The sequence below is a fragment of the Scleropages formosus genome, chromosome 22 (genome assembly GCF_900964775.1).
Source record: "Scleropages formosus chromosome 22, fSclFor1.1, whole genome shotgun sequence".
Lineage (NCBI taxonomy): Eukaryota > Metazoa > Chordata > Actinopteri > Osteoglossiformes > Osteoglossidae > Scleropages > Scleropages formosus.
The window spans coordinates 18513324-18585412 of record NC_041827.1 but is presented as its reverse complement, the minus strand read 5'-3'; the positions used below and the strand labels follow the sequence as shown (position 1 = coordinate 18585412).

General features: G+C 42.5%; 2 protein-coding genes across 3 annotated transcripts; one reads left to right on the top strand and one right to left on the bottom strand.

The window, feature by feature from the left end:
- Positions 1 to 35547: 35547 nt before the first annotated feature.
- barx1 (BARX homeobox 1) lies at positions 35548 to 38805 on the bottom strand. Its single transcript, XM_018734070.2, has 4 exons — positions 38213 to 38805; positions 36678 to 36966; positions 35999 to 36083; positions 35548 to 35829 (listed from the first exon to the last, which is right to left on the bottom strand). Exons 1-4 carry the CDS (start codon positions 38427 to 38429, stop codon positions 35662 to 35664), a joined length of 759 nt encoding a protein of 252 aa, XP_018589586.1. The 5' UTR covers positions 38430 to 38805; the 3' UTR covers positions 35548 to 35661.
- An 8303-nt stretch (positions 38806 to 47108) lies between these two features.
- Positions 47109 to 63193, top strand: ptpdc1a (protein tyrosine phosphatase domain containing 1a). Of its 2 annotated transcripts, XM_018734015.2 has the most exons (11): positions 47109 to 47310; positions 53500 to 53601; positions 55135 to 55306; positions 55747 to 55827; positions 55961 to 56079; positions 56611 to 56748; positions 57266 to 57897; positions 58012 to 58440; positions 59879 to 60076; positions 62234 to 62344; positions 62832 to 63193. In XM_018734015.2, the coding sequence occupies exons 2-11, from the start codon at positions 53508 to 53510 to the stop codon at positions 62964 to 62966; spliced, it is 2109 nt and encodes a 702-aa protein (XP_018589531.1). In that variant the 5' UTR covers positions 47109 to 47310; positions 53500 to 53507; the 3' UTR covers positions 62967 to 63193. The 2 variants fall into 2 exon arrangements, with proteins under 2 accessions (XP_018589531.1, XP_018589528.1); XM_018734012.2 differs by having other exon boundaries at positions 57266 to 58440.
- Positions 63194 to 72089: the final 8896 nt, after the last annotated feature.

Below are 72089 nucleotides of genomic sequence, written 5' to 3'. Positions count from 1 at the left end.
CAGTGGCTCACACCGCACATACCTTGTTGATTTTATTCAGGAAAGGCTGAGAAAACATTACAGGGGCACAATTTATCTTAAAAAATTATGTTAGCACGACTGTAATCAAATTTTTGTTGAGAACTGAAAAAAGGGCTTTTTGTGGTGCAGGAGGAGATTCGGAAAACAACTTGCCACGCTCGCCAAACGAAAATTTCTTTACTGAACTTCTTTTCATATTTGTCCAGTTATCGAAATTACTTCCAGCTGAGAAAATATACGCAACGAAACGAAACAAATTACTTTCGAACTCTGATTGAATTCTTGACGGCGTGAATCGAAGAGGAGACATTTTAAGTTGACGGGCATCAGAGAGCATATTCAGTAATGGATCCGAAGGGCTTGTGTTTACACAAACTCTCTCTAGCCGTCTTGGTAGGAACGGCCGTGTGGCTACAAGATAATCCAGCTTAGATATTTTCTTGTGAGGATGTTAAGATACCTTCATCGATGAGACCGAAAGCTACTGAGACATTCAGAAGGACCAAGTCCAAGGAGATGGGGTAACTCAGTATGAAGGAACTGAATATCTGACACATGACCACCTTTATACTATGCATGGTGATCTCACACGTGGAACAGAGCACCTCCCTTGGCCCGGCTCTCACAGCCAGCACAAGCCGAGAGCCCAAACCATCCGGAACAACACCGCTCATTAACTTTGGTCACTTGGTGGTTGAATGAGCCATCCACTAATACCAGAACATCTGACTCGCTATCCGCTTACATTCACCACTGAAATCCCACATCTTTAAAGTACAGGTGGTAGGTGCTGAAAAACTAATGGAAACACCCAGTACGTCAATATATCAAATAAGTAATAATAAAAATGGCCTATAAATTTTATTGGACATTCTGTTATTCTGTTTAAAAAGATTCCTAAGTTTGTGTTGACTTTAGATGTATCTTCAAGACAAAAAGATTACAGCTGAAAAGGTAAAGGAACAACTAGAGGCTGCGACACGCACTACAGAATGTTAAATTCCGGTTGGATATGATTATTGAGGAAGCCAAGCAAGGCCAATTACCTCCTTTAGGGGTTTATAGAATCAATCTTTGTTCCTTTTAACAGAGTGTATTGAGGCATTTTCCTGGGTCTTGGAGTATGGGAACATCCATTCATCATTAGCAACAGCTTATCCTGAGCACGGTCGCGGGAAGCCGGACCCTTACCCAGCAACACGGGGTGCAAGGCCAAAGGGGGAGGGGACACACCCAGGATGGGACGCCAGTCCGTCGCAAGGCACGCCAAGCAGGGGCTCCAACCCCAGACCCACCACACAGCAGGCACCAGCTGAACCCATCCCACCACCATGAGTAAATTGTGAACCATACAATGCACCTGGTCACCTGAAATGGCTTAATGCGCCTTGCTCATTATACAAGTCTGGAGACCAGTCATCGCAATGACTCTCAATGACTCATGACTGCACAACAACCGCCCATACTATTATACACCCTCGGTTATGTTGAGCTGTCTGGAATGGGCAATTTGAGCTGAAGGCATCTTTTGGCTTTCTCCAAACATTTCCCCATTGAGATGTAGACAGAAGAAACAAGGTCCACACAGACAGAGCTGCATTCAAGCCCACCAACTTAGAGCTGCGAGGTATCTGCTATTTCACCGTGCCATGCAAATTGTCAATATTTTGATAATATTCAGTAATTAATGTCAGAGATTCTTCAAGATATGTAGACTAGCGTGCACAACATTCAACAGCCGGTTGTGTACAGTAATACCGTGCTTAAGGTTGCCCCATTTCTTTTCTGTTTCTTTATTGCACCCATATTCAAAAACTTCTATTAGTGCATTATTGTTATCATTCATGTTGCCATTTGTTGTGCAGAATACATACAGGCAGTCAGGTACTGTGTATATTTTTGGCAAATAGTGCATTTACCTATTTATCCGTAATGTAACCGTTTTCCACCCATCACGTTTGGAAAAAAAGGCTGCAGGTGATGTCAGTGCATCAATGATTGCGTTTGAATTTATGATTATGATACTAAAAAAAAGCATTTCCTTGGATGTTAAGCTGTGTTAAGGTGCTCGGAAGCTAGTGAGTGTCGTCATCCATAATAAGAATAATTATTACTTATTCAGGCACGGTAAGAGCTTCTGTAAGTATGACCTGTCAGCAAAGTAGACTACGAGGGGCAGCTTCTAGTGTAATGGTTAGAGCTGCTGCCTTTGCACCCAAAGGTTCAGGTTTTTAATCTGATCTCCAGCTGTAGTACCCTTAAGCAAGGTACTTACCTAAGTTGTTCATGTGAAAATTACCCAGCTGTTTGAATGGATTAATAATTATAAATAGGTTAACAATGTGAGTTGCTTTGGAGGATAGCCTCAGCTAAATGAACAAATGTTAATAAAAATTCATTATTGTTCTTCTGTATTTGTACCTAGTAAAATATTTACATTTATTGATTTAGCAGACACTTTTCTCCAAAGCAACTTCCAATGAACTCTGTGTAGTGTTATGAGTCCACACACCTTATTCACCGCGGTGACTTACACTGCTAGATACACTACTTACACTGGGTCACTCATCCATACATCAGTGGAACACACACACTCTCTCTGTCACTCACACACTATGGGGGAACCTGAACAGCATGTCTTTGGAGTGTGGGAGGAAACCAGAGCACCCAGAGGAAACCCACACAGACACGGGGAGAACGTGCAAACTCCACACAAACTGAGCAGGGATCGAATCCCATATCCTCTCACACCACCCAGGCGCTGTGAGACAGTAGCGCTACTCCCTGTGCCACCGTGCCGCCATTATAATAATAACAAATATAATGTGTAATGACCCTCCTTTAGTGCTCTTTCATTTAGCGCTCCATGTTCTAGGAATGTGTCCTGAATGCCAGACTGGGGAATTACTGCATGTGTAACTCATTATGTGCCCTGTGGCAAAATGATTTTTTTGAAGGGTGCTTAAAGATGCATAATATAAATACATTTATAACATTAAAAATATTAAATGAAAGGGCAAAGCTATTTGTAACCATCAGATGAAGGCAGTGGACATGTCTGACAACGTCTGACCCAGTGTTTTCCATCAAAATTTCCTTTGCAAGGACTTTTTTTTCTGCTGTATCTTCAAATGATGGTGTTCCACATGCTATAATGGCAAAGTGTGTATTATGACTATGAACGTCTTGAGCATTTACCATGGCAGTGACAAACTACCACTGCAATGTTCTCTGTGATTATCATTTAGGACATTAGTGGCATGCTAGCTGTTGCAGGACTTCGTCATGTGCCCAAACATGTTGCATATTACATATTTCTTGTTCCATCTTCCATACATCTTCCAGCAAATCACTCTTGCAGAACAACATGAAACAAAGGTTTTGCATGGTAGAAGTAGGGCAAATGAGACACGCAGCAATGATTATTTTGGTACCCCAATGATTATTTTTGGCAGAAGGTGCTCTTCCGTGGAGGTGTGATGGTGCAGCGGGTTTGGCCCATGGGTCTGGCTCTTGTGGGTCTGGGGTTTGAGTCCTGCTTGAGATGCCTTGTGATGGACTGCTGTCCTTTCCTGTATATGTCCCCTCCCCCTCCAGCCTTGTGTCCTATGTTACTGGGTTAGGCTCTGGCTTGCCCTGGCTAGGATGAGTGGCTTTAGTCAGTGTGTGTGGTCTTCCTCCTGTAGTTCCTGACATTTAACAGGTTCCACTGGAGTAGGGTAAGAAATGCCATATGAATGAATGAATGAATGAAACTTTATTAATTCCAGCGGGAAGCATTCTGGAACAAGACTGATGCCCCAACTCTCCTAAGTACAGCCGTATTGAAGAAGAGTCTGAATTAAGTTAATAGGGACCTATAAACTGGAGCATGGTGGTGGGGTTGGTAATGCTAGTGCCTTACACCTCTTAAGCTGCTCTGTGAGCATCGGGTTCAAGTCCAGATGAGGTTATGTAAAGTTTGCACTTGCCTGGAAGAAGGCCCTAGCAAACTGTTTCCATTCCCCCTTCCTTTGGAAAGCTTTTCAATTGTCAATATGAGTTAAACTCAATTCAATGGCGCTTTAACACACTTGTTCTGTAAGCTATACTTTCATTATACAAGAACTGGCAAAACTTATACTCGGTTCTCTCAAAGGCACAAATGTGCTGTAACAGTCCTACTACCTTGGGTCACTAAGAATAAATACACAGCTAATTGTAGAAAAACAAATTTAACTATATTCGTAATCCAATAACACACACACATACACACACACACACACATACACACACACATACACACACATTTTCTGAACCGCTTCTCCCATACGGGGTCATGGGGAACTGGAGCCTACCCGGCAACTCAGGGTATAGGGCCAGAGGGGGAGGGGACACACCCAGGACGGGACACCAGTCTGCCGCAAGGCACCCCAAGCGGGACTCGAACCCCAGACCCACCAGAGAGCAAGACCCGGTCAAACCCATCGTGCCACTGGGCCCCCATTTAATCCAATAATAATAATAATGAATTTGCATTATCATGATTATAGCTTTTCGAGGCTCATGGTGATAGGTTTTTTGGTGCGATCACTCCTGAAGATTATGAAATCAGCACCTTTTCAAACATCACTAAGCTTCAGTGGCAATGAAGACCACTGGTCAGATGTGTCTACTGCTCGTGTCTACTGCTCATGCCTCTGGTCAGCGGGGCACGGGAGGGACCAAATGGCAGTGTGTTCTGGCCCACCAACCATAGCCCACGAAAATTCTATCACGTCTCTAGCTGCCTGCAGCCTCTTCAAGTGTCTCCTTTTGAGTGGGGGAAGCTGAAGTGTCTCCTAAGGACTTCAAGGACCAGGATTTCAGCAGCAGATTGACAGGTAAGACCAGGGCTGCGGAGTTTTGCTGTAAAAGCCCTTTCAGATTAGTTCATGCAAGTCGGCCAGAGAACGGGTCACCGTCAACAAAACTCTGGTCCTTTTTTAATGTGTTTGACCTGCTTTTAAGGTCTTATTTCTTCTTCCAAAGACCCTAATGTTGTCATTCTTCTCCCTTAAGCCAACAGGTTGCTTCTAGACTCCCACAGTCTCTTTCAAGAGCTTTCAAAATGGGTTTGCTGTTATCGACTGGTTCTTTGTCCTTTCTTTGTTTTAAAGTGAATAACATTCAATAAGCAAACAAGTTTGCAAATACAGTACAAACTTTAGACACATCTGAACAGTCCTTTGTTGTCAGTTTCTGAGATTTTTTGAAAGCTTAAATTAATAAATAAATAGTATGCTAATTAAGTGACATATATTTATATATTTTTTTATAAATAAATATATATGACATTTACATAACATTACATTACATTACAGTCAAAAAACATTTTTCAAGCCATCTGTACCCCAAGTTGTTGTTGCTATGGGCCAAGAGTGATAAGTAAATCATGAACGCAGTAGGAGGACCTGTGGTGAAAAATTGTACAGGTAGCCCTTACCAGACGGAATTAATGCATTCCATAAAATCATGCTGTTATGTGAATTATTATTACTGGGGGGTTGAATTACCATTATTTTGAATAGAAAAAAATAAGCAGGTCTCGAATTAAAAGTACACAGTGAAAAATTTTAAATTTAATAAAACATATTAATATATTTAATAATATTTTTTCTATTAAAAAATGAAAATGTGGAAATATGTCACTTATTCTCCAAATTATTAAAATAAGTATATTGAATTTTGCATGAGACTGACTAATTTTTCGGCATTCAGTATCACTTTTACACTCCATCTCGAAAACCACAGGAAAATTTTATTTTATAAACCATGAGGGTATTTAGGTTATAAAAGCTGTTTATATGACTCAAATAATTGTTTTGACAATAACTTAATTATATAGTTTATTTATAGCTTATATATATACTATGTATATTACATAGCAGATCAAAGTTTGCATCGAATCTACAGTTTTCATTAGGAATTAGGTTTACTGGCAACAGCTTTGTGATTGGTTGAAACTTTTAACATAACAGGAAGAAGGAAGTAATAAGCAGGAAGTACATATAGTGATTGAATTTGTTGCTGAGGAAGCATAGTTTCTGTGTGCTTTGGCTCTTAAAGTATTGTGGTACTTGGACAAAATGCTGTTTAATGCTGAATAATGAGCCTGTTGTACGGAAAAAAAGTGGAATATAAATTCGTAAGCCATTGTGGCAGTTTTTATTGTATAGGACCCCATTACATGAGGGGTGGCTGCACTGGATAAGGAAAAAAAGAAGAAACAAGTACGTTGGTTCACGTTGCTCAGGATAACTCGGTAGTGTCAGAGGAAGCAAATGAGGAGTGCGTCATCGAACCCGCTTCCAAAATCAGCCCCCGTCCGTATGCACTTGTCAACTCGGAAAGAGGCGCGCCAGGTGCGTGTTTGCTTTCCTCCAGCAGCATTCTTCCACAGGTCCTATTCCAATATCAGCGACGAAAGCCACTACAAGCTAAAAAGTGGGGAAGCGCAAGAGGATACAGTTCTCGTTCACATCTCAATAACCACATGGAGATTCATTCAAGAAAAATGCACTTGTGTGACTCCTGACCCAACCGCAAGCCCATTTACAAGACCAGTGTCTAACATACTTGTGGTGCCTTCATTACTTTCAAGCTTTTAATGGATCATAGTTGAGTTGGTTTTTCATCCTGCACTTCAACAGCCCTCATATGATAGCTCAGCTAATACTGGAAGGGGAACAAAATCACCCGATACACTTACAGCAGCTTTCCTCGGACAGTCTGTCAAAACAGGAAAGGGGGTTTTGTCAGCAGCCCGGGGGCGGCGGCGTCCCGCGTGACGACAGCCACAGGTGGGGATCCTGTGTTTTGGGGGGGGACGAGCTGCGATCCGCCGCTGTGGAATGCTGCAAAGAAAAATACAAGGCCTGGCTTTTGAAAAGGAGGCATGTCTTTGCAGCTCCGGCACACAGGCGTACCGTGGTCAAATGCCTTAATTTAAGCTTAATGAAACACAAACATTTCCACTTCAGAGTGTATAATTGATTTGGAATTTGCCAATTCCCTGCACAGGTATCAAGTGGAGAGGAGGGGTGGAAATCTGCCGCATGGCTGGCTCTGTGCTAAACTGCGAACGCACGTTGACGTGCTGTTTTTCTAACCTCGCCACGTGGGGGAGGGACGGAGAACGAACATGACGGGAATCCTTATTATCAGTGAAAGACTCTGGCTGTTTTACCGTGGAGGGAGACGCCAGGTGGGCTCTTATCGCGGAGCAAAGTCGTCCCATAGCACTTGAGTGAAGTTCACGGTCTGCCGTTCACATTTTCACATTTAATTTCTGCCTGAAGAAAGCAGACGCAAAGAAGTCCTGTTTTAAGATATGGATTTTACAAGTGTCCCTGTTTAATATTGTTTTACATTTATTCATTTCGCCGATGCTTTTCCCCAAAGCAACTTACAATGTTAAGCTTACAATTATTTACCCGTTTCTACATCTGGGTAATTTTTACTGGAGCAACTGAGGGAAAGTACCTTGCTCAAGGGTACCACAACTGGAGGAAGGATTGAACCTGTGACCTTTGGGTCCAAAGGCAGCTGTTTTATTCAATTTTGATTCAGCTTTTAGTACATGTTTTGGCCTCACAAACAAACTGCTTTTTCACTTCCTTACATGAGCCACACCTCAACTTCTCTATATAAATATCTGGATGACCAAAGTATTTAACTTTCTTTCATTACCAAAATAAATATTTGATATGCATTATAATTCAGATGAGTTCTGGAATGTCCGGACTCCATTCTGGGGGTTCTCATCCTAGTACATCATTCTCAATCATAATACTCTCATTATACCTGTGAAATATTGTATCATTTTTACCATGTTTTATGTGTGTGGATGTATCTGCAACTCTTTGGTGCCTTGTCTCTGTCTTCGTGTTGCTGTGACCCAGTGCGGTGCTGTTGTTTTTAAAAATCCTGCTACATTATGCTATCCTCAGGAAATGAGCAGGTTATCTGTACAAAAGTTCATTCTAAGGAAACTTAGAACTTCATAATATTTCCAGGTTAATAATGGTCTTATTCTGTTTACCCCTGTTGTCTTCAGACATTTTTGGATGTCCAAAGACAGGAGGATTGGTGAATTGGTCCCCCTAAATTTCCCTTTGTGTATTTCTGTGCTCGTGTGTGTTTGTGTGCATTACGTTGCTCCACTGTATCGATGGATTAAAGTTTTAAGGGAGTTTATTGTGTATTTAACACTGTAAGTTTAAATAAAGGTGTGAGCTGTAATAGGCATACATAGTAGTCATTTTACATTGTATTGGAAAAAACAAATAAATGTAAACAAACAAATAAATGTAAATGTAAATATAAACGTAAATCATCTCTACATGGATATGCAGGAGATCCCTTGAACGGGACAGGTATCTAATAGGATCACCATGGCTTCCAGCTCCTAACGATAGCTGGAGTCCTTGGCAGCACCGGTGACAGGAGCAGGAAGTCAGACAGGAAGTTTGCACTTTCCCAAAATTATTTCCATGAAGGATCCTATTCAAATACTCTTTGTATGGTCATACGTGAGTTTTATCATATTGTGACATTTCATTTGCAACATTAGCTCACCACTTTGAAGCTGCAAGACTTGTAAAGGAAAACTGACAAATGTATTTTGACAATTAAACGGTCCGGTCGAAATATTATCTGTCTTTTATAGTGAAACACGTAGAGAGAGAAGCAAGCTGCGTGGTGTCAAAGAAAAAAATATTATGGCAAAAAGCAACTTTTACATTTGAGAGTCATTAAACACGTACCCTTTTACGAGACCACAATGAATAAATTGTATATTTAACGAGCGTTTTATGACCTGGGACACAGGTTCAGTGTATCCTTGTCATTAGTTAAATGTTAATGCTTTCCCTCATAGCTGTCTGAAACAATATGTGAAAGATCGCCTTGGGTAGAGCACTTGGATTTTGCTAACTGAAAAAAAAAAATCTTCATTCAGTGCAACAGAATTTTCCAGTCTTTGGTTAAGCTGGCGATGATTAAAAAATAATTAGATGAGTCACTTGCGCATACGGTCCCTGACAGGTCGACCGCTTTATTTCACTTCTGAAACATTCTTTGAACAACTTAGGACAGGCAACTGTAAACAGACATGAAACACGGTTTTGCAAATCAGGGAAAACATTATGCTTTGTTGATTACGCGGTCTGATGTTAATCTTCCATAACTGATCTCCAACATAGGAAATTACTCTCTTTTGTGCAAGTGCTTTGTGTTTCGCATTATGCGTTACACAGAGCCCAAGAGCAGAAAAAAAACTGAAAATGTCTTGGAATTATCTTACTTTCTGACTTTGACAAATGGCGAAAAATAGTTCAGTGAAATGTACGAAGGTATGATGAATGACATTAAAAAACCTTTAGTCCGCAGTCGATGATGTGTAACAAAACTTGAATAGGCCTATCATAATGCGGTGGGCAATAATTTAACCCATTTTAAACAAGTTTGCCCTTCATATGCGATAGTCAGTTTGTTATGGTACTTTAGCAATTTCCAGAAGCACTGATTTATACACTTGGTCCCTGACTTACCAACATAACTGGGACCAAGACTGATTTATTACTTGTGAAGTTTGTAGGTTAAACGGCACGGCGCAGGCGAGGGGGTCGTCATGCATTTTATGTGCAGCTACTTCTGCACTGTTTGTTGGCAAAAACACTGAGAATGTGGATAGACTGCATCTACCTACATCTGTAACTCTATGTCTGTTCTGAAATGTACTGCTGTTCACTCTGTGTTGTTCTTCGCTTTGGCGAGAAGCATCTGTTGAATGAATAAATGAAAATGTAAATGCCATCGACCCGGACAGCTCCATGGGGTGGGAGGCCAAAGCCGGGTTATTCGGACTGGTTCGCTTTCCCACTGGCAGATTGAAGACAGCAAGGGAGAGACGGCTCCTCTCTCTGGTGAGGCAGGACACCTTGCGCATTTACCAGCTTGTTCTGGGTCCCCTGGCAGGAGTATTTACAGTGCGCCGTAAATAAGAAAGCACAATAAAGAGCACTTCCCAGAGTCAAACCAGGGTTTTGGTGCTCACCTGCAGCTCTTCAATCCCTTTTTTCCTCCACAAATTACATGAAATTCACTAATACTCAGTAATAGTGTAATATTAATATGTAACATAAATGTAATGCAGTGTAATATTAAGAAATCAAAGAAAAATGATAAGAAATTTTAAAAATCCAAGTTGTATGTTATTTACCCTGAAACACGGACTGGCCATCTTTTTCGGCGGTACTACGTGGAGGAGCCGGATGGCCGAGAGGCGGCGCTTCACTGACGGCTCATACCTGGAAGATGTAAAAGGTACAGTATTGCATCAGCGACTGCTCGTTCACCTTCTCTTTCCTTCTTTTCCACCTCGTCCACTCTTTTGAAAAACAAATTCAGCGCTCATTATCGGCAATCACGTTTTGCGCACGATTTGATTTAGCAAACCAGCCTTAACGATTCTCAGAAATGTTTTTCTCGGCAAAAAATTTGCTCATCAAAAGTTTTTGAATTGGGAACCGAAATCGTAGTATTTCATAAACCAGATATTTTCTTTACGCATTACCTAATTTTTGTCAAATGAAGTCATTTTAAAGTGTTAATGGCTGAAACTCGGTTTTCTGCATGTCTAGGTCTGCTTGCATTTAAAGCTCTGAGCAATGGGCGCGTGTTGTTTCTTTGGTACCGTACGCACTCTCCACCCCCCGTCTCTCTCAAAGGAATACCTCCTGTAAGCGAGCCTACTACAACAATTGTCATTGTTCATCCCTAATAGGGACCTATTTAAAGTTGCATTTAGTGCATGCAACGATTGCGAGGGCCTTTCGACAGATGTGAGCTCAGGGAGGTGGTGGGGGAGGGTTGGGGGGAGCGAGAGGGCTCCTATGAGTGTCCTTAAATCAAGACTCCAGCGCTCAGGCTGAAATAATGGAGAGGAAATTGAGCATTAAATACAAATCAACGGTTATTAATTTCAGTGCGGCAGAAGACCATGTGTATGTATGTGTGTTGGGGGAGGTTGCCATGGTTTTCAACACAATCCTGTGCACATATGCTCGTACGCTGCTTACGTAGCTACGAAGTTTCCCCTCTGCAGATACTCAGCGAGTGCTATCGCAGATCTTTCTAGAAGCTTCTCAACCCCACCCATCGCCTGGCCACTCCCCACCCGCCTCCTTTCCCCTCACACTTAGCCGCTTGGGGCATTTCAAAGGCTGGCAGCCTACGTGAAGGTTGAGGAGGGGGGTGGTCGGCGCACTGATGGGGGCTGGTCATGTGGAGGCCCTGACCTGAGCTTCTATCTGAAAGCCTTAGAGGAAGTTCAGCTTGAGCCTAATGCTTTCCAAAGGTGCCAGAGCAGGCAGCGAACACCTGCAGTGCATCAAGCTGTTTAGATTTCGGCCTGAAACCCTGATAGGGCCAGCTGGGCCCTCCTCATTAGGCCCCGGCCGCAGACAATAACAATACAGTAAGCGCGCTGGAAATGTATGAAATTAAATGTAATTTATGACATTTCGATGGCAGGAGGTGAGCCCGGGAAGGAATTAAACATTAGCCGGTTAAACTAATGCACGGCACTTACGGAGCCCATCCACCGTCTAGTGTGAAGACGCTTGTCTATTGTAAATATTATTCCGAAAGAATTTTTCAACATATCAAAACAAAGCACTGGAATTGCTATTAACATTCTTAATCTTTGGACGATTGTTTAAACGACGCTAACACATTCTTGACTTGCGCTCAGCAAGCATCTGCTAAATTAGCTGCCACGATCCTTCAATAAAGACATTCGCTTTCAAGAACCCCGAACGGCAGGGGGAAAAAATATTACACTTACAAGCTCTGAATATCATTAGTAGTGCTGTGGGCCCTTCTGTGTTATGCTGCTGTAAATGAATTGCTCGTTTTGATTTTTTCGGTGGGATTTTGAGACGTGGGGTCTCAAAGTTACGGATTATCTGGTCATGAAAAATATACCATGTGTAACATACATATTTAGTTACAGAAGGAAAGAGGCAATATGGATCCATGGCTTTTTGTTTATGTGGTATTATTTGCAAAACATTTTCTTGTAATTTCATCCTATTTAATGGTGAAAAAGGTAAGAGGAAACATTGTATGGATTTATGTACTTTCATCTGGTTTAAAACGATACGTGACATATGTCATTATATTTATTTGAAGACACCACACTGCCCATAATTTTATTTTTCAGATATTCTGGCCGTCCTCATCTAACAATGCAGATTCAGTTTAAATGTGATTATAATGGTATAACTTAAGAACACGGAAAACTGAGACGTGGAAAAATATGGAATAAAAAATGTAGAAAAACAGCATGATGTTATGTGACAACTGTACGCTCTTAATTTTTAAAACTAATTCCTGTTAAGATCAGAATTCAATTCCGGTTGACGAATACATTTTTAAATATGTGTGTAATGAGATTAATTAGTCAGTATAAATTAATTTGTGTTTAGTTTCAATTAATACTTCTTTGATTTTGCTTTATAGAATGTCTTCCATCTTGTTAAATAATTTCAGTGAAATAGCCATGTCCATTTTCAATTAGCAAAGAAATTTTTCTGTTGTTTTCCCTAAAATCAGGAAGGACATTTAAAGACCGTTACATAGTTTTCTCTGTATTTCACATAGCTTCCTCCTTGTGTATTACTTGTAGTCTTTATACTCTATATAAGCATTATTGTATTTTATTGCCTTACGTTTTATAATGTAACCACTAATAGCTCTTATGGGGTGTCTCATAATGCTTATTTTAATGTTGTTGCTGTTATTATGAGTAGATGTTTTGGAATTTTTTTATTTTCTGCATATTTCACAGGCTGATTTTTGATGTTGCTGGCATCCTGTCCACAAGTCTGAGTGTTCCTACAGTGGTTAAGAAAGTGGTTATGAACTGCCCTCTGCTTTACATTCTCACCACTGGGTCAATTTCGCAGATGTTTCAATCATGTACTGAAATGTGGTTTCAAAGTGTGAACTCTGGCAAGAGTGACTCAGCTGAATTGTGGACTCTCTTAATCCGTTCGCTTTTCACATGGCGCGGTCACCTTTTCGGCGTCGCCCCGAAAACTGCGCGGCGGCAACCGCGCTGTTTTCACAGCGTAATGAGGACCTGGCTGCCATGGGGGTCTTCTTACTTCACAATCCAAACAGTGACAAATGACTTGAATTAATCATTGTGGGAAATCTGATTTTTCTGTTTGACAGTTTCCCCATTTATATAAACAGTAACACCTTAAGAACACGACTTGCTGTTCAACAAGTCAGGGAATAATGCGATGTCGGAGTTTGCCGCTGACACCGGAGCCGCGCTTCTTTATTTACGGCCTCCTCCGCCGTCTTAGGCTGAAGGGTAAAATTAGCGGCGATTCCGAGTCCGCTGGGGAGGGACGCAGCGAAGACTTGCAGTTATCATACGTGTTCATTAACTTTTTGGTGGGGCTTGAAGGGAGAGGCGGAGAAGTGAGAGAGTTAGCATCGTGCTAAGCTTGCTACGCATGGGCCGGACCGCCTAGCGCAGCTTGGGAGGAAAAGGCCCCGGACCTGACGGGCACATAGCTGAACAGTGATGCAGTTTGACAAATTTCAAACAGGGCTTATGCAAAGATAACATAAACGCAACAGCCGACAGCGGGTGGCACATCCACCTGCGCGCGCCGCCGCACAAGTGTGAGCTAAAGGCCGCCGCTAATGAGGCGGGCCCCAAGAGCATGCTGGGATTAGGGCCTTCGTAACGTAAATCACTGTCAGATAAAACGCCCCGTCGTTTACACCGAGCGTTAATATTTTGATCTGCGTGTTTAAGAGTGTTAGCTCCTTAATGCAGATGGACCGGCGCTCCGCTGGAAGCCTTCGGCTGGCCTCCCTGTCGTCGCTTGTGTCAACATGTCATAAATCTTTTGCCAGCCCAAGCTGCTCTTTTTCCTTTTCCAACAATGCTTTGTTGTTAAATGTAGGAGTGTCCCTGTTCTCGGTGGATTCCGTGATTCCGTCGTATTTCTTTCCCAATTTGTTTGGCGCGCGCAGGACCAATTAGCCGTTTTAAATATGTCTCCGGAGCGGCTGGAAGGTCTGCCGTGCGGCACTCTGCTCCGGGTGGCCTCATTTGAAAAAGATGAATTTTTTTTCACCCCTTTCGTCTGCCAAAAAAACCTCTCTCTTCCACCGAGCGACTTGTCCTTGAAGGACGGCTTGGCAATTTCGTCAAACAAATCCACAGATGCGCGGAACAAGGGCGAAGCTGTTTCAGTGAGAAGCATCACGGTCAATTACCGCGACGTCGTTTGTTCTTTGTATTTGCTACTGAAACCGTACCGCCTCTTGGTGCCCAATTATACAGGCAGTTATGCGCTCTCGAAGCGTCTGCAGGTTCGAGACGGCCAAGGCATTGTCCAATACCCAGCGTTGGTTTATAGCTGCAGACCTGGCCTTGTTCTCCTTAGGTGTCTCTCCCTGCACTGCGTAAACACGTTCGATCGCACAACATGACGGATGGCGTGACTCGTCCTCGAAAACCACCACATGCTGCCAGAGCTAATGCTGCTGTTATTTCTATGTTATCGCCACCCTCACGTTGGCACCCCTGAACAGTCTATGATTTCCCAAATCAATAAAGTGAATTCAAGCATCTGGAAGGACTTTCTGCAGAAAAACGACAGCAAAACAAAACGTTAAAGTAATAACGTAACGCATTTTACATAATTACGTGCAATGTATTAATAAAACTGGACATACTGTAATAAAAACAGTAACTAAGCTGTTTGAGGCACAGAGACAACTAAATGGTGTTTTTGACCCGCAGGCTGGAAGACTATAAATTCTGTATTCTGGGAACTGTTTTCTTCTCAAGTTTTCCAGGAGAGGGCTCTTGGTAATACATGTGAGCCAGTGGTTTGTGAAAAATGTCTTTTTACCAGAAAAATACCTATTGTTTCAGTGTTCTCACAGACAGGCCAATATGTCCATGATTAGCCTGTTCGCTTCTCTGCATTTTGCATTTTTAATATCTATACAGTATTTCATTATATAAACTGGCCAACGCCATTAATTATAAATTGAAAATAAAAAATAATAAATAAATTGTTTTTGTTACTTAAATGTTTCCTATATTGTATACACTTCTGTCAAAAATTTTTTTTACTCTGATTAGTGCTGCAAAATGGATCATTTTTACTGTTCTGGTTTTAAATATGCAAATTAATATGCTCTTATGAAATGTGTAATATTACTATTGTTACTTTAAAACTCAGCATTTCAAGCTTATTCTGTAGCTGACACTGGTCTGTTCATTAAATTAATGGCCTGATTTAAATCACAATAAAATATAAGCTTATAAAGTCAAAGGTTTGCTCAGTTAGTATCGTGATTGCTGAAGGATAATTTCAAATGCGAAAAATAATGTTTTATGTTAAAATTTTATGGGCAAAAATACATCTGCAACAGGTATCTGCTATCTCAATTTTACAGATATCCCTCAAACCTAAATTACATCCAAAAATTAAAACTTAAAAGTTTGCAGCATCCATTCTTTAACTCGATTTGAACTGTGTGATTTATTAAGATAAGACAACAGCTCATGAGGGCCAGATGTCACCAGCAGAGCCCATCTGGTCCAGGACACAGAGCCGCTGGTACAACCAGTCTGTTTGCGGACCAGGACATGAAATGGGAGCAGTTCTTTTAACATGAGACAATTCCTACAATGAAAGTTAACTGGAAATCTAACTAGAATCCCATTTAGTAAACTGCAATGTTTATTACCACCTGTTTATCTTATTAAATATTGCTTCAACCTCCACTCAACTGATAGCACCCATGAGAACGGCACTTACTCTAAATTACTATAGTAATACAGCATTGCTGCCTAAATAGCTTTGGCTGACAGTGTCAATTAAGCAACTGCTATATACTATAAGTACCAATGTATGTTTTGTATATCATCCTTCTTATATTAGGTAGCTTTGCACATTTACATGCATCTATTTCTGTATTAGGCTCAGTTCATGTATACCTACTATTTAATGTTTAATGTAATATGAGGAAATTATTTTTGTTGCTTAACTGATCTACTCTCTTACCCAAAATGTGGCATTGGATGCTGTTTCATTTATTTCACACTTTTCTCCTAGACAACTCACAGTGTTAAGCTACCTACACTTATTTACCCATTTATACAGCAGGATAATTTTTATTCTATCAGCTCTGGGAAAATACCTAGGTCAGTGGTGCTACAACGGGATCAGGGACTTGAACCCGGGCTTTTCAAGCACAAGGCCACAAACCATTGCTCTACCTGCTATTTTATACACTGGGATTTAAGATGTATAATGCTGTGGAAAATGTTGCCATATTAAGGATATTTGGCAACAACAGTCCTTCAGTTCAAGGACACCCAAGTTAGACCTCGTGGCCAAATTTAATCTGTTCCACCAAGACCATGACTTCAGGACACTGTAAATAAAATACTCTTTACAGTGTATTATTTAGATGTTGAGATGTCAGAAACTGAAATATTGTACTAGAATTCCTGCCTCCCCTCTCTATGCATTTGGGGGAAAGGGGCCAGTGCAGAATTTAATGAAGGGGAAACTGTTTAGCCAGCTGTTTCGCCTACGGTCTCACTTGACATTAGTCGTGCAGAGTTAAAAAGAGCGTGCTGCCGCTGTGGAGCGGCGCTCCAAAAGATCGCTTAGCAGCCAAACTGCACAAATAAGGGAGGACAGCAGTAGCGGTTCCATTTACTGATCACCTTAACCTCTGAGTGAGGCATCGTGGAGTGCCGTCCAGACTTCCTCTGGCCTTTCCCAGGCTCCTCAAGCCTATTCCGGCATCCATTGACCTTTCGGACATGACGGAGCTCAAACGTTGCCCTTTTCTCAGCGGTGCGCATGGTAAGTGCACACACACGATGCAAAATTAACGTCACATTTAGCCCATGGAGGACTTAATGAAAGGTTATTATTTCAAAATGTTTATGTTGCAGAAAAACATCTGCGTACTCATTCAGAATTCGAAAAGACAGAACAAATTAGACACGTCAATGGGAACAGTTTAAAAAAAAACTGACTCACATACAAACTGTTGCATTTGTCCCGGACTGTCAATTTTAATTCTCTCATTGTAAGAGCTTGCAATCGATTCCCAGCTGGAATTGAACACAGATGGTTGTCGCACTTTAAAGGGCTGTACATGTACATTTATTCATCTAGCTGATGCTTTGCTCTAAAGAGACTTACAACGTTAAAGTTACAATTATTACCCCATTTATAGAGGTGAGTAATTTTACTGGAGCAATCCAGGGTAAGTACCTGGCTCAAGAACACTACAGCTGGAGATGGGCTCGAACCTGTAACCCTAGAATCCAAAGGCAATAACTGTAATCACCAGGCTACCAGCTGCTGACCCTACATATATATGGGGAAATCCTCACAGCATAAATCATCGTACACATACACATACATACATACGTGTGTGTGTGTGTATATATATGTTGTTACAGTTATAAATATATATATATATATTATATATACATATATACACAGCTCGTAGAGTCACAAGACCAGGTCAAATTATCCAGCTGCACATTTTGAGGAGTGGTACCCTGTGATGGACCTTTCCGTTGTCCTGTCATTCACACCGACCCTATAATGGGTTTAATTGACTGCAGGCTGGTTGGGCCTACATCCGACACACTGGGAGACACAGATATCAGGAACAAGAGAATTCAGGCTGGAGAGGCAGCCATCCCAGAGCCTCCGAGCACCTTTGCGGGAAAAAATAGCGGCCTATGACGTTTATTTCATATTTCTCTGATCAACTGCGCATTAAAAATACATTAAAGCGGAGTTCGCAGCTCTTTTCCAGATCATTACAGTTCAAGTATTCGTTGGAGGGAAGTGGACGGAAGTACAAAAGTAATTCACGGATGTAAGATATTATCTAAATAAATAAACTGCAGAGGAAGAAAACAATAAAGTATTATTTCAATGCTCCGCCACTAATGAGTACAGCCTTTTGAAACCGAAGCCACAATGTCATACGCTGAGCGGCAGAACATACTTATGATTCACTGCGCAATACAAAAAAGCCGCTGTCTGAAGGGGAAAAGCCACTATTTATGTTTATTTCTTTGAGCGGAGAGACCGAATCTGTTTGCCATTTCTGATTTTGCTCGATCAGAGATGTGGGTTTTTTTGTCAGTCGAGCCACCAGCGGAGCCGAAAAACGTGTCGTTTTAAAAGACAGTGTCATGAAAAACAACGGCCCCAGACTTAGAAGAGTCAGTCATGAAGCTTTGCGTGTGTGAAGCCGAGATGCCGCAATTCGACGGGAAACAGGGAGGTCGGGGGAGGGGGTTGTGAACCACCCATTGCTCTACACTGTACATAGCTCCGCTGAGCTCTAATGCTTATACAAGGCAGAAGGTGGCGCAGCGGTTGGAATCCCACCGACTACTTCAGCACCCTTGAGTTGGTCACCCTTGGAGAAAGTGTTTGACAAGTGAATAAATAATAACAGTACTGGTTAGAGTTGCTGCCTTTGGACCCACCGGTTGCAGGTTTGAATCCCATCACCAGCTGTACCACTCTTGAGCAAGGTACTTACCCTAAATTGCTCCTGTGAAATTTCCCAGCTGTATGAATGAGAAAATAATTGTAAGTTGCTTAATGTCGTGAGTTTCTTTGGAGAAAAACGTCAACTAAATGAATAACTGTGTTATAAATGTTCATATCCAGTGTAACTGTACAAGGGGCAGCAGGTGGTTATAGCTGTTACCATGTAGTCAAAGGTGCTTGGTTCAAACCCCCCTCCTGCTGTACTACCCTTGATCAAGGCATTCACCCTGACCTGATGCAGCAAAAATTACCCAGCTGCATGGGTAAATCGGTGTGAAAAGCTTAGTGCCGAAACCTCACACGGTGTTGGCTTTGGAGATTTGTCAGATAAATGCATATAATGTAAACATAATGTAATTTTTGTCTCCCAGCACTTGACCAGTTGTTACTCCACAGCTGTTGCAGCTCCGTCAGGTTTCCACCGGGCTCCAGCTTTCAGAGGCGGCGGTTCTCAGACCCCCGATAGTGCTGGCATTTCGCTCGGCAGGAAAATGGCGTGCAAAACATCTCGGACACATCTGAGGGCCGAGTCACATTGAGACGGGAAAACGCTGAATGGATTTTGATTTATGGCGATATTTATTAAACGTCCACGGGAGCCTCAAAGGGCCCCGTGTTCTGAGTTTTGCTATGGTTACACAAAGGGGACGGTTATTCTGCAGGAATTTTAAAAACTACGAGGTCTTTTTAGCAGTAAAATTAAACATCTCGCTGCCCAAACTATTAGCAAACCAGTGACGGGGGTTGTGTTGGTCCACTGTGACCAGTTAGTCTCCGGGGCTGGGCAAAGTCACGGGGCCCCACGGTCCCATGTCCACTGTGTGTGTGCGCGTGTGTGTGTGTGTGTGTGTGTGTGCGTGTGTGTGGGGCCTACAGGAACAGAACGGTCCGGCTAACGGTGTGATGCAATCTTTCCCGTGTTTCCTTTTAAAAGCCAATTATTTCTCTGCAGCTGTAATGAGTCCGGGATTCATACTGGGGGAAAAAGAAACACGGAGCCAGTGAACTGGGAGAAACTGTTATTTTTGTTCTTGCGTACAAACACAGGCACAGGAGAACACTGCGTTTGGGGAAATCCTCACAGCATAAATCATCGTGTACATTTTCCAAGCTTCCAGGAAAAAACATTAAATATATAATAGAAAATCTGAAAAAGAGACCTCACACCACCAGGTTATGCACCTATGATCCACAGGGTTGGAGTCACTTGTAGTTGTTCCAGAAATATAGTTTGTGTTACGATGTTGGAAGTGAAAATATGGTTTTTTGAACGCTTTTGACTGAGACAGGGAAACGGACGGGTCCTTTGGGTGCCGGCAGCGGGGTCCGAAAGCCACGGTAAAGCTCCGCGTCCCTGGAAGAGCTCCGAGGTGGGGATGATGATGATGATGCCCTGCAGGGAGGGCGTGAGCTCTCGAAATTTCCACGTATGTCACGTATGTCCAATTATGAGGTCCCGTTCTGCAGCACTGGACCGTCCTTTGGACGCAGATGTGTGAAAGGGGACTTTTAAAGCTCAGATATACGGTATGTTGAACTGAATTTAATATGTTCCAATTTTACAGCAGGGAGGGACCACAATGAAAACAGTGCAATATACACAGGGACCTGAGATGAGTTTTCAGTTCATCGCAGGAAAGCCACACGTTTCCATCATTTTGCTTTTTTCCGCACAGTGAATTCAGCGTAACACCGCAAACACAATTACAACCATTTCCTGTCACATCAAATTAATATACAACACATTTGTTTATTCATCAGACCCATGTTTTCCAAAGTGACCGACAGTGTTAAGTTACACACACACACACACACACAATGTCTACAGCCACTTGTACAGAGCGGGGATGCAGTGAGTCGGCGCCGAACCCGGCAGCGCAGGGCACAAGGCTGGAAGGGGAGGGGACACACCCAGGACGGGATGCCAGTCTGCTGCAGGGCATCCCACGCAGGGCTCGAACCCCAGACCCACAAGAGAGCAGGGCCCGGCCAAACCCGCCGCACCACCGCACCCCCTGTAGTGTTATGCTACTTAGACTGATTTACCCATTTATACAGCATGGTCATTTTTACTGTATTAGTTGAGAGTGAACAGCTTGGTCAAGGGCACTACACTAAAAGTTGGGATTCGAACGTGGGACCTCCTGAACCATGAGGTAGCAGGTAGCATAGTGGTGAGAGGTCTAGCAACTGCACTACCTTCTCCCTCATACTACAATGATATAAGAAAGTTTTTAAGATATTACAGAGGAAAATTTACCGGTTTTCATTTCGAACAGCAGAGCAAAGGTAAAATTATGACAGTGTCCAAAGTGTAAATAAAAGAGAAAGCGAGCAGCCCTGCATCCTTTACTATTTCTACGTTCTGGAAAACCGTCAACTGAAATCGCTTTGGTCGGACCGACGGGAGACACACCAGAGCGGCTCGGCGATTTCCTTAACGCAAACCATATCTGAAGTCTTCGGTCTTCAGCACGTTCTTCGAAAGAGCGCCCAGAAATAGCCCGGCCTTCATACTGAGCACAGCTCTAAATGATTTTTCGAAGCATCTTTAGAGTATGCGCCTAGGTGCATGTATGAGGAAACGGCATTTTGCATCTACCAGGTGACAGCATTTGCGGTCGCAGAGCGGAACGGCATCTTCGGTCTACAATCCATGACCACGAGGGGCATTTCAGTGCGAAACGCGCCGATTATTGCGCTTCAAAGGGCCGCGCGGCAAGAACGCACGAGGAGACGCACGTGAAATGTGCGCTCGGTTTTGAACTTGTCGCAAAACAACAGCGCTAAGAGAATCCATACACGCAAGGAGGAACGAAACGATGGGGAAAACCCTTGCGCCGTGCAGCAGGAGCGCGCCTTGAACGCATTAGGGCTCACGGGGCCAACGGCGCTCCGCTCTCGGCACGTCGAACCCAAGGGCCCTAAATGCCATATTGACTTTCAGGCCAGACCGTGAAGGGAAAGGGCCTCGTTCAGTAATTGCAATATAATGAGGGCTTCGGTGACCTGCTCCTACATCTCGGCCATGTTTTTTTATTTACTCATCTGGCGAAAGTCGATGGCTCCGTCAAAGAGATGGAAAATCTAAGTCTTTCCAGCTTCTGCAGGAATTTCGCTTCTCCCAGCAGCTGTCTTTTCTTACACGAGCGCGGAGTCGCAGGATCGGCCGTCCCGAATCAATCACGCCCGATGACATTTCCTTTAAACTGTGTTCGGAAGACAAATGGGGGACGGAGGAGGGGAGGGGGACGGCAGAGACGCCCGAAAAGGGAACATCAAATTGGCAGAGCCGCGCACGGAATGATGTGTTCTTGTTTATATTTTGGCCGCTTAAGCGGGCCAGCGCTTTAATGCCTTTTCCCATTAGTGTTATGACTTTGAGCGGTCATTTACCGCGCTCTGGAAAAACACCTGACATGGGCTGCAGGAAACAGCGCTTTTTTTAATTGAACTCTATTAAAAGTGGAAATGCTTCAAATGTAGGATTAATGATTTTACTGCACTAAAAGCCATTTGTGGCCCAGGGGACTGCGGGGGCAGCGAATAAATTCCGACAAATGGTTCTCATCGTGGAAATGACACTGCGCTGCTTTTCTTCTTTCAGCTTCACGCTGAGAGAAGTCAAACTACTCATAAAACTAAAAGAATGAGACATCTGTTAATTTCACATCAAGTGAAACAGTTACATAAGTATAGGCACTAATAGCATCAATACACTACTACTAGTACTACTGCTACTACTACTACTACTATTATTATTATTATTATTATTATTATTATTATTATGTTAGGGTGTTTTGAAGTACTGTGGCTCGTTTTCCCCTGTTTTTTTACATGCTTTAAAAGAAAACAGGCCTGTTTCTTTGTGGAAATGTCAGACAGCAGCCACATTTCAGTTATTATGAATTATAAAGTATGAGTCTGTAGCCTTGAGACTCATACAAACAATGTTTATTTTACAATGTGCTGTAGGATGACTGCCCGCTTGTTGGCATTGGCATACGTGTGTGTGTGTGTGTGTGTGTGTGTGTGTGTGTGTGTGTGTGTGTGGAGCACAGAGGCACTGGAGACCTCCTCACAAACCCAGTCTATGTGCGGGCACTGCATGGTCTCTCAGGGCCTCCTGGGCATGAGACAGTTCTGCATTAGATATCTTAAAAAGCTCTTATGTCTCGTCTCAGCTCCAGATTTAACGGCTAAACAAATTAATTTCTGACACCAGGCAGCATCTTTAGCCTTGGGAATGCATATATTATTATACTGTATATGTGTAAATTTATATGTGTGTATGTGAATATGTAAACCTCTCTCTCTCCATATATACTGTATATGTTATTATAATACATATATATATACTGTATGTGTATTATATATATAAATATAAAACGTAGCAGACTTATGCCTTCGCTAAACACTTTTTTGAATATTTTCTGAAAAAACATTCACGAAATTCTCAAGCTTTCCTAGTCTTCCTGTAAGATAATTAATGTTAATTACTTGCTTTTCCCCGACAAACAATATTTTCTTTCATTACTATTGAACACAGGCACAATAAAACAATGACAGGGTATTGCTTTAATAAAAGAAATGAACTGAGTAATGAACAAAGCATGTTTTAAAGTACGGCATAAAGGCACTTTTGGTGATGTTCTTCGAATGTGGTTCTACGGCAACAGTACGGAGTGGCAATAAAAAAGTTAATGTTTAGCCTTCATCTATAGTTTGTGGCCCTCCATCACCTCATAATTCCATTTATAACACTATTTATTTAAGAAAGGGCAGGGCTAACGTGGCGCTCGGCTTGGACAACGTTGGGTTCCAGCTGAATGGAGCTCAAACGCTGCCTCTGCTCTTCTTCCACTTTCACTGTTAGATTCATCAGAACCGCTTCGATTGCGGGCCCTTCCCGCTGAGGCTATGGCCGTCTTAGCACGGGCCCTCGAACCCCTCCTCCTGGCAGGCTGTCGAACCCCAGCCGGCGAAGGATCCCCGCTAACGATAAAATTGCATCTCGTATGGAGGTTCGAAATCTGCACATCCTGAAGGCCGACTCTTCCGTTTGATTGTAATTTATGTCGGAAGTCGTACCCGTCCCCCCGCTGCCGAACACTAGGTTGGGGGGGGGCGGGCGCACACGGACGGCCCCGTAAACTGCTGCTCCATCAACAGTGATTCGGAGGCTCTCTGAGGGAAGAAAAATGAAAATCTAACGCATGTGTGTGTATTTTTTTCTGAAAATACTCGCTAAAGCTGTGTGGTCAGTGCTGTGTGTGCATGCGTGTGTGTGTGTGTGTGTGTGTGTGTGTGTGTGTGTGTGTGTGTGTGTGTGTGAGAGAGAGAGAGAGAGAAAGAGCACCGTACCACCTGACAGGACAACATATGGCTGGACGTCTGGTTAATCTGCATATAATTACTCCAAGACACGAGCTGGACATGCTAAGTGAGTGCGAAGGAATGATTAAACTGTTTTCTTGAGGGAGGCGGATCTGGGCCAAGGGCAGGTCTGCAGGAAGAGGTTCACCCCGATAACAAGCGCGGGACCACCGGCACACACAGCGAAAGGCCACATCAGCGGGACGCAGCGTTTCTCGTAATTAGCAAAGAAAATTTCCAGTGCACAAGTCCCAAATGAGCAGCAATAAGAGGCGCTTTGCATCTGTGGACGGCGGTTCGAGGCATCGCTCCGAGTCCCTGACCCACTCCGCCTCCCACCTTCACGTATAAGACCCCCTGTGTAGATTAAGGGGGAGGGGGTGACAGGCAGCACTGTACATATATACTAATAGCAAAGGCCAAAGCATTTGGTTTGAATCAGGATCTCAGTCCCGCTTGTCAGCCTTGTATTTCCCAAATTGTAAGGAACTGATGATAGAAAAAAGACAGCAGTTATCACACGCTCCTGAAAACGTTAAACGACAGGTCAGCAGAACTAAAGGGAACTCTCACAGATGTGTTGGAGAAATAAGCACATTTTGGCGACGGCGATCTCTGGAGCACTGTTGGCAATGAGAATTCAAAGTGTTTGGCCTGATGACGCGCGGAGAATGTTTTCACGTATGTAAAAAAGAAAGAGCAACGATTGTAAGAGACACAAGTAAGTGTGGCAGATGACTCATTGCATTTTAAAGCATTGACCTCCTCCCAGTCAGGACACAAGAAGAGCAAAACACAGATTTCACGGCTGCGTTCCACAAGGTCCAAGAGAATCCTTTTGACTGACAGCGATTGGAATCTATTCAGCCTTCTGTAAAATCAGATTTTCTTGTTTTTTTTTTAAAAATCAGAGACGCAAAGTGGACTGAACTCTTCTGTGTGAGAAAAAAAGTTCATTTTTTGCCCTTGTGTTGTACATGGAAGCAGTCATAGCACGTTGCTCTTTCAGTTTCTGTGGCGCTAGGACCCAGTGTTGCTGCTGTAACAAATAAATTTACATTTATTCATTTAGCAGACGCTTTTCTCCAAAGCAACGTACATCTCATAGAAAATACAATGTGTTCATTACATTAGCAGGAAGAGACACTTGGATGCAGACCTGTGATTCTTAAGTGCACTTAGTTTGGTTCTTTCACCATCTTTCACCATATGAAGCAACATTCATCACACGAGTAGCTGCATAAAACTGTATCTGAATATCAACTATTCCTGATCACCTTCCCAGAGTTTTTTTTTTTTTTTGCGGTATATAGAAACATTTACGTTACATTACAAGAGTAGCTGGATAAAGGTTTATCCGGGCATCATCTTAAAGTTATGGTGCATGAATATTTACGCCTTACATGAACTTAAGATGTCATGGGCAAAGTAAATAATAAATAAATAAATAAAACTGATGCAAAGTGATCCTTATACTATATGCAGCAAATCTCACCATGAAACACCGACGAAATTCCGTCCTCTCTCGTATGAAATCCTCCGTCAAGGCCCGAGCGCTTATAAAGAACAGCTCTGCAATGTTACCGGTTACGTAAGTAGCCAGATGTGTATTTACGCTGCATTATCGAGGAGGCGTGATCGCAGCTCGTTGCGTTTCCTGCAGCTTCTTCGACACTTAAATCCGAGACGTGTCAGGAGATTTCAACACCTGCGCACGAAATGCTGTTTTGAAAGAGAGCGCCAGATTACACAGGGTAAACCTCAAATCTTCCTCTTAACTAGACGGGGTCATGGAATCCTTGCCGCTGAAAAGCACGAACGTCTGTTTTCGGCCCAGCCGTTGGGAGATGTCGTGTTTTGCTTGGTGCGCCTCGGCCTTAACATGTTCCTGCCGTACAGTCGTGGCCCCGGGTGTCTCACAGAGCAAACACTTGAGATGGAGGGATCATCACCTGCTTTTCTGTTCCTTAATCTTCCGCACCAAGCCCAGGTTTTTATTGCCCATCAGCGAGGATTTATTTACTTGGGGATATTATCTCAGAAAGCATTTAACTCAAAAGCATAACAAAAGCTTAAAAGCACAGGTCAAATGAGTAGAGGTTTTTCGTGTGCGAGCTTGTTCTTATCCGCTCGTACCATGTTCTTCTGGACCGCACAGCTTAAACAAACTGATTGGGCAACTCAGAAATGTATTATAAAGAAGCCATTTAGTTACCCGCTTAGCTTAGCGTTCACCCTAATAAACTCCTCGTGACATATGTACTAGTAATTGAGAATATGAATGTTATTCATTCACTTTGTGGTAACAGTTCAAAAATAAGTACAATAATCATTCTGCCTTTAAAAATAATCTTCTGTGGCAGAAAATATAGTGCACATGATGGTAGAATTACTGTAAGAGGAGTCATATCTTATGAATTAAATATTTTCCAACTGGTATTAATGACCCCTTATAAATAAGTCAGCAGTTTAGATGCAAGGATCCATCAGACTATTTTTGCTTAAGACTATCCTTTTTTCTATTTAACAGCTTTTCTTTTCAATTATCATTCCTGTTTGCATTAAACCAACATGAATCTGTTGCTGGAACAGAAATTCCTTATTAAGAAAGCCAGAGTGTCCTCTGGGGAAATTCGCTGCCTGAAACAGCACATTACATCATGCTGTGTTTTTTTTTTTTCTGTCTTTCTGAGCATCAGGCCAGTTGGGCGAATCAACAGGAGGAAGTAATTAAGCTGTATTATACCGTGTTAAAAAAAGAGGCTTGCACACTGGCCAGGTTCAGACCTCCAGCTGCAGCGAGCCACACGCTACCACATTAGGGCAGGAATGAGGACAAAGCCAGATTAATCACGGTGTCACACAGCCCCGCTGACTGTACACTGTCCGAGGCCTCGAACCCCCTTCCCACCCCTGCTGATCTAATTACATTGCAATGAAGTTTAAACATTTAAATTGTCATGCTGTGTTCACAACAACAGCAACCGAAGCAGGATCAAAAGTGGATCAGCAAAAAAACTGTAGTGAACTTGCACTGATTGTAACATCCTTCATGTGTGGGTTACGTGTGGGTGACGTGGAATGGCAGCATTGCGAAATGCAGCAAATACATGTAAAACCCTGGTAAAGAAATTAAACATGAGGGGGGAAATCATACCTGAGGCAAAAAAAAAAAAAATGTTTTTAACATGTGTTTGTTGCAGGTACCTCGTAAATACTGTCATCTGAAATTAGCCACTCTTAGCTCATATCGGTGTGGTTTGTGAGCCGCTGCTGCGGGCGTTTTCAGCGAAAACATCAGTTTCGGTTTGAATGCAGCAAAACTGCATTAAAGTTTTGCACTTTCTGGAAGCCATCAACACCGTGAGTGCCGTTCCTCACAGTTTCTGGAATATTCATAATCTGTATCCCATCATGCTCTGCAAAAGCTGTGATTTATTGCTCCAGTGTCTACCTGGAATACATAAAAACAGCGCCGTGCAACCAGGCCATGTCCCAGAGGTGTGGAATTTTCTAAAGCAATTTAATGTGATTTAATTCCACATGTGGAACTGATCATTTGATATCAGCAGTGCTGATCACAACAATGAACAAATTTACACATGACACTGAATATTGTACTGAACTGACATTTCAACTGTTCCTAGAAATCCATTATAAAAAGTTTAATAGCATATTCCAGTTAGGGAAATGGTTTCGCAATATTTTGACAGCAAAAATTTTGGAATCAGGGCTGAAGGTGGCCTATTAGTTAGTGCCATAAGAATGGACTCAAAGAACTGAGGTTTGAAACCCCCCCTCTGCCCCTAGTACCTTCAATCAGAGTATTTACCCCAAGTTAATACAAAAAAAATTACCCTACTGAGTAAACGGGAAAACCGGTATAAGTAGCTTAACACTGGAAGTCGCTTTGATGAAAAGACATCAGAGAACAAAACGAATTTGATGTAATTGCCATTGTCTCGATTTTTAAGGTTATGTTTGTAAATTTAAGTACCATCTTTCTCATGTCAGAGTTGCGGTTAACGTAAGCAGCACAAGACAGGCCTCAGGCTCTAATCACGAAGTGCCCCAATTCCTGTAGGTCAGTGCCAACAACAACAAGTCCCTCCGCTTTGATTTAACCAGACGTACAGTATATGGTTTAATGCTAGAAGAAAGAGCTGGACACAAAGGCCTTGATTCAGTCAAACCACAATCCGTTTTGCTCCCAGCCTGGCCAAACAATTTAAAATGTTTTTCCTATGGTAGTTCATTCACAATTTGCTCTAAAGCTCAATTTGATATACAAAAACAAAATATATAGTGCCAGCCTTAGTCAAACACATGGAGTTGTCATGGTGGAACCTAAAAGGACACGGCGTGGTGTCGGGTATCTTAATATTTTGTTTTCGATGTACCGACAACAGCAGTAACAACAACAAGAATAAAAATAATAGTAATGAAAATAATGAGAAATCCAGCCATGTCTTTTTTTAACCTTATATGATAGAGTATGATTACTTGACTTTATAACTGTTTCAACATATTAATGACATGACTTACCTATGATCTTATGCATCAAATAACAAGTAAAGTCATGTATAGGATAGAATTGTTCCAATAGTCCTACATGTACACATCATTCAGCGGACGACTTTATGTACAATACACAACACATTAAAGCACATCATTGGTTTACACAGTAGATGTGCAAATATTGATACATGGTTAATATATAAGTATTGCGTGACCTAGCCATGTTTTTTTTAATGTATTAAGTGCCTTGAAATGTGTACTACTTCAACATGTCAATGAATTTTTAAGAAAAAGAAAAAAGGGTACCTTGCAATTCGACTTCCGATGTGTATTAAATTTTACCGAATATTCGGAGAGAAAATCGTGGTTTCCAGAGGTAAATTCGGGAAGCGACTGTGGGCCCTAAAAATAAGGTAAAGATAAAATACACATAAAGATCAGATGTCACCTTCACTGCATCGGTGGGGGAAGTAAATGACAGATATTGAAATAACTGCCATAACTGCACTTCTTTACAAATAACTTGTTTGCTCATTGACAGAGAACCTGTCCATCATCGACTCTGTGTTACAGCACATTTCAGACATTTTTAAGTAGGGCCTGGTCGCAAAGTATGAACAAGCAGTGGTTTTAACCTATTATGATTATTATTATTATTATTATTATTATTATTATTATTATCGTTGTTGTTGTTGTTGTTGAAAGTCCATAGCAATTGAAAAACTTACATTTTCATTGTGAGCCGCGGATTTGCTCTTTAAGTTTCCTATTCAAATCTGTTGTCCCTTTTTCAAGTTAATTCAAATTTCATTCATTGTCAAATAATAATAATTAATACAAGTAATTAAATATTTCATATTGTGTTGGAATATTGCGACTTCAGCAGAAAAAAATAACTGTTATTGTCACATATTAATCAGCCGTGTATATTTCTCTGGAGAGAAAAGCCGAATTCTCTTCCGTTCCGCTGTCTGTCGGCAAAATAATCATAATGTGGCTCTTATTGTCGTTATTAAAATACTGACGCACAGATTAATACATATCTACAAATGCGTTCGGGCTTTTCACACGCAGAATGGGAACTATTCATTGTAAGAGACGGCTGAACAGTTACACTTCAGAATATAATACCAAAAAAGAAAGAAAAAACCCCCACATACATAACATAGTAATAGTGCGCAGCGCAGAGCTCATCTCCGTTAAGTGTGTTTCTGTGCGCTGCGTACAGGCCTCTGTTTTCACTTTTCACATTTACTCTACATTTATTAAGTGACAAAGTAATAACAACAACAAAAAAAAAAACGTTTACAACTGGTCATAATGCGTGAGAGCGCCTTTTCTAAGTTCGCTTTGGGAGGGTGAGGTGTCCCACCTATCATGACCAAGGATCTGCGCTCCAAATTAAATTCCGTTTATAAAAACCTCTCCACTGAACCGCAAGTCCACGGCATTTTTCAAATATATATATTATATATATATATATATATATATATATATTCCTCAACATCTGCGCCTCCTCTTACCTTATTTGGAAACCTAACCTAATAATGTTATTTCTTATTTTTATCGAACATTCAAGAATGGGGTCCAGAACCTACGAGGCAGGGTTCACCCTGGACGGGACACCGGTCCGTCGCAGGGCAATAACTTATGTCTCTCTCACACACACACATACACACAAACACACACTACTGGCAATGTAGCCTCAGCAATCCATCTGAAACACATCGTTGGACTGTGAGAGGAAACCAGAGCAGCTGGAGGAAATCCGCGCGAACACGGGGGTGGAGGGGGGACCATGTAAACTCCCTTATAACAAAAAGTTTAAACACAATTAATTCCAGCCCAGACAACTCTTTCCCGTTTCACCCAATGAATTAGAAAAAATTTTTAAAAAGTTATACTTTGGATGTGTGCGCTAATCATAAGCAGGGTATCCGCACAGGGTGACTCGCACCGCACATACCCCACAGCACCAGGGTAATTTTGTCAGGCACTGCGCAAAACCAAACTCTCGAATGACAGCAGAAGGTCAATTAGCCGTTTAACCCCCCGGTTCCGCGCGCACACGGGGCACGAGCCGCCGCGCTCGGTGGCACCCGAGTCCCTCGTGGACGCGCGGGCTGTACGGCGAGTCAAAAGACCGCGTGCTCCACTTCACGACCATTTCTCCCACTACAACAGCTCCCACTCCCACAAACGATCGTGTGCGAAGTTAGAAGTAAAGTTAAAGTTTAAGACATTTTTTTGTTCCTGTGATTAAAATTGGAAAATGACAATGTTGCAATTATCAGAAATCTATAACGACCTACAATTAATTCCCAGTTACAGAAATTCCTGTTTTGCTTTTTTAGTACTGCAGCTATTGAACCTTGTTGCAGCAAAATAGTTTTTTTTTTTTTTTAAATAATAATGTTATTTTTTCCTTTTAATTTTATGCTTGTCTGTTGTGTAAATAATTTTTTTTATCTCTTCTGTTCCGTCTCATCTGCCCCTCATTGTCATTCAAAAGTGTCCTTCTTCTGTTTACCTTTTTCCCGGCTAATGTGGCCGATTTTGGGAAATGTTAAAAACGACATAACAGTGATTAATTAAACTTCATTCCGGAAGTAACAGAATAAAAAAAAATATGCACAAGGAGCTCATTAATGTGTGTTCTCAGGTAAAGACTGCGCGTACAGTTTGCACTTCTGGGGTGGTTTTTTTTTTTTTTCCCCCCCCCACACCACAGACCGGGTGTCTTAAATCATAAGCATCATTTGAAAATTCTATTATTAAAATGCAGTCGGGTAGGACATCGAAACAGATGCACACAGACACACAGATACGCCCGCACACACTCATACGCACTGATACACGCGGATACACTCGTATGCATACTTTATTTTGGAGAGTATCTTAAATTGCTTAAGTGTCATCTGAAATATATTGATATACATGAAAAAAAAGATCAGAGGTGTATCGATTTTATGAAGGTGAACAGCAATTTCCATCATCCTCACTGTCAACTCTGAGTTTTGTCTAAAATCAAACCACTCTTTTCATATCCATCTGTTCAGGCCCCCAATTATGAAAGTGAAAGTCGGATACAATCTGAATATGTTATTAAAATAAGTTATTTTAATTATTGTCCCCAAATCTATCCATTACATTTTTTCATGAATCTCGTTGCAGAATTTTTAAATGATGCTCATTCAGTGAGACACTTTACCTACTATCTATAACCACCTTATCAACTAAGTGTTCTGACATTGCAAGAAAAATAATAAGTCTGGTTCATTAAGGTTATTATTGCAAGTTTACAGCACAGTGATTACAAAAGTTCAGAAAGGTTTCGAAATCTGTTCTTGTCCTCCAGGGATGCAGGAATATTTATTATTGTTTTAATGCCTTGCAAAGTGGTCAGTACAGTAGTAATGCATAAGAAATTAATGCATAAAATAGCACACACTGAAGCACTGTCTACCCATAGTGTCCAGGCCAATAAAAGATGGTTTCATTCCTCCTTATTTTGAAGCCTCTTTTCATGGATCCAAGTGTGAATTGAAGTAATTCCATATTGCTCCCTTACTTACCCTGATTTCACATAAGAAAATAGGCATTCATTGGACCAGGATGAAAGTAAGTCAGGGAGCAGATGATCACTTCTTCAATGAGCTGTTCGTACAGCATTTTAAGCAGAAATATCCTATGAGAACAGGCTATCTGTCAAGGTGACCACTGGCACCATGACTTTGTGTGCACAGAATGTTACTGAGATTTACTTTGTTTTGCTGGTGTGCATGGGAAAGAGTGGTAAAGCCCCTGTACTCTGTTCAAATGACAAAAATCAGCATGGAAAGCAATCTGCCACAAGGCCTGCATATCTTCTCTTCATAAACCCCCACTGTCAGTTATGATTCCTTTTAAAATGCTTCTTTTTCATTTTTATATCAAGATGGGACTGCGAATTAAAAAAGCGAAAAACTCAGACAGCTTTATGATAAGTCACACTCGATTAATATTTACCAGACAGCAATGTATATTTTTCATACATTGCCAACATATGATTTAGATCTTATGATGATGACAAGGTCTTGATATGTTTCACCAGTCAAAGTGAAATGTATAACATCTGAAAAATGGTAAAAACATATATCCGACAGTGCGGCAGCCCTAGGATTCATCATCTTGAGATTAACTTCAAACTGACCCCAAACAAAAAATAAAATAAAACCGAACTAAACTGAACAAAATAACTAGAGTAACAAACAGTCATGATGGGGTGTGTACTTGTCAGGTCTGAGAAGAAGAAGAGTAAAGGATGATGGGCCTACCTTTGAGCTGTAACTGAGTTTCCTACCAGAAAGCACTGCAATAATGGCCCAAGGCGTCAACCATCTGTTGGAATGAAATCATGCCTAATTTACACTGAAACTCCTTACCATGTTTCCTATAAAAATGCAATTTTAAAAACAAGGAATTGCTTTGGTATGCTGGAATATTGCCATTTCTAAACCATTCAGCCAGATTTATATATGATTTAATTATGCTTTTTCTTACCATTATGGAAAAATAGCAGCTACAGCAGCACAGTGCTTCTGTTCCTCTTTCAGAAATATTTTAATAAACAACTCTGAAAATCCAGACATCTTGAAATCTCGCTGTTCTCTTCAACACCTTGTGCAGTCCTGGTATATAAATTAATTTAGTTTCAGATCTCTGATTTCTGATTTTGTTCCCAGATTTTTTTTTTTGTTCCATGTGTTCTATTCCTGCTGTTAATTTTTAAATTGATTTCTGTTTCTTGATCTCCATGTTTTTTTTTTTTATTTTGGGTCTCTGGGTTATGATTCTGAGTTCATCATTCTGGATTTTTGCTCTCCCATTTCTGATTTCATATCTCTGATAGTCTCTGTCCAAATAAGCTGAAGAGTTTGGGAGTTAAAGTTCCAGAGGTTAAAGTGCAGGATAAAGTGTTGCTGAGGGGTATAATTTCATGCAGTTCTCCTTTATCCATACACTTAAGAGGGCTGCAACCTGGGCCTGTTCCTGTGATTAAAAGGAAAGCTGTAAATATTTCTGCTAGAATAAATAAGTGCGTTGAAAGATGTGAAAATATGATGTTATCCCGTGGTACACACCGCATATTTACTCTGCAAAGTAAACACGTTCTCCCTGAATTCAGGTTTTAATGAAAATTGGCATGCTTTAATGATCTCCCACAGCCAAGCAGTTAACTCTAATTCTAAGCACTTCTGCGACGAAATTAAAGATCTCAAAAGACATTTTATCTGATGTGGCTCGAGGCTCCACATGAAAAGACTATTTTTAGAAAACAAATAGGAACCTGTTTAATTCTGATGGTTTTCTGAGGTATGGAGTCATATAGAAGGAAAAGTGTGGGAAATGTCCAAATAAAACACGTTTCTGACCCAAGTGGCACTGGAGTGACAAAGGCACACTGTGTGTCACCATTTCCTGTATTATATATATTAATATCTGCTTCGCCACCGTTTAGACCGCGTCTAAAGCCACACGACTAATTCCTTACTAAATACTGCTAAATAAAACACTGATTGAGGTTCTTCATCTTGGAGGAAAAGCGAGGCATTCACTGCGTTCCTTCAAACGTGATTTTTGTAAAGAATTTTCTGTTTACCGTATTTCACGAAGTGTAAAGGAAATAAAAATGAGCTCGAGTTAAATTGACTCGGACCGCCTTTTACTCCGCGTCCCTCAAACTGAGTCAAACGAAAAAAGATACTGGTTTGGTTACCTTTTCACTAACACAATTTTAAATATGACTGTCATGGTGAAACTACAAAAAATAAGGATGTTATTATTATTATTATTATTATTATTATTATAATAATAATAATAATAATAATAATAACAGTGCGAAGGATTAAAAATCCAAGGCGTTCTATCCCTATGAAATTTGAAGAAATTTCTACAACATTATCATTTGTATACGTATGTCAAATAAAGAATGTTAACGGTCTGATATCTGGTCGACATTATTATTATTATTATTATTATTATTATTATTATTATTCAATTTCCCGAAAATTATTTGCTGAAAAAAAATGCCACTGAGGGAAAAATAGTTAGGTCCCAGGATTGCTACAATAAACTGCTCCATAAAAGCTCATATTTACAATATTACGTTTCATACTGCGAAGTGGACCGTGCGAAATGTGAAACGACTCATTTGTATGCGGTTCTGTGAGACCGAGACCTTGCAGTGATTTAAACGCGCATTTAGACCGACCTGAAAAGATTAATTTGCATTTATTTCCTTAGCTGACTCTTTTCTCCATAGCGACTTACAATTATTTACTCATGTTTACTTCTAGGCAATTTTTCCTGGAGTAATTTAGAGTAAGTATATTGCCCAAGGGTACCACAACAGTAGGTTATATTCAAACCAGCAACCTTCCAATCCAAAGGCAGCAGCGGGAACCACTAGGCTATGACCTGCCCCACATATAGATGAGAAAAAAACTATAAAACTACAAAAATAAAAATGTGGGAAGTAAGAAATAGCAAAATCAAAAGTAACAGGCATAAGCTTTCTGAAAGTGGTAATGGAAGCTATTATAAATACCGTTTTTATCCCACTCAGAGTGCTTTTCTATTTTTAGCATAGTAGAAAATTAAAGAACCAAAAATATTTTTCAAAACACATTTAATATTATGCAGTATTCCTCAAAAAACATTAGTATGCAGTATTCCTCAAACACGAAATGTGTGTGTAAATGAGGGTCAAGAGGGTCCATGAAGACAGACAGTTGATCTACTGACCAGAGATACTGTTACTGTTCCTTCTCTCCGAATCGAGGACAATTGAGTTCTTCGTTGAAGGAACTGTTACTTGTGATTATCTGATGCAAAAAGTGAAATAAAATATTAAAAAAAAAAAAAAAAAAAAAAAAAAAAAACAGACCACCGGGTGCGGTAGGCCTAAATCAGTCTCTAGTGCCAAAACTGTGGGCTTTCAGGCAAGAACCTCCGAAAAATCGAAAAGGAAAGATTTTCGATAGATCCCGAAGCCGTAGTCGGTTGGTGATGATGAAACGGAAGTGCTCCACGCTTATTCCTCTTGGTTCGAGTGTGAATTCGAAGAGGACGAGCCCTCTGACCCCTGCTCCACGTCCCGGGGCCTCTCCTGCTCAGACAACTGGTCACTGGAGGGAATCGAGTTCTTCTTCGGACGGCCTTTGGGTTTGGTGGGCGACTCGAGACCCCCGCCTTGCAGGACCTAGCCATGAACAGACAGCATCACTGCACCACCAACGACCCCAGCAGATGAACGCAGGGCAAGCAGTTCCCCCGCGTTTTTGCCAAATCCCAACACTTTCCGACACGTGACAACGGCAGTTGCAGTTTCTACGGGGAAAATGAAATATCGAAAATAAAGAAATACTCACTATTTTCTTCCACTTCATTCTTCTGTTCTGGTACCATGTTTTTACTTGCAGTTGACTAAGACCCAAAGACTCTGCAAGGTCTATTCTGCATATTTAAAGAAAGACAAATTTATTCTTCAGTATTTTCTATACAGAGGGTCCCTACCATAAAACACACTGTATAAGATTTTTGACAGATTCTGCTCTGCTAATCTGTGACAACGTCACGCTAAAAGACATTGAACTTTGTCTTAACTCAAAAATTAACAGGAGATTTAGCTTAAAATGTAAAATTTAGATCAAAAAAGAGGAAAAAAAGCGTGTTTTTTTAATTTTTCTTTTAAGAAGACCATTTATGATTGTAAAAATTCTGCAAAAATTATTGTCAAAATACCGCAGTGGCACATATATTTTACATTGCGACAAAGTATGTGTTTTACACAGTAATGAGAAGTTGGGTTTGTTGCGGCCTCCAGCTAAAACTGCGTTCGCGTTACTGTGCCACCATGGTGTACGTACTGCATCCAAAATATATATTTTTATAGCAAAAAATGTGAAATGCTCAACTGTTCTTAGTCCAAGGGAAATTAGCAGCACTCTGTGTCCATTAAAAAAGAAAGTGGTGATGGTGATGATGATGATGATGATATTTTGCATTCACTTCCTGGAGCCACTGTGGGAAATACTGAGGCTACTCGACCTGTCGGGTGTGGAGAGGTACTTCTGCTTTTCAAATCTTTTCTCGAGGCCCATGAGCTGCAGCTCCGTGAAGACGGTTCGGCTCCTGCGGCCCTTCTTCGTCTTGCTCCCTCCATCCCCTCCAGGGTCGAGCTTGCTGCGGAGGTGGAGGTCCAGCGGCAGGTGATGGGAAGCTGTGCCGACCTGAAGACCCGGGGCTCCCGATAAGAGAGCGGATCCTAGCGGGGCGCCCAGAGGACACGACAGTGGAGACATGGGAAACTTGAGGATGCTGGTCTGCTCTTTCAAGACTGAAAGCAAAATCATACAGGAAGAGTTATATTTATATACCATCGACACTACTGGTGGCACAAAACAACAATAATGCTCCAACTACTAGTAGTGCTAATAATAAAAATAATAATAATAATAATAATAATAATACATTTCTACAAAACATTTAAATTACAATTTCACAATTTGGTAAAAATATTTCCAGCACCCAAAACAAAATTTAGGCCTATACAAGGTCTTTCATGCACTTCAAGACTTGTGTAAAATTTTTCCCTGCCTGAGTCATCAAATTTTCAGCCAAACCACACCTTCCATTGATGTACTTTATTCTTTTCCAGTTAACTGAATGTTTATATTGAACCCATTACACCAACTATGCTGCTGAGGCTCCAGTTTACAGACACAAAAACCACTAAATGTGTGCCATATTTACATACTTCTTAATGTTTAGTACCTTAAATTGCACAACTTAAAAAAAACAGGTCACACATTGCTCAATTTGTTGTATAGACACAGGACGACTAACTTGGGCAGAAAGTTGGGCAGAAAATAAAAATTAGACACCAGGGCGGGTCAAAAAGAACCAGGCACAACCGAACTTCTTCAACACTAACAATGGGCAAAGCATATTTCTTATTATTCAACACACGAATAATTTTAGATCCTAATTATTACACAACATAAGTTTAAAGGAAACCAAATTCAAATTAAACACAAATGCTACAGTCTTTCCTCCGGTTTTCCTACTTGGATCATTACAGTGTCTGCTGGAACACAGTTAAGAGCAGGTCAGTGGTACACAGGTGGACTGTGGTCATGGCTCATGAGCAACCAGCAACAAATGGATACAGTGAATATAAGAATATAAAGGAACATGAGTAAATATATAAGGAAATACATTGTTTTGGACTGTCACTCTAGATTTAGAAAGTAAAAAAAAAAAAAAAACAAAGACAAACTGACAGACACATAGATAGATAGATGTTATATTTTAAATGATATTATACTACATTGATTGAAAATGTGCAATAAGCCTTAAGGGCTTCGAACCCTTGTTCCCACTCCAAGCCCGAAAAAAGGAAGGGCTTTTCTCCTCCAAGTTCATTTCCCAAAACCTTCTCTCTACCTGGGAATGGAACTCGCATGAGGTGCGATGAAAATTTTACGAGTTCTAATAAGAAGCTGTACCGCCGCGATAGAAACGGGTTCTTTGGCGTGACCGCTGTCAGCCCCTCGTGGGCGCGCTCCCCTCCTCGCTCTTACCCAGGTGGTTGTGGTAGGGGCGCGCGGAGAGCAGCGCCTGGACCCCGAACTTGAGCAGCTCTCCGGCCGGGGCGGTCACCTTGTGGTCCGGGGGCTCGGTCAGGATCTCCTCGATCATGAAGCTCCGGTAGCGGTGGGACCTGTGGTCCGGATGAGCCTCGGCGGGGTAGTAAGGAGCTCCGACTCCGAGCTCCATTGGCATTGGGTGCTGCATCATTGCACCGGCGCAAACAAACAAACAAACAACAAGAAGAAAAAACTGCGTAAAATGATGGTAGGAGGAGGAGGAATATATCCGAAGCGCTGGAACGCTTATTTCCCCAGAAGGTTTCTCTCACGACAAGCAGCTGAGGACGAGAAAAAGGAGCATTAAGAGTCAAAGCTGGAGCGCAGCGCCGCTCTTCTCGCGCAGGGGAACATGATTTGGTCCATGATCGAGTCCCGCGGACGGCCCCGCGGTCCCGGGTACGAGGCGCAGGCGGAGGCGGAGGCGGTATCCGGTACCCGAGCGAGCAGCGCTGCCCCGGGCGGCTCTCATCCCAGCAGCCCCAGCATGTGTGTGAACGTGCGAAGAGATCGGCGAGTCCCGCCGTACGTCGTGGAAGAGGCGCTCTTTGGAGAGGAGGGAGGGAGGAGGGAGGCCGTGCGCTCAGGGCACCATCGGAGGGGGGGTGGAGGTGGAGCGCAGCCCCGGCGGGAGGAGCGCAGCCTATGACTGTCCTCAACCACCACCCCCCGGACTGGATGTGCCAGGACCAAGGCATCGAACCCCCCCCCCCCCCCCCCTCGCAAGGCCCCGCCTCCAGCTTCCTATAGTAATTTTAATAAAAGTAAGGAGAACACAAGGTGCCCTGAGGTTTCCTCCAGAAGAGCGTCAAATGGGGCAGAAAAATCGAAATTCCAACGTGAGACATCGCCGGGGGGGGGAGACAAGCTGAACCAAAATTATACTGAAAGACAACCACATAATTTGTTTGTTTATTTGTTTGTTCGTTCGTTCATATCTTCGTCCAGGTCAGCTTTCAATGTCACTAAGGCAACTTCACACTGATTTTTCCCATTTATACACCTCGGTATTTATACTGGAGCAAATCAGGGTAAGTACCTTGATCAAGGGTACTACAGCAGGAGGTGGGATGGGATATTTGGAAAATGTGTAAATATGAACATATGAAAACTTACACTGCTCTCCTAAGCATGTTTTCCCCATGTGCACCATGTGTGGAGTTTTGTTGTAATGAGTGAGATTTTTTCCCGAAAAAATAATTAAATCATGATGCAAAAGTTGTAGGAAAAATATTTAAAATGGATCTATTTTTGAAGAAAACCAAGGCCCCTGTGTGAGGGGTACTAACTGAGCAGATTTATGATGTTCAAGTGTGAAGATGAACCAGAGATGGAGCTGATTATATATCAATAAACGAAATCGCATTGAAAATCCTACAATTTAAATAGACCATAAGAAAAGAAAACAAAAGAAATATACCAAGAATGTGAGCATTAAATTACTCGTTTCTCTCAGACCAGACCTTGAAATGGGGTGTAAATATTCAAAACAGAAAGAACGATTAATATTGCGTGGAATTCAAGTTAATAACACCATGGTAAAGGATACAGACCTCCCTGACCTTAAAATATTTTCATATGGACAGAATTTTTTTTATTAATTTACATTTTCGAAACACTCATTTTAAAACACTGAAAATGTGCAGCTGCCTACATACTATTTGCTGATTTCGTAGATGCTTTTTATTAATCCTTTCACTGTAAAAAATGTGTTTTTTGACAGAAGTAAAGTGTCTATTGGAGGAGTGGATGAGAATCGAGAATCTGTGCATTTTCGCAAATACGCCTAGAAAGCATATTTCACAAGAATGGTCTTTAAATTGCAAAGTAATATTTTCCTTAGTATAGCTAATACTTACAGTAGTTAATTTTAAAATCTATATTATTATTTTATTATTATTATTATTTTTATTATTATTATTATTATTATTACACAATACTTAATTGTTAAATGATATTAATTTACCCACTCGGTTTCAGTAGGTGAAGTTTATATTATAATCTACGTCTTGATTTAGTTTTTTCTTGCTTTTTATGTATGTATTGAGTACATCGAACAAAGTACACCGGCCTACATTCACAACGGGAAAAAATGTTAGCATGAAATAGAAATTAAATAGAAACTCGTCAGCGGTCTTTATAATACTAAGAAAAAAATCTTAATTCTCCATATTTAACGTAAAAAATAAAACCAGTCGGGGGAAAATGAGAAAAATTTGTTTGAAAAATATAGGAAATAAAAATCGCTTTGTTTACAGAGCCCACAGCAGAAATTAATCCTAGGGATGTGATGCTGTTTTCAAGAATATAGAAAATGTAATATTCAACTAGTCACTTAAATTTGCATTTACGTGAACTGGCTCCTCAGAACATTTTTACTTCAGCGCAGATGCACATCTGGAAAAAGTGAACATTCGTTTTACTTTTAGTCCGTGAAACGCGACGTGCGCAGCGCTGACGGCGCCACTCCGAAGCGTCGCTAGGGGGCAGTATGGAGCTCGCTGCATTCCTGCGTGATCACACTCGTCGGCGAGTTTAAACACAACAGAAAAATAAACAGAAACGATCAAGCGATGTCAAAACCGACCCATACTACGTTAAGGCTTTCAGTCTACCTCGAATATGTTTTATTAAGGCTTTTCGTACTCTTTATGAGGGAATCGAGCAAGCCGTGACTCGTGTGATGTGTTTATGTTGTGATACATACAGTAACATCATCACAAGGATTCTTCCATTAGGAAAGACGCGGAGAAATCATGTTGAACTCTCATGTTGCCATTTAATAAATCAAACACACAAATAAAAGCACGGCGATTTACGCTCAAGTTCAGCCTGGTTTAAATGCTTAAGTGTCGACTTGGCATGGCAAGGGTTGTTGAATAGCGTTGACATGACCCAGTCTAGTTTGTGAAAACGCATTGCTGCTAAACTTATCAAGGGTATTTCGGGCTGAAAATTATTTTCCAAAGTGCCCTTCCATGATGATTCGTGTCTGCTCTGCCTTCCACCGAATATGGCTGAATGGCAACCTATGAAATCCAGGGGACATCAGATCCGTTTATTTATAAGGCCCGTGATTACTTCTGGCAGCGTATCATTATCTCTTTTGCTCTCTTCAAGCGCTCCTCTGTGGTTACGCGCAGCGCGCGCGCACGAGCAGGAAACGAGACCGTCACTATTACACGCGAGACAATAAATGCTTCCATGTCCCGCGGAGGCCGCGCACCGCAGTCCGTCAGAAACAATTAAGTGGAGGGTAATGGAGCGCACGTGTGTGTGCGCGCGCGCGCGCGCCGAGAGCGGCCAATCACGCGCAGTAATAAATGCGCTCTAATAAATGCGCTATTGTGCAGGTGTGCGGCCCGCCGAGCGGGTCCCCTCCTTCCTCTGGGGAAATCAGTGCGGCCCGCAGCCCACGGCGCGCTCCTGGGGTATCTGGTGTTCGAGGGGGGCACGCACGCACGCACGCACGCTGTGGGGGCGATATTCTGCATCACTGTGAATGTGAGCCGGAACTCACACACACACACACACACACACCGAAGTCGAGGTGTGATCCCGCAGGTCACCGCGGACACAAGCAGTGGCTATTAATTCCTGTTGCAATAATTTCATATTTATCCATCTGTCTGTGTTTTATTTTTCGTTTTAGCACGTTTTCAATCACGCTGCGTTACATCACCGTAAACCATATTTGACATTATGAAAATGTTAGCATATTTAGCCACAAATGTATAAAGCATTTATACATCCATTCGTCTTTCTTTAAGTTTATTTATGCGGGTGACAGCAAGAAGCAAACAGACAAACACTCACTCTGACACACACACACACACACATACACACACTCGGACTGCCGGTGCGGGGAGTGTTAGTAAAATTACGGTTTCTTTTCAAACACGCAGCGTTTCCAAACAGCGGCGCGTCAGAAATCACATGAATGCCATAATAATGAAATATATCGATAATAAAGCACACTTTTAACTACAGTCGGGAATCACAAGTTCGCTCACTTTCAAAATCCTGGCTGCAGACAGTTGCAAATGTAACAACATGTGGCGTCTCACGCACACTTTTTAAAGGTTCGAACTCAAGAAAGCGTAAAAATATACAAGAATTACTGTGGCTTTTCTTCTTGATAACTGAGTGCATTCGTACTCAAGCAAAATTAATTGCGCACTACCTGAAGTGTGGAGTAAAAACATTTTTTAGGTTTCCTGAACAGTCCTGTTAACTATTACAACATTATGCCACTAGGGGGCATTAATTGCATTATTATTATTATTATTTTTATTATTATTATTATTATTATTATTATTATTATTGCCGTTGTTATTAATAATAATAATAATTAAAAAAATAATAAGAATAATAATAATAAGAAGAAGAAGAAGAATGTGGTGTTTAGGTCGCACCTCTCGGAAATATTTCTATAGTTTATTTTCTTATGTACTTTGCTTTAAGACGCACTTTCGGTCGGGCTCTGAGTATGTATGTATGGACACACTGTTTCCTCCAGGGCATTGAAGATGTTTTAATTTTTATTCAAAGAGGAAACCCTCGCAGCTTCCGAACTGTCCATTATTGGGCCCGAGCGAACGGCTTTGCGTTTTCCTGCCTCAAATTCTAAGGAGACGAAAACGCGCGGACGGAAATTCTTGTCGTAGAAATGAAAGCGACGACAGGGCTGTTTTATGGACGAGGCGCTGCGGTGGGAAACCATTTTCACTTTGTTCTGTGTGATCTCCTGTAGGTGGTTCTGTGTGTGGTAAATTTTACCAATTTGTGTAGTATGTCATATGGATTTCGGGTAAATCCATCAGTACCTGGACTGGAGGTGGCCCCTCTCGGCCCCGCAGTTTTTTTTGGGGGGGGGGGTGGAAGAGAAGTAGGAGACGTGACATATTATAGGTCTCTTTCAACATGTAAGAAAGGCCATTAATGTCATTGTGAATAAACCTCCGTTTGAACTTGTCGCCGGTGCCGCGCCTTGGGGACGCGCGTTGCGCTCCTGCTCCGACTGCGACGCGCTCGCGTACTGCGACTAATTTCACGCAAACACGTTTTCTTTGTGTTTGTCGCTTCGCGTCTCTCCGTATGAAAGATCAGTGGTTTCTTTCATTACGAACCCTATCTCAATAGAGAAACTTTTTTAAAGATCACGCGTCACTAAAAATTTAACAAACTTATGCATTCATGATTAGAAAATAGGGCGTCAAACTGATCTCTAAGGTCCAGTCAGTCTGGAGGCACCCTTATTATTATTTATTATTATTATTATTATTATTATTATTATTACACTCTGACTGTACAGTACTGCGATTACTCATGAAATTACTATAATGAATTATAAAATGAGGGTACCGGTGTGAGCAGCAGACGCGAAGTGGTTAAAAGAGGACTTTTTTAAATTCTTTCCCTGGTAAAAGTGCAGCACTATAGATTATAGCTTCGCTTAACGTAAGTGAGCAGAGTATAAGTATGACTGCTGTTTTTCTCGTCTGTTTTTCGTTGATTTAAGTCTTGTTTATCCTCTGTATATTAGGAGCTATGAATACTGTACATTATTATCATGTCACATAGAATCTGTCATTTTATACCTTGTTCAGTGTTACCAACATGCCGGTATAGTGTGGATATTAAGTTAGACATATTAAAACGTTAAGAAAATCTTATTAACATTACTTTTTCACTTTGACTTTTTTCATTAACAGACGTGGGTCACAATTTCAAAAGACTGGTCAAACTGCCCAGAATTTATTGAAATTATGATGGTTGGATTTTAACTTTGACTAGATTATAAACTAGTAAATTTTGGTTTTACTTGTGTGTTTTTTTCTGGAAAATTTTCTGCTGGCTGTTGACACAGTTAAGACTACACGGTCTGGCTGAAGAGTGGGAAAAAAATCTTCAAATTGCCTTTTTAAAGTCTTGTGAATAATTCTGTTTTTGTCTTTGTTTTCAGTGTAAAGGCTCCTTACTTAAATAGCAAAAAGTTTGCTGTTATTATTAAGTGCCATTGAGTTAATGTCAACGTTTGGCAAGCATATTTATAGAGTGTTTCCAGAAATTTCTTTCCTCCACTTATGTCCTCACTGTTGAAGGTTGTGAATCCATCCTTCTCGTCCGTTGTCATCTTATTTTTTTATTATTAATATTTTTATATGATGAGTATATTTTATGTCTTACTTTTAAAGTGAAAAGGTTTGAAAGAGTGCAACCATTTTTTCTCTTGTTTTTTTGTACAAGAAAATCTCACAACATGCCTGAAATGGGACTGAAATTAATTCTGTTTTAGTCATGTATATGGAACAGTAAATCTTGTCAGTTTAGACCTGACAAAACTTAATTGTTTATGTCAGATATGTGAGATGACTAATACCCATTTAGTGGACTTACACTAAGACTAAATAAAACATGATTACTAAATGAACACAGGTATGTAATTTTGTTTTCTTTCATTTCCAAAGCAGTTCTGTTCCAGAACAGCAATCCAGATGTGAAACTAAATGAAGGAGTTACGCGTGTTGTCTCAGGTCTCATATTGTATTAAAAAAGAATTTTGGGCAGTGATTTCAAACATGGACGTCTTAACCCGAAGGTCGCAGCTCAAGCCCTGTTTTCTTTAGGAGGAAAAAAAAAATGCAAAAACAAGACTAATAATGTTACTGTATGACTCAGCTCTTATTCAGTAAGCCAGAAGTTATTTTGGTGGTATAGCTGACATAACTGCAAATTGAAGTAAGTTACATTAAAAACACAAATAGATGCCAAAAGCTAATCAAAACACTGTTTTTGGCAATTTGTTCATATAATTGCTATTACTGGCAGTATTATTAAGTTTATTTTTCCAAACAAAACCCCATTCCTTGTGTGTCCATATAATGGCAGTAATAATAATCAGTCATGGCACCAAAGAGAAAGTTCAGTGTTTAGATCAGTCACCTGAAAGGCACTAAAACTACAGATTTAGTTAACAATGACTGTGATTAATAAATACATGTTGTTTTTATCCATTTTTTAGATAAGTTTATGACTGCAGACATATTTTTTCTGTGCAAAAAACCTGGCTGTCGACCATTGTGCGGGTGTGATAATGAGCTCTGATTTAATCAGTTTCTTTTAGGTTCCTTTCCTCCAGCAGTCCTGAGCACACAGCCCAAACCTTGCTTTCTCCAGCAAATCTTCAGCTCCATGCAGGTGTTCTCAGATCAGTTGAGATATTATCTCTCCAGCATGTCCTGGGTCTGCGTTGTGTTCTCTTGGCAGTGGGATGTGTCCAGTATAACCCAGTCGCAGTACTACATGCCAGAACCAGCTCAACTGACTCTTCACAATCTGGAGGAGCAGTGGCTCTTCTCTGACACTCTACTGGTTTGCTGAACTTCTCACCCTGTCATGCAGCAATCCGGCAGAGAAACCTCATCTCAGCCGCTTATGTCTGCGACCTCGTTCTTTCAGTCATCACCCAAAGCTCACGACTGTAGGTGAAGATGGGGGAACTGAGAGATTTGTCCGAATACTTCGCTCCTGATCAATATAGAACCTGCAGGACTACTGACACTGGACTCATCTTTCTTTCCATGTTTCTTCCATCACCAGTGAAGAAGACCCCAAGATGCTGAACTCCTCCACTGAGGCAGCTGTCCTCACCTCAGCTGGAGGGATCAACCAAACCTTTTCTGGGACAGGCCCATGACCTCAAACTTGGAGGTGCTGATTTTCGTACCAGCCGCTTCACACTTGGCAGTGAATCACTTGCGTGCCAAAGGTCACAGTCAGATGATGCCAAATGGACAACATCCCCAGCAGAGATGCCACTTCTAGTCCCATCATTTCAACAGCCTCATGCACCTTGGTATTCTGAAAGAGAATATGAACACCGCTCACACTGCTGTACCTCCCACAGCATATGCCAAACACATTCCAACTACAGCAGATCCACTCTGTGGATTTTGTCCCATTCGTGCAACAGTGGACCAGCTCTTCTCCTGAGCACAGTTGGTGGGTATGGCTATGGCCCTTTGCAGTTCTATGAGAACATGCAGCGCTGGGTTATTTTATGTAACCAGATTTTAACGAGTGACATTTTGTTTGTATGTGGACCAAAACTAAAACTGAACAATCCCAACAGTTTGTAAGGCTGCCTTCTTTTAAGATTTTTCTTCAACTGGGAGGCCTGTCAAGGTGATATTGAGCATAGAATGTTTCCATTTTGCATGCTGGTGCTCTTTTACATCACTTTATAGGTGATAGGTATTCCACTGATTTGTTGTATGTATTCTGCAGTAGGCTTCTGTGGTTTCCTTCAGGATTAAAGATGTTTTGTACCTGTCCGTCCATCTGCAGACAGTACAAATGTTACATCAATATTTTCTGTCCAGGAGAACAGGAGGTGGGATTGTAAGACACAGTGGTGCAACAACTTGCTCATATTTTTGGTCCCCCAATACCTGGAAATACCTGGAAATAGTACTGTGGAGTCAAGCATAAATACTGGGGGAGACAGATTATGTTATTATGTCTAGATACGTGGTTTTTCCTTGTCATGCAGTCCAGGGTTTGTGTCCTTTGTCTTTTTCTAATGCTAAACTCCCAAGCTAGTTTAAATACATGCAGGAATAAGAGAGACATGAAGACGACTTTTGCTGCTGATTCGATCTTACGGTGATTTATGGCTTATTTCCATTTTCTAACGTGCCACTCTATAATACAGGCAACTCGCTATTCGATTTATCCCGCGTTCGCACGCGCGGGCGGGACGCGACGTCACCAGGCTGAGCTGCAGGGTCACGTGCTCCTGCGCCGGCCAATGAGGGGCGGCGCCTCGAGCCGCTGAAAGCATCCCTCGGAAAGGCGGCTAAGAACCGTTAGCTTCCCTCCCCCGGCGAAGAAGTTGAAATTTCAGCCGCAGTGACGACAAAGCCCGAGGAGATGGGGCTCCTAGCAGTGCCCTGCCTTCTCGATTCGGGCCGCTGCAGCGCGGAGAACCGTCGGTTCTCCATTAGAAGCGACAGAAGAGACTGAAACAGGTATGGCCATGGAGCGCTGAGCCGAACGGCTAACGCACACAGGCACTGAGGCAGCTAAATTATTATGTTCGAAGCCAGAGAGGTGAGAGGACGGACGGGAGGAGCTGGACAGGATTGAGGCTGGAAATAGCCCCGGCACATTTCTGAGGGGCTTTGTTTATTTTTATTTAGCCATCGAATAACTGATTATAAACGGAAATTAATACAATTCTCAGTGTAAGACGTTCAGTGCGCGTCTACTTCGGCTGTGTGTGTGGCGAAGCAGCAGAGGTTCTCTGTCTCTCTTGCGTGATGAAGAGTGACAGACAGAGTCACAGACCACTGACTGATGATGCTGTTAACCAGCTGGTTAATTAACTTAGGTTGTTACTGTCATATACATATATATATATATATATATATATATGATATATATAAATTCAAGTACCGATAATCGGATAAGAAACGAACCACGTCCAGGAGATGTACAGAACTCAACCAGCTGGTTTTGAGACACAGCCACTGTATTAGTATTTTAACTATAAAATTATTCATGAACGTTTTATGCAGAGTAAGTAGCAGTGATTGACCTGTTTATCTATGATTTTTTTTTTTTTTTTAACTGGATCAGTCTAGGGTTAAATGCCCTGCTCAAGAGGACTGACTACAGGAGTAGGAGGGACTGGGACTGAAACTTTAACAGCCTTCAGGGTGACGTCTGATCTTTAACTGCTGTGCCACCTGCTGGTGAATAACAAGCTTGCTCGTGCATTTGGAATATTATACAATTTTCTGCACAGCTGACAAGCACTGCATGCTTTATGTATAGTGTTTGAGTTAGAGATTTGTAGAAACACTTCATTGTAGTGAATAAACTTGTTTTTTGCTCCAACTCGGTTGATCTCACTGAACAGGTTGTTCTCGGTATATTATTAGAGGGAAGAAGGTATTTTTCTTTATTTTTATCTAAGTTGGTCTTATACAGTCCTGCTGGGATCTGTTTGCCTCTAAGTAGAAATCAGATGTACTGGTGAAAAAAAAGATGGCTGAAATTATAAACAAATTAAAACCAAAATTTTTAAAAATGGCATTCCAACAGCAGAAACAACCCTGAAGAAATATTTGCTGTAAAATGTTTGTCAGATGTGATGTTGTGCACAAATATTCATTCTTTTAAAATGTGAACTTTTGTTTCTGCGTAGCTCCGTAAGTTTTTAGATTTTTAACGTATCAAAAAGTTTAAGTATTGTATGTCATATTACAAACACAGTGGGGACCAGAGATCTGAATTGTTCATAAGTCCTTAAACTATGCCATCAATAAAAGCTTAATAATACAGCTTGGTTCTTTAATTCACTGATGGGTCAGGTTCTCTTAATACATCAGATAAACATATATTTAAAAATTCACTGTAAGACTTTGAGTGAATTTCTTTATCAGTTGCTCATACACTGTCCCTCTATACTGAAACCATTGGCCATTTGACAGGATACAGCATGGACACCAGTTTATTTTATTGACATGACGCACAACCTCCTATTCAGTGTGTTGATCTGCTTACATAATGACACAGTGCCATATTAGCTGTGTGCATCAGATACCTCAGGAAGATGAGGCAAAGAAGGGTATGTACCAGTGTAATGGAGAATCACATGGGGTGAACAGATTTACAAAGTGTTTCACATTAAATGCTGGCCACATGTTATCATGAACTTCCACACAAGTGGCCACAAGGAAGAGAGCGGAAACATCTTACACAGGTTTGTCAGTATTGGGACGTTTTCAGTTTCCTATCAGAGTGTAATGGGCACAAACGTCTACTTAATTGTTGGATAGTTGCTCTCAGTGTCTGTGATATAGCTATAATGCATAAAAATATACTGGGTGAAATTGCACCTTTACAGCATGTCCTCTGTAAAGGTGCAATTTCACCCAGTTTCACCCTTACAACACTGTTTGAGTGTCTGTTCTAGGTGCATTGTGCTGCTGTGTAATGGTGGAACGTGGAAATGCAGGAAATTTTTAGTCCACAACAGAAATCTTAGAAAATGGTTAAAAATGGCAATTAAAGATAAAAAAAATGGAAAAAAACTGTATCTTTGAAAAGTTGTAATTCATATATTTATAATACTGGGTCGAAGTGTAGATTGGTGTCTCTTAACTTGCTCCTTTTACACAAGGTATCATGACCAAGTTCTTTGTATGTGAACTAATATGCACTTATGAGATAAACCTGTAAAACCACAAATCTGTACTATTAGGCAAAGCCTTCTTTATATTTGCAATAATGAAAGGTCCTGTTGGTAATCTCCTGTTCAGCTGCTGTGTAAACTTGCTCAGGGTTGATTTTAGTTTATTTATACTATGGGTGATTGATTTCAAGGGGGTGCGGTGGCGCAGTGGGTTGGACCGCAGTCCTGCTCTCTCGTGGGTCTGGGGTTCGAGTCCCGCTTGGGGTGCCTTGCGACAGACTGGCGTCCTGTCCTGGGTGTGTCCCCTCCCCCTCTGGCCTTACGCCCTGTGTTACCGGGTAGGCTCCGGTTCCCCGTGACCCCGTATGGGACAAGCGGTTCTGAAAATGTGTGTGTGTGTGTGTGTGATTGATTTCAGTTCCTTCATTATTTCACAGCCCTTGCAGTGAAAGGTTGACTTTTGTTACTTTTTTTCTTTTGGTTGGTTTTCGTTGTCATGAATAACTTAATAACACTTACACATTGTTCAGGCTACAATGCTACGTCCTAATGGAAGTTATAGAGGACATTCTATCCTCAGAAATTGTACAGAAATCCTGAAAATACATCAGATTTTTTCCTCCCTCCACCTCTCCTCCCCAGGGTTTCAGGAGGCTATGTAAATACAGATATATCAGTCAAGACTACATTGACTAGTTACAGTAACATCCTTGTGTCCTGTTTTTACTCAATTTGATTATTCATTGATTTACAGTGTTTTACCAATGTATCCAGCAGGGTGATTTTTACTGTAGCAGTTCAAGATTAGTACCTTTATCAATGCTTCCACAATAGCAGCAGGGATTTGAACCTGAGTGGTTCAGTCCAGTAGGGAGTGTGGTGGTGCAGCGGGTTTGGCCTGTGCCTGCTCTCTGGTGGGTCTGGGGTTCAAGTCCTGCTTGGGGTGCCTTGTGATGGACTGGCATCCCGTCCTGGATGTGTCCCCTCCCCCTCTTGCCTTATGCCCTGTGTTGCTGGGTTAGGCTCTGGCTCACCACAACCTCCCGTTTGGGATGAGCAGTTTTAGTCAGTGTGTGTGGTTCTATCCACTACGCCACCTACTGGTCCTGCATTTGAACTATTTAGAAATGCATTGTGTTCCTACACACAAGAAACGCTGATTGGAAACGCATGTCCCTCTACAATCTGTAAACTTGCTGATATATATATATATATTTATATGAACAGAAGCACTACTGTCATTTTAATTCTAGAGGGAACTTGCGACCAGAGAAACTCTGAAACAGCTGTTTGTTATAGAGAAAACACAACCCATGGGTCTTTATGCTTTGATTGAGAAGGTGTTAATAATGGTCTTTGTTGTCAGACATTTTTACCTCATAGTCATGTGATGCTTTTCATCTGCAGGAAGCTCATACTGATATTTAATAGAAGGATGCTCATGGTTGTCTGGGTTCGGTGGCTTTAAATGCCACTTAAACGTAGCTGCATTTATTTATCTTTTCCATTTTATGCAGTTTGCTTGATCCCATTCTTTTAATTTTCTTATCCTGCAGTGTGCTTGTCATACTACAAGTGAACATGGATTTGAAGTTCCTTTATGTCCGATTAAAGCATTGATTCCCGCTAACAGACCAGCTGCTTCTTGGGAAGGTTTCCTTGCTGTTATACAGCAACTGGCTAACACAATGCCATTCTTAAAACAAGATCTGAGCATAATGATAGCACCTGCAAGTAATTTATTTGTTTCATACTCTTTTTCCAAGTGTAGTGTGGTTCAGTAGGGTGTCTCTGTGTGTGTGTGTGTGTGTGTGTGTGTGTGTGTGTGTGTGTGTGTGTGTGTGTGTGTGGCAGTTAGCACCCTTGCCTTACAATCAAAGGGCCTAGATTTAAATTCCTGGTTCTGTCATAGCACCCTTGATCAAGGTGCTAACTGTGAATTGCTCCAGAACAAAAATATCAAACTGTATATGTGGGTAAATCATTGCAAATAACTTAGCATGCAAAACTTACAACTCAAGAGAAGCAGTATATGTCTCATTGTAATGTGATTTTGGTGAGCTCATGCAAGTGAATCTAAGGGTTAGGGATTTTCCATTTATGTGTGCTTTTTATGTAATATACCTCTGTCCGTAGCTTTCTAGTAAAACTAGATTTCAGACTGAATTCACATGTAAATTGCTGTGTCCTTTCCTCAGATTTGGAGGTAATACAGTTGCATTTAACATGTGTTTTTGGATCATTTCTCGCACATTAAAAAGTACTTTTTAATTATTTTATATGTGGACCTAGTTGAGTGCACAGATGCTTTTCTAAGTGGAGATGTCTAATTAATAGCAGGCGCAGTGTGAACAATGCTAGCCTTGTGCTTGCTTGTTTATTCACAAGCTTAGCGGGTGAACTATGTCGCAGCCCACGCGGTGGGCAGACACATATTCTGGCCTCGGCAAACACTGCTGCGGGTGTGGAGATAAGGACACCCATACACACACAAATTACACTTAGGAAAACAAAGGCTGATGTAAACCACACAGGCAGACAAACTGGCCCTTGCGTTATTTTTAGCAGCTCTTGGATGCGATTGGGTCGCTTGGACCTAAAACATTTTTCAGACGGAAAACTAAGTACAAAAATTTACTGGTTATTGTCCAAGGCAGCTTAAGTTATTTGTTCATTTCTCATTTTACAATTTTAAGTTTGTACCTTAAGCTACTTGCAGTGTTTTACCTATTTATACAGCCGTGGAATTTTTACCATATAAATTTAAGGTTAGTACCTTGATCAAGGGTACTCCAGCGGAAGGTGAAATTCAAATCTTGGTCCTTTGAGAAGAAGGTGGTAGCTGTACCTGCAATGCTACCTGCTGCCCCTGAAACTTTCTAATTCACTTAGACCTGATTTCTATTCTGCTTTCAAGCATTGTAGGTTCTAATACTATACGTTAGAATATTACTACAATATTTAAAAAAATGGTTTTCCATATTTGAGGTATATTGTGGGTAAATCATTACAACCGAAATCAAAGCAAACTGGAGCAGGTTGCTCTCGGGGAATTTATAATTTATAAGAACCGGTGCATGCATTATACATGAGGGAAAAGTCAAGAAACAAAGGCGTATCGTTTCGCCAGCAGTCGCTGTTGGCTATAATATGCAGTTTTGTGTCGGCAGAGGTAACGTGAGAGGTCAAGATTTCATCGTTGTTAGTCAGCAATGCCCGATGTTAACATGAGATGCGCCAAACATTTTGTAACCTGCAGTGCTGGCTTGTACGTGTGATTTATGTCAGTCAAGAAATGTTAAGCTGATAGGGGAGACAGGAGCTACTGCTGTCCTGTTATTTATTGATGGCGGACATGGGTAGCAGAGGAACTCAGCACTGGCATCACATTTGAACTGGGCTTACTGAGTTTGCCTGCAGTCAGATCAGAACCAATCAAGGTGTTCATTTCTCCAAGTGGAAAACTGCAGTTTTCTGCAGTAGCTCTATGTGAGAATAGCCTCCTGAGAGCCATCCATTCATTTTCTTCCACTCTATGAGATGTTTCTAAATGTCTCCCAAACTGTAAGTGCTACGATGCTGTTCTTAATCCCCTCCTCCATTCCAGAGCTGTGCTTTCAAACAATACAGTGTGTTTAAGGACAGAGCTTGGGCAACTGTAGAAATTGTAGTAATGATCCAAAACCTTTATTTTATTTTTTTTTTTTGCTGTGTTGCCGGAGGGTGTCACGGAGACCTTAGCGCAATTTCACCGTGTCTCACCTATCCGTTTCCCAGAAGGCAGTCGTCTAGGTTCTGGTATGGTATGGTATTGTGTGGTAGTCCAGGTGATTTACTGTGCAGCGTCTCCCCTGGGATGTTACAGGTGCTCTGTGCATGTAGTTCTGCCTCATTTGGTCTTTTGCCCCACCTTGCTAGCATTTTGTCTGGATGTTTACCGTAGTGCCTGTGGGGCTGAGGCTCAGCACTGCGTGTCTGTTTGATTTCCTCACGTGTTTCTCCACCCCACCCCCTCCAGGGACTGCCATGGCAGCCGGCATAAGCCTCCACAGCGACCTGCCGCACGCTATGCACAAAGTCAGCATCGTGGAGTCCACCCAGGGAACGGAAATGGAGATGGGTATGACATTGGATTGACATAAGCATTTGGGTTGTGGGTAAAATAGGGAATGATGTGATGTTAAAATTTATTTTATATATATGCGCACGCGCGCGCACACACACACACACACAATTTTAAAAAGTCTTTCTGACAAAGAAGGGAACTTTTGGTTGGTGTTGCTTTTGGTGAAGAGAAAGTGGGTGCCTAATGTCAAATTTTGCAAAGTGCCTGATTTTACACTCTTAATTTCATTAGTGATGCTCTGTCTTTGGTGCCTGAGAACTCATTTTTAAGTCAGTTATCGTGTGCTCTGGGACGGATGCCAAACTAGATCAATGGCTAGTTGTAAGGCTCAACAGCAAAATGTGCCCTGTAATGATCCACTCTTTGCAGCTGGGGATCTTTCCATTTCTGGTCAGAAGGATGTAGGTGTTTCATGTGACATGGAGCTTGAATAATTGAAAACCTAATGGTGTCATTGTCTTGTTGGATCTCACTGAATCCTGTTTGACAGTCAGATAAATTCAGCTGCCTATAATGGCTGGACTGATCAAAATACGTTACACCTTCTTTTGAGATTTACAGTAATATCAGTTAGCAACAATTAAAGATGTGTCGTAGATGAATATTTCTTAAATTTCCTAAAGAGGTTTTTGACTACTCTGAAGTGCAGTTTTATTAAAGCCTTAGAGCAGCATAAGGGGGAAAATATATATATATATTTTTTATGCTCAACAGTTCTTACATTTTTCCCACTGTAGAAGAGGATATGATACCATGTGCATGTTTTCGTAACTATTGCACACGTCTCATCTTCATGTGTGGATACAGAGGCTCTGCTCTGCCTCCTACTGATGACTTAGGGGCTGGTTGTCATGACGACACTTCAAGCGCAACCGATGAAACCAATGGATTGTGTTGACATCGTGTTCCACTTGTGTGCCAGTGGGCTATTGTACTAGCAGTGATTCACCGGTAGTTTGGAGTGTGGATAGATCGCAGCTTCAGTTTGTGGCTTTAAGTGAGGGGGAAATGGAGCGACACAGACATAGAGTTCAGAGCAGCTCTGGAAAGAGTCGCCGGCATTCTGCCTCGGATGTCGTCGCAAAGGTGTTGCAGCGGCGGCGCAGCTCAGCGGTGGAGACACTCTCCCGCTCCACACAGCAAGTCATGGTGGTGCTCAGCGCAACCGGAGACCAAGCGGACCCTAGGGGAATACAATGTAATGTCATCCTGCGGAGCGCTCCAAACACTAACGCTCACACCTCTGTCAGCGGTCTCTGGGAAACCGGTTCGGCTGCCTCTAAGAGTAGTGAACGCAAAGTATGCAACATATTGATTGTAGATATTTGGTTAGAGCTAGAATATGATGCATCAACATATTGATTGAAGCAACTTTTTTTCATGCCAAGGTCAGCTGGAAGACTTGAGCCCGTGGAGACCACAGCTTTGTGTGTGTGTGTGTGTGTGTGTGTGGCATGTAGACAAACCAAGATGTTTTTATAAAATTTTCCGTAATTTTTATTTGTTCTTTCCCCCCCGTCCCACCAGTGAGTGTCCGGGTCCCAACTGCAAAGTACACGAAGGTGGGGGAGACGCTGAGACATGTGATTCCAGGCCACATGCAGTGCTCCATGACCTGTGGGGGCCGTGCCTGCAAGTATGAGAACCCGTCACGCTGGAGCGAGGAGGAACAGGCCATCAAGGGCCTCTACTCCTCCTGGTAAGAGATGTCACAAACCGCAACCCCCCACCCCCCCATTATTTATTTATCTGATGCCATTTTCCAGCGTGACTCACAGTGTTAAGCTACTTAAAATGATTTACATGTTTATACTGCTAGTATTTTTTCTGTATCAGTTCAGGGTAACTAACATGAAGGGTACTATAACAAGAGGAAAGATTCGAACCAGGGTCCTTGATGTGGGAGCTTTGGAAATTTCAACTTTTTTGTAGATTTTTTTTTCTTCTGAGCCGTTTTAGTTGACATGCTATAGTCAAGGGTTCAACTGGAAGGCCACTTCTGACCTTTGAACCTTGTTTCTGGCAGGGCCTCTTCCTTAGTTCAAAATGGGAATTTCTTTAGAGAGCAAGATAATGAGAACATAGACGCATAAAGTAAATGAGCATTAAATTACCGGCACAGTATTCTCTCCGTTTCAGGATCACTGACAACTTGCTAGCGATGGCAAGGCCTTCAACAGAAATCATACAGAAATACAACATCATCGACCAGTTTCAAGAGTACGTATCAGCAGTGTTCATAAGTGGCACTGACAGAAATGATTGTTGTAAAATTCTTGTTGGTCTCTTGAGCCATGGAAGCCAGGCAGATTCTGACACCTTGCAGCTCACGCTGGTTGTGGTCTCTGCACAGCTGTGGCCTGCGGACTGTGATCAATCTGCAGCGCCCGGGGGAACATGCCAGCTGTGGCAACCCTCTAGAGCCAGAGAGTGGCTTCACGTACCGGCCGGAGATTTTCATGGAGGCAAGCAGTAAGTGATAATTTTCCCCCCCTTCCTTGACCCCGTGGCCCTCGTTGACTCAAGTGCTGTTCATGACCAGCTGCTCTCCTAATTGCAGTAAAGCAGTATGAAACACCTTGGATGACTCTTGAGATCATTTTGTTGCAAGTAATTGATTTGTTTTTTCCGTAGATGTGTCATAGTAATATGATTTTAGACGGATCCGAATGTAAAATGTTTTATATTTCAGCTGCACTGAGCTGAGAGTAGCTGAATTTGACTGCTTTATTATGCAAATGTTTGAGTCGTTGACATTTTCCAAAATTTTGTTTTGCACTTGCATGGTAAGAGATCTCAAAGATGTTTTAATAGAAAATCATGAGTTATTTGCATAAAGCACCACAAGACGAGTTCATGAGCAAAGACACCCGTTTACAATAAGAACTTTTTCTGCTTTTTAAGGTCAAAGCATGAGCAAGGGTATAACTGATTTTAAACTGATCTGCAATTCAGGAAGTTGACACCACATATTGGAAGAATGACAGTGGTTTAAATTTTCAGTTTATTTCTACAATTTTGGATGGAAAGACTACGGGGTTGCTTCTCTGACTACCATTCTGGACATGGTGAAGGTCATGTCATTTGCTATTCAAGAGGGAAAAGTTGCTGTTCACTGTCATGCCGGACTTGGACGAACAGGTAAAAAAAAAAAAAAACTCGCTACAAATTGTTTTAATTATGGAACTTTTTTCTTTTGCTTTGTCAACAGTATTAATGCTAGTAGGATGGCAAGGTGGGTAAACTCGGTCTGTGTGAAGGTTGCATGTTGCCCCCACATTCACCTGGGTTTCCTCAGACAGTACAAAGATGTGTTTCAGGTTAATTGGTGACTTTAAATTGTCCCTGGTGTCTGTGTGCGTGCATCCAGTTCTGGACATGACCTGCCTGACACCCTATGGTTCCAGGAAAGGCTCTGGACCACTGTAACCCTGAACTGGACTAGTGGCTACTGCAAATGGATGGATTAATGTTAGTAATCAGAATCTACTGCTGTGAGGAATTACCAGTCTTTTTTAGAGTCTCTTTGCTTAAATGGAGTTGCAATGTGTTCCAAAGAAACTGATCATTCTGCTGGAATTTTATAGCGGAATAAGGAAGTATGTGAACCAGTCATACACTAATGATTGCTTTGTGCTCGGTTTCTTTTGCCGCGCAGGTGTGCTGATAGCGTGTTACCTGGTGTTCACAACGAGGATGAGCGCAGACCAGGCCATCCTGTTTGTGCGGGCAAAGCGGCCCAACTCGATCCAGACCCGGGGCCAGCTGCTGTGTGTGCGAGAATTTGCCCAGTTCCTGGTTCCGCTCAGAAGTGTGTTCTCCTGTGCCGAGCCCCGGACCAACGCTGTCACCCTTGCGCAGTACCTTACGCGTCAGCGCCACCTTCTGCACGGCTACGAGGCACGCCGGTTAAAACACGTGCCTAAGGTCGTTCAGCTTGTCTGCAAGGCGCTGCTGGATGTTGCTGAGGGCCGGCAGGCCAGCCAGGAAGAGGTCTTGGAGATCCCTGACCTCACTGCTGAAGTGGAGAAGACTGTGTCTCAGCAGGCCATCCAGCAACTGGGCAAGGAGATGATGGGGAAGGGTATCGCTGTGGTACAGGCCTGCCTGTCTGATCCACCCACGCTAGCGAAACTGCCGTCGGCCGCACTCCATAACATGTGGACGAGAGATGACGTGGACAACAACCAGCCTTCGTTCTGCCTCCGGAAGACCCATAGCTACAGTGATTCAGACCTCCAAGGGCTGGCGTCCATGCTAACGTGGGCGGAGAGTCCCTTGAATCTCCTGGTGTGCCAGCCCTTCTCTGGTATCCCCGACAAACTACGCTTGTCCCAGAGTGACGTGACAGAGGTCTGTGTCTCTGCTGACCTGCACTTCTTGCCTGTGCTGTCTGTCCACCAGGCCTCTGGCAGCAATCCCTCACCAGACTTGTTCCCCACCCCACCTTGGGAAGCAAAGGCACGGCCCAGCGTCGCTGACAGCTCACCGCTGTTCCGGCGGAGAAGGAAGCCGCTGAGCGAGTCCCAGCGCAGCATGTCCCTGGGCTCCTGGGGAAGGGGGCACCCCCCTGCTGTTAAGTCAGTTGTCCCAGCCTGGCTCACAGAGCATCGTGCAGAAGTCCCACCAGACCCTGACGGGTTGTCCTCTGCTGCTGACCACCTGGCAACAAATACCATGGGAGATGATGGCGACAATAGGTCAGAGGTCCCCCTCATCACAGTACACACTGAACTCCCTCTGGAGGCCCGGCGGCTGCTAGTAGCCCAGGCGCTGTCTCTGGACCTCGATCAGGATGGCAAGGAATACAGACACAAAGTCCTAAAGTGGCAGGTATGTGCACTGAAGTAAATTCTTCTGAAGTATAAATATTTGCAGTTTTTCTGCATCAGTATGGGCCAGCAGATAGTGTACTAATTAGAGCTGTCGCCGTAGAAAATGAAGGGCCTGGATTTGAATCTCCTATTGTAGTATCCTAGGTCAAACTTCTTAACTGAATTGATCAAGTAAAAATTACTTGACTGTACAAAAAAGGAAAATCATAAAAAACCTTTGCTACAGACTTAAAATTGCAAGTCAGCTTGGCAAAAATGAAATGACTGACCCTAATAATATACAAATTAATTGTGCCAGGTATTGTAATCAAATAGACTCAGAGGAAATAGCAAAAGCAAAGAAACTGATCCTGATTGTCCAATCCAAGGGGTTTTATGTTTTGGCCACAAAGGAAACAGTCAACAGTCAGCATCTCTCCCTCACCCTGGAACATGGGCACCCCAGGATACGGCCTCTTTGTGTGTGATTAGCGGCTTCTGGCTTGAGTGACAGCAGTCGGTACACTTATGATCAGCAGTTTCTGTGTGTTGCATGGTTGTCAGGTGTGTGCCACTGCTGTGCTGCTGCGCTTCTGGGCCAACACCTAAGCCTCCAGCAGTTTTGGGATAGTGAATTAATTTGACAGCTCATATTAAAAAGTGGAAAATGAACACGACTGCCAGGAAGTTCAAGCATCTGACATTTCATGTTTTCTTTCATGCTCAGCCATTTGCTGTACCTTTGACTTGCAGTTTGGAAGTGCTTAATCCAGTTTAACCTCTAATTCAGATCCTAAAATATCGAATGTAAAATTACATATCAGCGCAAAGTCAGTCCACTCTTTTAAATGTGACCTGACATTATTTCTGAATTATTTTGAGAAGCAGGAAGTTGGCATATTTTATTAATGGGTTTGCATGCCATACTAGTAGTTCTTAGACTAAGAAAAAGATTTAAAAAGGGATACTATGTATAAGTGGCAAAATGGGAATCTGAATTGAAGACCCCTGAAAAGGAATTGCTGTAACTTTCACACATATCTGAGTAACTCCACTACAAACAAAGGAGGCCATTGCTGAGTGGGACTGCTAATCAGTGTCTCCTGTTAACCATTTCTGAGAGCATTCAGCAAAATTTCTTCATTGAAACATGTAGCTCTCCACTTTTTTCATGACTGTTACTAGATTTCATGAACAGAAGAATGAGTGTAAGTGTGCCATCTGATTTTTTGTTTCTCTTTTTACATCAGAAGTGTGCATCTCCTTGAAAGTGTAAAAGTACTATTACTTAGATTTTTTTTTAATTATTATTATTAAATACTGTTTATTTCAGTTGGGATAGCTCTTTCTTTTTCATCGGTAAAATGTGATTGGTGTTCTAGGTATAAGGTGTGGAACGAACGGTGGTGCTTAGTCCAAGCGGAAGACAAAGCATGGCTCATGCCTTTTTTTTGCAGACAGAGCTCAACTCCAGGGAGGGGGCATGGGACCGAATGTGCAATGAGAGGGACCCCTTTGTGCTGTCGGGCCTCTTGTGGTCCTGGCTGGAGCAGCTGAAGGAACCTGTTCTCTCGAAAGTGGACGTGCTGGAGTTGAGCAGACACAAAAGTGAGTGCTACCAGGACCCCCAGCATGCACTCAGCTGCCTGGACAAGGTGAGAAGGTCCATCACACCCTAGTTTGTGCATTAGCCTTTTAGCAATTTTTTTTTTTAAACACTCTGGACATCAGCCTTTTAAGATGTTCACTTATTTTTGTTCCAGTGATGGGACCTATGTGCTTCTTTTGCACAACAGGCACTCATATTATGTGAATTTCAATTTACAAGGACTTGTATGTTGTACCATAAAATTTTCCGAACAAAAATACGACCCTTAGTAACGATGAGTACCTCACAGGGCAAGCAGCCCTCCCACCCCTGTGATATGGCTTCCCTTCCACATCTGTTGTCTCGTGACCGTGCGCTGGCTCGCAAGAATCTATCTCAGAAATCTTGTGACATTTTTATCATACTGTAAAAGAATCTGTCATAATAAGCCAAAAAGGTAAAGTTTATGTGCTAAAAATTGACACAGCAAAAAGACAAAGGGTGGCCTCCCCTATGAGTTCCTATGAAAGGCATTATTACAAACTAATTTTTGTGATGTATTATTCTTTCACCATAAATGATACTGTACAAATAGCTCAGCAGAATGGGATTATAATAATGATGACATTGCAAGAATTGCCTTATTATGTAGTCTTGTAATGGTAATTTAAAAAAAAATATGTAGTACATTTTAAAAATAGCTTCTCAAAGCATTTTACGTTAAAAATGTTATTTGGGCTACAATTCTAAAGCAAAGAGATCTTCAATAAATATCAACTATCCAACTAACCTTCTCTTCTAGTGCTAGGTTATAGTGAGCCAGAGTATATCCTGGAAGCACACAGTGTGAAATGGGGTTCACAATAGAGAGATAATATAAATGATGATAGGGAAAGGTGATTTTTATTTATTTATTAACATCCAGGTATGATGCATAGATGTGATTTGAACACATGGGTGTGGCCTTAAAGGTGTCCAGAGCAGTTTTGATAACTGAACTTTATTGGCATTTAAAATATAGCAGAGGAATTTAGCATGTTTGGTCAATTTAAATTAACGGCAATGAAGTGTGCTTTTTACAGGTCCACTTGTTAATCCATAAAATTTGCTATTTCACACACGGTGAATTCATCTACATTGTAAAACTACTCATTAGTCTGCCAGTTTGCACACCTCCACCCACAAAAGAGGTTTAAACACCTGTCCTTATATTTAGTGCTTGTTAATCCGTAGTAATAGTGCTTGTTTGACATCAGTGAAATATCAGTTCACATATTTTAGGACGCATATACAAATGCCAGCGGTGTTACCCATTTGCCAGACACAGTGTAAAACAGTACGCAGTATTGCATCTTGCATTTGTTAGTCATTGAAGTGAAACATGAAATTTGTTTATAAAGAAAGAATGCCAAAGGCAAGTCAAGAAAAAATTGGTAGTAATTTCAACTGACAGTGGAAAATTTGACACCGTACGGTTGGCGATATTCTGAAGACAGAGAAGTGGTCTGTTGTGTATGCGTCTGTTTCTTCATCACGAAATAAGCCAAAGCATGTGACAGGTGCAAACATGAAGAATTGGAGAAGGTTAACACAACAGGACAGGTAGATGGTAACCTTTTCTCTACCTTTGAGAGAGTTTTTCTTTCAACACCGAATAAAAGCTATGTTGTGTATGTGCTGTCCTACCATGTGTTTTTACAAGGCACGCTCCAAAGGCTGTATCGATACCTGCGCACTTCTCGCTGTAGGCCTGTTCTCGTTAATCGGCCCAAATTTCCGAAAACAAAATAGGGTGGACTGTTGTGTGTGTATGTGTGTATAGGCTGTCTCTTGACCAGATCTGTTGCATTCACAAAATAACTCTTCACTTTCGTATTTCTTTCAGCTGCCATTGAGAGTCATAGTGATATCCTGTTTAGAGTGAGGATGTTAATTGTCATCTTTAAAAGCTCTATAGGATACTATTTTAGAAATCCTAAAACTGAAAATACGAATCGGTAGGAAAATACACCATGCAAGTTATGTGATTCAGGAATACTTTGAAAGCAGCTAGAATTGACAGAAAAGTGTTAATTGGTGTGATCACACCAGGTAGTCAGTTTAACATACTTGTGAAGCACTTTCATGCTGTGTCCTGACTTTTGAAATACTGTACTTCATCATGAATGGAAAGGGAATATTCCATAGGCAGGATGTCCGCTCACTGTTTCCCCCTGTAATCCAGGGCCCCAGACAAACACTGCTGTGTATCCTGGACTGCGCAGCGCACGTCGCGGAAGTACCCCAGGAACTGGAAGATGCTTTTCTGCAACGCACAATAAAAGCTTTCACAAAGGTTGGTTAATTTCCATTTTGCTGTACTGCTACAGCATGCTGGATTGAATGGAATATTTGTCTTTATAGATTATTCTTCAGTAAACATTGTTTGACTGGGAGATATGCTAGCTGGGACACCTGGTAGTGTAGTGGTTACACCTGCTACCTTTAGACTCAAAGGTTGCAGGTTTAAATCCCATCTCTGGCTATAGTACCCTTTTTCCAGTAAAATTACCCAGCTGTATAAATAGGTAAATAATTGTATTTTTACTTTAAGTTGCTTTGGAAAATATCAACTAAATGAATAATTGCAAATATGACAAAAATGAGCCCAGTAGCTCTCATTTGTACAGTATAGCCCATCGAAGGGCATTTGTTTCCTAAAGCCATGTGTGCAAAATTCTTGGGGGTCAATGATAGACCCCCAACTCCCCGGTCTTCGAGCGACTCTAACACGTGGAGCTGTTTTGTACCAGCACGACTCCCGCCAGCCTGTTCTCTTGCAGATGCGGCCCAGTTCCGATGAGGGGGCAGCCGTGTATGAATCCCTGAAGGCCATCTTGGCCCCCGTCTTACACGAAATGAAACGGAGAGCTGCTGGAGAGTCGCAGATAATGTGCCAGTGCTTGCACGGCCCCTGATGTCCCCTCCACCGACTCTTCTTCAAACAGCCCTTGGGGGAGAAGCTATAGTGAACGTTAAGTTCAGACATATTTGCTGAACTTTGAAATAAAGCTTAGATTTGGGTCAAAAGTATATTTTCTCTGCTGCTGCATTTTTTTCTAAACGAACGTTAATGCATTTAAGACGTGATGTAACTGCTGCATCAAATATGTTTTGATGATTATTTATCATTGGCTCCCATGCTGCTGCCATGTGTATGTGCCATGTTTGTCAGTTTCTGAATTGTTCATGGTTTTTAAGTATTGTATGATGTTCCTTGTGTTTTCTGTGATACTTGACATGTATTATGAAAATGTTCGAGTTTAATATATTTTACTGCTTCTAACATTTTCTGATTAATTTTATGTTGCATTTGGTTGTAATGTTTTATTTGAGAATGAGTAGGTTCTTCACATGTTCCACAAAATACAGAAAAATCCCTTTTAGAAACTGTTGAACCAAAAAGTAAAATTTTTAAAGCCTGATATTGAAAGAAAACAAAAAATGCATGAATTTGGCAAAGGTATTACTAGATTCCAACTTTCCTGGGAACTATTGTGAACCTCAACTTTATTTTAAAATCTTGTTGCAGTTATCTTACATTATGATCTTTTTGAAGGCTGATTTTTATGACAAAAGATTAGCGATTGGGCATCTGGCTACATTTTTTTTAATTGTACAGCTTAACTAAAATGGCTTTTTAAAAATGTTTGAATAACAACGTATACGGCCGAGCAGGAGGTTTCAACACCAAAGAAAGCGCTGTTGACAGTACTATGTTGTGTTCCAACTCTGACCTCATCCTGTGTCACTGGAAGCTCTGGCCCAGTTCTAATGTGCATGCGGTGATGAGCGGAACCAAGTGAGATGGACCGCAGCTCCGCACCGTGGACGCAGCACAAGCACCGTTAAGCACACTTAAGGGTTTTATGTCTCCTTGATGTACTTGTGAAATGTTAATTTCCAGTTCCAGATGTGACAAGTATTTCCCCATTATTCGATTTGTAATAAATGTTCTTGGAAGAGAAGTGCCATTTTAAGTGTTCTGCAAGATAAACAGGTTTTATGCAATACTTTTTTTCTTCTCTCCCCATCACTGTTCCCACACTTAATGGAATGGGTGAGTAATGGAATTTCCTTCCCAGTTTCTGCCCAAGTGACAGCTAATCTTGGCACAGTTATTTTTACACTCGGTTGGAGAATGTCATGTGGTGACAGATGCAGGAACTTAGTTAATAAAAATGGGCATTTTTGTAGGATGTTATTACATAGTACAGAAGATAAACTGTTTCTCTTGGCTCAGTGATGCTCATTTTTACATTAAACATACTGCTTAACTCATTTATAAGACTACTGACCTACCTTAAGAACATCTGATGCGCAATGTTTTAAATATACTTACACTATACAAATAGACACATTTTCTGAGCCACTTGTCCCATACGGGGTCGCGGGGAACTGGAGCCGAACCCAGCAACTCAGGCCGTAAGGCTGGAGGGAGGCGGGACACACCCAGGACGGGATGCCAGTCCATCGCAAGGCACCCCAAGTGGGACTCGAACCCCAGACCCACGGGAGAGCAGGACCTGGTCCAATCCACTACACCACCACGGCCCCCCTTATACAAATACAGAAAAACTTAATTATTACTCTGTTTCCAAGGTGAATTGCAATATGTGATTTGTACACTTAGCTGCTTACAATGATTTACCCGTTTACAAAGCTGGGTCATTTTCACTATATCAATTCAGGGTAAGTACCTTGATCACTGGTAGTGTGATTCAAACCCTTGCCTTTCAAGCGCAAGGCCACAGCTCGGACCACTGCTGCCCCAGTAGTCTTGAAAAGGTGTCTTGGTGTTACAAGAAAACCGCTTTTACATTTTCTAAAATAAATGGAAGTCCACTCAAAGTACTGTGCTCACGGTAAATAAACGATTTGTTCTAGAATGCTGTGCTCTGAAGAAGCTTCAGACGTTCCTGGAATGAATGGTCGTTGAACCAGACAGTGAGGTATTTTTGCAGTGGAAATGCTTTGTTAAGGTCTGCCTTACGTAAGTCTTCGGAGTGTTTCAGTTCCTCCAGCGCCGGTCGTCATCACGTAGTGAAGGTTCAAGGCTATGAAACCTAAACCGTAGACCTCTGGATAACTGCCTTCCCATGCTAAGTACTGAGATAGAGGAAAACGGCAAACAATAACCATTAAGGTATCACCTCTCATCACTACTCAAGATGTTAAGTCCTTTACTGCGATCGACACATGCGGCATGTTGGAAATCTTGCACTGTTTCTCAGACCAGGAAACATCATAAATAGGAGCAGAAAGCGCGGACTGTCGACACACTAACTACATGCAATGCACACACACACACACACACACACACACCTAATGAAACCACACACACTTCACACGCAAGAAAAACCTTTGAGAGATGTACTGCCAGTCACGAGGACCAGTTACTGCACATAGTGATTTTAAGAGGTAGTTAATGCGGGTGCAGAGATATTCAGGGTTTGTTGCGCTGCTCTGCACGTCTTTGTCATTCAGGTATGCTGTCCTGGGGAAAATCTGTCCACAGACTTGCTCCTTTGGGTCGTGATGCTCTCACATCTGTGACGCTGCAGGCTTAATTTGCTCTTTCTCCAGATGAACACGCCTTGACCGATGGTACGTGGGCCGTACGCCTGCGCGGGGCTGTATCGAGGTGCTCTGTTGCTGAAAGTTCTGGTCCAAGGATGCGTTGGGCTATTTTCACCACTCTTCGGAGAGTGTGTTTGCTCTTTGATGCTCCCCAGTCAGAACGCCACGGTTCAAGTTGGGCAGTTTTTTTTTTTGTGTGGGTACCAATCCTCTTTGGGTACCTGAAAACGTAGAATTGCTGCTGTGCTTTTTTCACTGCCCAACACACTTTGGTGGCATGTGCAGACCTGGGAGCTTGAAGGCAGTGTGTTTCAAAGAAAGCAGTCTGTGGAGAGTGGCCCTGGACAAGAGGTTTTGGTTGTATTGAGTCCTCTCCCTGGAAATGTCTTGCTCCTACTGTGTGGCCACCTCTTACCCAACAACTGGCCACTATTAGTTTTGAGCTATCCATCCATCCATCCATCCATCCATCCATCCATCCATCGTCAGCAACTGCTTGTCCCAAGCAGGGTTGCGGTGAGCCGGGGCCTTACCCGGCAACACAGGACACAGGGCCGGTGGGGGCACTCAGGAGAGGATTCCAGTCCATTGCAAGGCACCCCAAGCAGGGCTCGAACCCCAGACCCGCCACACAGCAGGCAGTGGCCGAACTTGCTGCACCACCACACCCCCCAGTTTTCAGCTAAAACTTGTAAAATTTTTAAAAATCAATTTAAAAGAAAAAAAAAAGATTCAAATACGTTATCTCCACAAACCCTGGCTGAGTACTGATTTTTGTTGACTAATTCATCCCAAAAAACATGCTATGTTTTTGTTCATCTTGTTGATCACCACCACTGATTAAGACCAGATATGAGCTGTAAACACTGAAGAGGTGAGCTGAATGAAGGTGGTCCAACACTCCTGTTTCTGTTTGTCTGAGTGTGTCTTAGTGGCAGCTGGACACAAACACGTGTGGCTTTTTGCTCCACAGCAGACAGAAATTTTAGAGAATAGAATAGCAAATAATAAACTGGGAAATATTACGGTAAAACAGTAAATCATTATTGCATAATCAAGACGACGTATGTGAGGAAAGAAACAGATGGTTAACATGCGATGAACAGATGAACCCACTATAGTGGCCACATTTATGCTGAACAACATTGAAAAAGGTGATTCCAAGGTTTCTCTCCAAAGAATCAGAAGAGTCCTATACATGTATAACAATTCTGATGTTCTTTAAAAATGTCCAATTTCTATCTTTCTAACCATTATCATTATAGTCCCTCCTGCATTTTAGCCAAGAGTTAGCAGTTTCAATAAACAAGACAAAGCTAAATATGACTATATACAAAATTTAATTTAGTACACTTTGATAGTGTGGTGGTGCAGTGGGTTGGTCCAGGTCCTGCTCTCCAGTGGGTCTGGGGTTCGAATCCCGCTGGGGATGCCTTGCGAGGGACTGGTGTCCTGTCCTGGGTGTGTCCCCTCCGGCTTTACGCCCTGTGTGCGGGGTTAGGCTCTGGTTCCCTGGGGCGGGTGGTTTGGCCCTGGCAGTCGGGCCTTGCCCAGGGGTCCCACCACCACACTTTGATAGTAAATATTTTTTATAAACTGATATGTGCTGGGGGGAGGTGCAGTGGTACAGTAGGTAGGACCGGATCCTGCTCTCTGGTGGGTCTGGGGTTCAAGTCCCACTTGGGGTGCCTTGCGACGGACTGGCGTTCTGTCCTGGGTGTGTCCCCTCCTCCAGCCTTAGAGTTAGGCTCTGGCTCCCCAACGATCCTGTATGGGACTAGCGGTTCAGACAATGTGTGTGTGTGATATGTTCTGTTTGTGGAGATCTAATTTGTCATTGTCACAGACTTACACCCATACAAAAGAAGCAACACTTATCCATTATCATACATTATTTAGAAAAATAACATTTATTTACAAATTATAATTCTATATGCTCCTATTTGTTATCTGCATGTCTCTATATCTAAAATAAAAATAACTTTGTCATATATGTACCTTTACTATTTTACAGACAGAAGTCTAAGGGCCACCACAAACCCCAGCACCTGCTTGGCTTCCAAAGGCCCAGTGGATCCCACAGAACCCTGGATATTTTATTATATTCTTCTCCTTATAATTAATAACATGACGCACAGCACCATGGGTTTGTTTAGACAGGGCAAAGAAGAATGCAAAGGCAACATTCATGACAAACAACTTATTTGAACACCAGCACCAGGGAAATAACGCTCTTAGTCCAAGGACCCAGCTTCCCGCGGGACTCATGCCAGCCATGCCAGCCATGCCAGCCATGCCAGCCATGCCAGCCATGCCAGCAGCCCTACGCTCTGCCTGCACACTGGTAAACACGGTCACCCCATCATTTTCCCCTTAAGTGCCCCCAGTGGTTGCATACCCACATTTCATAATTATTTCCCAGAATGCAACTATTTACATTTTGGAGTTTCCCTCCTAAAACAGTAACGCGGGGTCGTTACATAACCCCCTGTCAAAAAAACAGCAGCGTCCCCCGCTGCTGCCCACCCCACACAAGTGTCCCAATGTCCGACGCTGGTCTCACGCGCCTCCGGTCAGAGCGCAGGTCCCAGACGCTCAGCACTGGTGGTCGGGGTGAGGACACTCGCAGCAGCCCGCCATGGTGGCGCGCTCGGAGGTCGAGGTGGCCACCCTTGTCCTCTGTCTGCCCGGCCTCGGAACCGGTACGACTCCTTCACTCGCACACGGCACGTAGCAGACATGGCGGTGCCCACTTGGCTTTCGCCGATCGCTTCGCACTCCCTGCGGCTGACCGGCTCCCGTGGGACCTTCGTGCTGGCTCTCCGCAGCCGTTCCGCATTGTCTCAGCTCCGTTTTCAGGGGCAAACACCGCTGTTGCGCCCCGGTTGTCTCGCCGCGTGCCTTGCCGCTCAGTCACCTCTTGGTACAGAACCCTGACAAGCCACGCTGCTTGCCGCTCATGCCTCTGCTGCTTTGCCGCACTCCGAGTCCGCCGCGACGCTCGTAAAATCAGCCTCTTCTTGCTGCGCAGTCCCCCTCCTCTTGCGGCGTCTGGTCCGCCGCGCCGCTCTTTAGAAAGCTCGCCGGGGCTTCGGGCAGGCTGGGTGCTTTCTCCACGAAAATGGCGAAATCTTGCTCCGTGGACGAATTCATGTCAGCGGGTTCACTAACCTCCATCGCGGAGCCCTGCCTGTCCACGGACGAGTCGCGCTGCTCCGCGTTGTCGAGCATGTCGTCCGACCTGCCCGGGAAACCGGTGCTCACCGCGGGGCGACTTTCCTCAGCCCCAGTGCTTGATGGCGGTTTGCTGCCTCTTCCTGCCGCTCCTACTGCGGGCGCAGGGAAACCCTACTCGACCTGCTCACCCGCACCTCGCAGCTGTCCTCCGCCCTCCTTGCTACAGCGCGCTTCCCTGGGGTTCCCCTGGACACCCGTGCTCCGCCACTGCTCCTCTGCCTGGAGCTCCACCGTTACAGACGATTCTTCCGCCTGACACTGTTCTTTCGTCCCGCTGGTTTTCGACATCATGCTGTCTTCTCTTTTTTCCTGCTCGGTGTTCAGTTGCTCACGAATCCAGCCTTTCATAGGCCTACTCCATCCCACCTCTGACACCACTGTGGCACGCAGCGCTGTGGGTTTAGATGAGGCAAGGAAGGACACAGAGACAGCATTCATTCTGAACAATTTACTTGAACACCAGCGCCAGAGAAGTAATGAATGGCCTTCCGAGGGCCCCGTTTCCTTCAGCACCTGTGCCTACAACCAGTCTTCTTGGCCTGCTCAGCACCTCCAGGTTCTCACCAAACACACTTTAGACACGGTCACCCCATCATTTCCCCCCTAAATGCCCGCAGTGGCTGCACACCCACATTTAACATTATTCCCCATAATACAACTATTTACATTTAGGAGTTTCCCTCCGAAAACAGTAACGCAGGGTCGTTACAATAATAATAATAATAATAATAATGACATACAACAGTACAAAAGACAATAACAAGGAGGAGAACACTTACAGTACAACGATACAGGGTATAATGGCTTTAATTGTTTTTTTTCTTTGTGGAGTCTTAGGTAGTAAAATGTACTGTTTGATTTCATTTGAAGGCAGGTTTCATATTAGAGAATGTAAATTTATGGATGTGAAATTTAGTTAGCAAAAAAATGAGAGAATCCCTGGATACTTAAGAATTCCGGTCCTTTGCGCAGCAGACGCGTATTTCTCTTGTAAAGCATGTAGAGAAATGATTGACAGATGAAAATTCAGACGCTGCTGGCAGAAGAAGAAGAAGAAGAAGAAGAAGAAGAAGAAGAAGAAGGAGAAAAAGAAGCCGTGTGTGAGCCGTGTCTTTGTGTGAACATCCAGGAGCACAGGAGCTGAGATGTGATGCGAACAGAAACGGCCTGTCTGGTGTTTTAGGGGGAGAAACGTGGCACCGCTCATCATAGTAAAGGTGAACATGTGAACTACTGCTTTAGTGTTGCCATAGTAACATAAACACGGCGACGTATCGATGGTGTTTTCCTAGCGCTCTTTACACGTAAAGTTATAAGAATAAATAAAGCTTGAGCAAGAGGCGTGCAACTGCTCAGCTATGCAATATCATTTATTAATGCGCTGTGGTAAAGGTCAGTGGAGTGCACGCGCCTGCCCCCCCTCCTCCCTTTCCTCCCTCGTACGGCGGTGCTTCTTTCTTATTCCAAATAAGGTCAGTAGTAGTGTGTGTGCAGAGTGAGGCCGGCGATGGACGCTTAAGAAATGAACAGTGCAAGAAACAAGACACATTTGGGGAAAATATAATAGCCATATATTTAATAGATATTTCCTGCAAATGGTATATTATATACACTGCCTGCAAAACGACACAAGTGTGCAGTTCTGCCCACCAGTCCCAACCGCGCAATCGCATCTTATGCACGCGCGCTTCGGTGCGCGGTCTCGCCTTTATTTTCGGGCGACTCCCGATTTGTTTTTAGGAAGAAAATTAATTTCCATGCGCCAATAAGGCTTGCGAACACGCTGCACTCCTACACCAACCCCCACCTGGTGACTCATGAATGATACCCTCGAATTCCAGTGTGACAAGGGGTGCAGAGGGTGAGTACTGTACAGTTGTGTATGAAAGTGTACAGAATTAATGCTTTGCAAAAAAACAGTTGTACTGTTCATTTTTATTAATAATTACCGCCTGTTTGTCGTTAACCTGTTTATCATTATTAACAGTACTGTATTATTGTTTTTTGGTAGTATCACATCACACGTGTTTTTTTTTTTTCAACTAAGCGAGGACCACGACGCACCTACGTAGGCTGCGCGCGCGGGCGCGGGTGGGTGTGTGTCGAGGGAGGGGGGGGGGTGCACGCGAGGCGAAGGGGGACGGGTGGACGCTGGCCAGGGGGCGGCGGAACGCCATGTGCACCGCGCGCTCGAGACGGGCGGAGAATAACCTCCATCCGGGCACTTTCATCTCCGGGTTACTGTACTACATACAGTGCGGAGGGAAGGAGCGCGGAGCGGCGGCGGGAAGAGGAGGAGGAGGAGGAGGAAGAAGAAGACGAAGGTGAGCTGGAGAGAGAGGGATGCGGGGAAGAAATGCGTGGCGCGTGCGTCGGGGTGGGGAGCACTTTGTGTATGCGGACGCAGGGACTGCGGTGTCACGAAGGGTGCGGACAGCGCGAGGTGACAGGCAGGTGCCGCCCGCCCGGCGGGGCTCGGAACCCGGGGAGAATAACGGAGCCGTGTGGGACAAGTCCTCCATCCACTCTTATTTTATTCAGTGTCTTTTTTTTAAATCGAATAGAGACGTTTTTGACCGCACGAGTGGAGTCTCAGCGGCGGCTGTGTTTGAAAACCGCCATTTTTTTTCCCCGGACACTGATGAGGGGGGTGGGGGGTGATTCGCTGCCGGAGCACCAGGTTTTTGATCCCAAATTCATTATAACTACGTCCTCGGTTAGCACTTATGGGACACATAACTCAATGACTGTGTAATATTAGTAATTTAAAAAAAAGTGAGAATGAAGGGAAGGGGGGCGGGAGGCGGGAGGCGCGCGACGCGCGTGTGTGTGTGTGGCCGCGCGAGCTGCATCCGCGCGCCTATCAGACGCTTTTGTGGCGGATGTCTGGGATCGATAATACTTGTGTGCATTTCCGCGACACTGGTGGCAGTTTTAAGAGCACGTTTGTGCGCGTTGTTAAGAAATGAGCCTGTTTATTACTCTGGCCACGCTGGGCGCTGCAGATGCTCTCGTCTTGTCTCGTTCGGGCTGCGTGGCGTGGGCTTGTCCGTGATCATGTTAAACTAAAGTTGATGGCCGCGTGTACGAACGTGTCCGCTCGCGGGGCCGCGTGTGCTGTATCGTTTAAATTGAATGTTTCGGTGCCGCCGCACGCCGCTCTTCTTCTGTTCCTCGGAAGCCACTGATTTCTCTGATGGAATGTCAGTGTTGTAATAGATCTA

Coding starts and splice junctions, on each gene's coding strand:
- barx1 (XM_018734070.2), bottom strand. CDS start 38,429: ATGATGCAGCACCCAATGCCAATGGAGCTCGGAGTCGGAGCTCCTTAC. Junction 36,084..36,677: donor TACCTCTCCACACCCGACAG/GTCGAGTAGCCT, acceptor TTAAATATGCAG/AATAGACCTTGCAGAGTCTT. Junction 35,830..35,998: donor GAATGAAGTGGAAGAAAATA/GTGAGTATTTCT, acceptor GTTCATGGCTAG/GTCCTGCAAGGCGGGGGTCT.
- ptpdc1a (XM_018734012.2), top strand. CDS start 53,508: ATGGCAGCCGGCATAAGCCTCCACAGCGACCTGCCGCACGCTATGCAC. Junction 55,828..55,960: donor ATCATCGACCAGTTTCAAGA/GTACGTATCAGC, acceptor GTCTCTGCACAG/CTGTGGCCTGCGGACTGTGA. Junction 56,749..57,265: donor TGCCGGACTTGGACGAACAG/GTAAAAAAAAAA, acceptor TTTGCCGCGCAG/GTGTGCTGATAGCGTGTTAC.